Source organism: Salvelinus namaycush, chromosome 14, assembly GCF_016432855.1.
Source record: "Salvelinus namaycush isolate Seneca chromosome 14, SaNama_1.0, whole genome shotgun sequence".
NCBI lineage: Eukaryota > Metazoa > Chordata > Actinopteri > Salmoniformes > Salmonidae > Salvelinus > Salvelinus namaycush.
In genome coordinates this window covers 4,438,226-4,510,314 of record NC_052320.1, presented here as the reverse complement: position 1 = coordinate 4,510,314, position 72,089 = coordinate 4,438,226, and the positions used below count along the sequence as shown (strand labels likewise).

Here is a 72,089-nt window from a genome sequence, read left to right as displayed (position 1 = left end):
CTATTAGGCTGCTATTCGCCTGCTATTAGGCTGCTATTCGCCTGCTATTCGCCTGCTATTAGCCTGCTATTCGCCTGCTATTAGCCTGCTATTCGCCTGCTATTAGGCTGCTATTCGCCTGCTATTAGGCTGCTATTCGCCTGCTATTCGCCTGCTATTAGGCTGCTATTCGCCTGCTATTCACCTGCTATTAGGCTGCTATTAGGCTGCTATTCGCCTGCTATTAGGCTGCTATTCGCCTGCTATTAGGCTGCTATTCGCCTGCTATTCGCCTGCTATTAGGCTGCTTTCGCCTGCTATTCGCTGCTATTCGCCTGCTATTCGCCTGCTATTCAGCCTATTCGCCTTATTCCGCTATTGGCTATTCGCCTGCTATTAGGCTGCTATTCGCCTGCTATTAGGCTGCTATTCGCCTGCTATTAGGCTGCTATTCGCCTGCTATTCGCCTGCTATTAGCCTGCTATTCGCCTGCTATTCGCCTGCTATTAGGCTGCTATTCGCCTGCTATTCACCTGCTATTCGCCTGCTATTCGCCTGCTATTAGGCTGCTATTCGCCTGCTATTAGCTGCTATTCGCCTGCTATTAGGCTGCTATTCGCCTGCTATTCGCCTGCTATTAGCCTGCTATTCGCTGCTATTAGCCTGCTATTCGCCTGCTATTAGCCTGCTATTCGCCTGCTATTAGGCTGCTATTCGCCTGCTATTCGCCTGCTATTGCTGCTATTCGCCTGCTATTCACCTGCTATTAGGCTGCTATTAGCCTGCTATTCGCCTGCTATTAGGCTGCTATTCGCCTGCTATTAGAATGCTATTCGCCTGCTATTCGCCTGCTATTATGGCTGCTATTCGCCTGCTATTCGCCTGCTATTCCTGCTATTCACCTGCTATTCGCCTGCTATTCACCTGCTATTAGGCTGCTATTCGCCTGCTATTAGGCTGCTATTCGCCTGCTATTAGGCTGCTATTCGCCTGCTATTAGGCTGCTATTCGCCTGCTATTCGCCTGCTATTAGCCTGCTATTCGCCTGCTATTCGCCTGCTATTAGGCTGCTATTCGCCTGCTATTCACCTGCTATTAGGCTGCTATTAGGCTGCTATTCGCCTGCTATTAGGCTGCTATTCGCCTGCTATTAGGCTGCTATTAGCCTGCTATTAGGCTGCTATTCGCCTGCTATTCACCTGCTATTCGCCTGCTATTCACCTGCTATTAGGCTGCTATTCGCCTGCTATTCGGCTGCTATTCGCCTGCTATTCACCTGCTATTAGGCTGCTATTAGGCTGCTATTCGCCTGCTATTCACCTGCTATTAGGCTGCTATTAGGCTGCTATTAGCCTGCTATTCGCCTGCTATTAGGCTGCTATTAGGCTGCTATTCACCTGCTATTAGGCTGTTATTAGCCTGCTATTCACCTGCTATTAGGCTGCTATTCACCTGCTATTAGCCTGCTATTAGCCTGCTATTCGCCTGCTATTAGGCTGCTATTCACCTGCTATTAGCCTGCTATTAGCCTGCTATTCGCCTGCTATTAGGCTGCTATTCGCCTGCTATTAGGCTGCTATTAGGCTGCTATTCGCCTGCTATTCGCCTGCTATTAGGCTGCTATTCACCTGCTATTAGGCTGCTATTCGCCTGCTATTAGGCTGCTATTCGCCTGCTATTAGGCTGCTATTCGCCTGCTATTCGGCTGCTATTCGCCTGCTATTAGGCTGCTATTCGCCTGCTATTAGGCTGCTATTCGCCTGCTATTCGGCTGCTATTCGCCTGCTATTAGGCTGCTATTCGCCTGCTATTAGGCTGCTATTCGCCTGCTATTAGCTGCTATTCGCCTGCTATTCGCCTGCTATTAGGCTGCTATTCGGCTGCTATTCGCCTGCTATTAGGCTGCTATTCGGCTGCTATTCGCCTGCTATTCGCCTGCTATTCACCTGCTATTCGCCTGCTATTAGGCTGCTATTCACCTGCTATTCACCTGCTATTCGCCTGCTATTCGCCTGCTATTAGGCTGCTATTCACCTGCTATTCACCTGCTATTCGCCTGCTATTAGGCTGTTATTCGCCTGCTATTAGGCTGCTATTCGCCTGCTATTCGCCTGCTATTCGCCTGCTATTCGCCTGCTATTCGCCTGCTATTAGGCTGCTATTAGGCTGCTATTCACCTGCTATTAGGCTGCTATTAGCCTGCTATTAGGCTGCTATTCGCCTGTTATTAGGCTGCTATTCGCCTGCTATTAGGCTGCTATTCACCTGCTATTAGGCTGCTATTAGCCTGCTATTCACCTGCTATTCGCCTGCTATTCGGCTGCTATTCGCCTGCTATTCGGCTGCTATTCGCCTGCTATTAGGCTGCTATTCGCCTGCTATTAGGCTGCTATTCGCCTGCTATTGGCTGCTATTCGCCTGCTATTCGCCTGCTATTCGGCTGCTATTCGGCTGCTATTCGGCTGCTATTCGCCTGCTATTCGCCTGCTATTCGCCTGCTATTAGGCTGCTATTAGCTGCTATTCGCCTGCTATTCGCCTGCTATTAGGCTGCTATTCGCCTGCTATTCGCCTGCTATTAGGCTGTTATTAACCGCTATTAGCTGCTATTAGGCTGCTATTCGGCTGCTATTCGCCTGCTATTCGCCTGCTATTCGCCTGCTATCGCCTGCTATTAGGCGCTATAGGCTGCTATTCGCCTGCTATTAGGCTGCTATTCGCCTGCTATTCGCCTGCTATTAGGCTGCTATTCGCCTGCTATTAGGCTGCTATTCGCCTGCTATTCGGCTGCTATTAGGCTGCTATTCGCCTGCTATTAGGCTGCTATTCGCCTGCTATTAGGCTGCTATTCGCCTGCTATTCGCCTGCTATTCGCCTGCTATTCGCCTGCTATTAGGCTGCTATTCGCCTGCTATTAGGCTGCTATTCGCCTGCTATTCACCTGCTATTCGCCTGCTATTAGGCTGCTATTAGGCTGCTATTCGCCTGCTATTCGCCTGCTATTCGCCTGCTATTCGCCTGCTATTCGGCTGCTATTCGCCTGCTATTCGCCTGCTATTCGCCTGCTATTCGCCTGCTATTCGGCTGCTATTCGGCTGCTATTCGCCTGCTATTCGCCCGCTATTCGCCTGCTATTCGCCTGCTATTAGCCTGCTATTCGCCTGCTATTCGCCTGCTATTAGGCTGCTATTAGGCTGCTATTAGGCTGCTATTAGGCTGCTATTCACCTGCTATTAGGCTGCTATTCGCCTGCTATTCGCCCGCTATTCGCCTGCTATTCACCTGCTATTAGGCTGCTATTCGCCTGCTACTTAGGCTGCCTATTCGCCTGCTATTAGCTGCTATTCGCCTGCTATTAGGCTGCTATTCGCCTGCTATTCGGCTGCTATTCGCCTGCTATTCACCTGCTATTCCGCTCCGCTATTCGTCGCGCTATTCGCCTGCTATTAGGCTGCTATTAGGCTGCTATTCGCCTGCTATTAGGCTGCTATTCGCCTGCTATTCGCCTGCTATTCGCCTGCTATTAGCCTGCTATTAGGCTGCTATTCGCCTGCTATTAGGCTGCTATTCGCCTGCTATTAGGCTGCTATTAGGCTGCTATTAGGCTGCTATTAGGCTGCTATTCGCCTGCTATTCGCCTGCTATTAGCTGCTATTAGGCTGCATAGGCTGCTATTCGCCTGCTATTAGGCTGCTATTTCGCCTGCTATTTCGCCTGCTATTAGGCTGGCTGCTATTTCGCCTGCTATTAGGCTGCTATTCGCCTGCTTTAGGCTGCTATTCGCTTGCTATTGCCTACTACGTTATTCACTTAGCCTACTACGTTATTCACTTAGCCTACTACGTTATTCACTTAGCCTATCACAGATGAGCATTCTATGGAAACCCAAAGGAATCATACTTAACCGCCCAGTGGCTTTCCATTGCCCCCCCCAGTCATACTTAACCGCCCAGTGGCTTTCCATCGCCCCCCCCCCCCCAGTCATACTTAACCGCCCAGTGGCTTTCCATTTCCCCCCCAGTCATACTTAACCGCCCAGTGGCTTTCCATTGCCCCCCCCCCAGTCATACTTAACCGGCCGGTGGCTTTCCATCGCCCCCCAAGTCATACTTAACCGCCCAGTGGCTTTCTATCGCCCCCCCAGTCATACTTAACCGCCCAGTGGCTTTCCATCGCCCCCCCCAGTCATACTTAACCGCCCAGTGGCTTTCCATCGCCCCCCCAGTCATACTTAACCGCCCAGTGGCTTTCCATCGCCCCCCCCAGTCATACTTAACCGCCCAGTGGCTTTCCATCGCCCCCCCCAGTCATACTTAACCGCCCAGTGGCTTTCCATCGCCCCCCCCCAGTCATACTTAACCACCCAGTAGCTTTCCATCGCTCCCCCAGTCATACTTAACCGCCCAGTGGCTTTCCATCGCTCCCCCAGTCATACTTAACCGCCCAGTAGATTTCCATTGCCCCCCCCCCCCAGTCATACTTAACCACCCAGTAGCTTTCCATCGCCCCCCCCAGTCATACTTAACCGCCCAGTGGCTTTCCATCGCTCCCCCAGTCATACTTAACCGCCCAGTGGCTTTCCATCGCCCTCCCAGTCATACTTAACCGCCCAGTAGATTTCCATTGCCCCCCCCCCCCCAGTCATACTTAACCACCCAGTGGTTTTCCATCGCCCCCCCAGTCATACTTAACCACCCAGTAGCTTTCCATCGCCCCCCCCCAGTCATACTTAACCACCCAGTAGCTTTCCATCGCCCCCCCCAGTCATACTTAACCGCCCAGTGGCTTTCCATCGCTCCCCCAGTCATACTTAACCGCCCAGTGGCTTTCCATCGCCCTCCCAGTCATACTTAACCGCCCAGTAGATTTCCATTGCCCCCCCCCCCAGTCATACTTAACCACCCAGTGGTTTTCCATCGCCCCCCCCCAGTCATACTTAACCACCCAGTAGCTTTCCATCGCCCCCCCCGTCATACTTAACCGCCCAGTGGCTTTCCATCGCTCCCCCAGTCATACTTAACCGCCCAGTGGCTTTCCATCGCCCCCCCCCCCCCCCCCATTCATACTTAACCGCCCAGTGGCTTTCCATTGCCCCCCCCCAGTCATACTTAACCGCCCAGTGGCTTTCCATCGCCCCCCCAGTCATACTTAACCGCCCAGTGACTTTCCATTGTCCCCCCCCCCAGTCATACTTAACCGCCCAGTGGCTTTCCATTGTCCCCCCCCCCAGTCATACTTAGCCACCCAGTGGCTTTCCATCGCCCCCCCAGTCATACTTAACCGCCCAGTGGCTTTCCATAGCCCCCCCCAGTCATACTTAACCACCCAGTGGCTTTCCATTGCCCCCCCAGTCATACTTAACCGCCCAGTGGCTTTCCATTGCTCCCCCAGTCATACTTAACCACCCAGTGGCTTTCCATTGCCCCCCCAGTCATACTTAACCGCCCAGTAGATTTCCATCGCCCCCCCCCCAGTCATACTTAACCGCCCAGTAGATTTCCATCGCCCCCCCCCAGTCATACTTAACCGCCCAGTGGCTTTCCATCGCCCTCCCAGTCATACTTAACCGCCCAGTGGCTTTCCATTGCCCCCCCCCCAGTCATACTTAACCGCCTAGTGGCTTTCCATCGCCCCCCCCAGTCATACTTAACCGCCCAGTGGCTTTCCATCGCCCCCCCCCCCCCAGTCATACTTAACCGCCCAGTGGCTTTCCATTGCCCCCCCCAGTCATACTTAACCGCCTAGTGGCTTTCCATCGCCCCCCCCCAGTCATACTTAACCGCCCAGTGGCTTTCCATCGCCCCCCCAGTCATACTTAACCGCCCAGTAGATTTCCATTGCCCCCCCCCCCAGTCATACTTAACCACCCAGTGGCTTTCCATCGCCCTCCCAGTCATACTTAACAGCCCAGTAGATTTCCATTGCCCCCCCCCCAGTCATACTTAACCGCCCAGTGGCTTTCCATCGCCCCCCCCCCCCAGTCATACTTAACCGCCCAGTGGCTTTCCATTGCCCCCCCCAGTCATACTTAACCGCCTAGTGGCTTTCCATCGCCCCCCCCCAGTCATACTTAACCGCCCAGTGGCTTTCCATCGCCCCCCCAGTCATACTTAACCGCCCAGTAGATTTCCATTGCCCCCCCCCCCAGTCATACTTAACCACCCAGTGGCTTTCCATCGCCCTCCCAGTCATACTTAACAGCCCAGTAGATTTCCATTGCCCCCCCCCCCCAGTCATACTTAACCGCCCAGTGGCTTTCCATCGCCCCCCCCCCCAGTCATACTTAACCACCCAGTAGATTTCCATTGCCCCCCCCAGTCATACTTAACCACCCAGTGGCTTTCCATCGCCCTCCCAGTCATACTTAACCGCCCAGTGGCTTTCCATCGCCCCCCCAGTCATACTTAACAGCCCAGTAGATTTCCATTGCCCCCCCCCCCCAGTCATACTTAACCGCCCAGTGGCTTTCCATCGCTCCCCCAGTCATACTTAACCACCCAGTGGCTTTCCATCGCCCCCCCCCCCCAGTCATACTTAACCGCCCAGTGGCTTTCCATCGCCCCCCCCCCAGTCATACTTAACCACCCAGTAGCTTTCCATCGCTCCCCCAGTCATACTTAACCGCCCAGTAGATTTCCATTGCCCCCCCCCCCCCCAGTCATACTTAACCGCCCAGTGGCTTTCCATCGCCCCCCCCCCCCCCCCCCAGTCATACTTAACCGCCCAGTGGCTTTCCATCGCCCCCCCCCCCCCCCCAGTCATACTTAACCGCCCAGTGGCTTTCCATCGCCCCCCCCCCCCAGTCATACTTAACCGCCCAGTGGCTTTCCATCGCCCCCCCCCCCCCAGTCATACTTAACCGCCCAGTGGCTTTCCATCGCCCCCCCCCCCAGTCATACTTAACCGCCCAGTGGCTTTCCATCGCCCCCCCCCCCCAGTCATACTTAACCGCCCAGTGGCTTTCCATCGCCCCCCCCCCCCCCAGTCATACTTAACCGCCCAGTGGCTTTCCATCGCCCCCCCCCCAGTCATACTTAACCGCCCAGTGGCTTTCCATCGCCCCCCCCCCCCTACACACTCTGCGATACGCTCTGTCCATTGTGCTGACACAGCACAGAGGAGGAGATACAGATTTTGCTCCAACCTGTCACTCAAGCATTTGAACTTTGTGTTATTTTTATATACAGCGACATAAAACTAAAACTGAAGTGGCTAATCCCAATTCTTTGCCCCCTGGTGGAGCTTGACCTGCCTGGACCTCTCCACCTACAAGGACAGATCGACAGACAGACATCCCAGGTCTACATGAGAGTATTTTAATTGTATTTGTAAATGTTTTTAATGATTTGGGCAGGATCAGAAACCGCACCAACACTAGTTTACATGGTGTTCTGAAGGCAGCAACAGTAACCTAGTGGTTAGAGTGTAGGGGCGGCAGCGTAGCCTAGCGGTTAGAGTGTAGGGGCGGCAGCGTAGCCTAGTGGTTAGAGTGTAGGGGCGGCAGCGTAGCCTAGCGGTTAGAGTGTAGGGGCGGCAGCGTAGCCTAGCGGTTAGAGTGTAGGGGTGGTAGGTAGTCTAGTGGTTAGAGTGTAGGGGTGGTAGGTAGTCTAGTGGTTAGAGTGTAGGGGTGGTAGGTAGTCTAGTGGTTAGAGTGTAGGGGTGGTAGGTAGTCTAGTGGTTAGAGTGTAGGGGTGGTAGGTAGTCTAGTGGTTAGAGTGTAGGGGTGGCAGCGTAGCCTAGCGGTTAGAGTGTAGGGGTGGTAGGTAGCCTAGTGGTTAGAGTGTAGGGGTGGTAGGTAGCCTAGTGGTTAGAGTGTAGGGGCGGCAGCGTAGCCTAGCGGTTAGAGTGTAGGGGCGGCAGCGTAGCCTAGTGGTTAGAGTGTAGGGGCGGCAGCGTAGCCTAGTGGTTAGAGTGTAGGGGCGGCAGCGTAGCCTAGTGGTTAGAGTGTAGGGGTGGTAGGTAGTCTAGTGGTTAGAGTGTAGGGGCGGCAGCGTAGCCTAGCGGTTAGAGCGTTGGACTAGTAACCGGAAATGGTTGCTGGATCGAATCCCCCGAGCTGACAAGGTAAAAATCTGTCGTTCTGCCCCTGAACAAGGCAGTTAACCCACTGTTCCTAAGCTGTCATTGAAAGTATTTGTTCTTAACTGACTTGCCTAGTTAAATAAAATGAAAATTAAATAGCATCAATGACTGTTGTATGAGTGGCGCCACCTGTATGAGGACAATGGTACTGCATTACAGTGTTGCTCTGTGCTCTGTTAAATCTGAATAACAGTTCTTTCCCCCCCAAGACACCCAAATAATGTTCACTACATCTGTTAGGTTGGATTTGTTAGGTTAGATTACTCGTTGGTTATTACTGCATTGTCGGAACTAGACGCACAAGCATTTCGCTACACTCGGATTAACATCTGCTAACCACGTGTATGTGACAAATAAAATTTGATTTGATAAAGACTCATATCTCCCTCACTAGCTTTAAGCACCAGCTGTTAGAGCAGCTCACAGATCACTGCACCTGTACATAGCCCATCTGTAAACAGCCCATCTACCTATCTCATCCCCATACTGTATTTATTTATTTATTTTGCTCCTTTGCACCCCAGTATCTCTACTTGCACATTCATCTTCTGCACATCTACCATTCCAGTGTTTAATTGCTATATTGTAATTACTTCGCCACCATGGCCTATTTATTGCCTTAACTTTACCTCATTTGCACTCACTGTATATAGACTTTTTTGTTTTCTTTTGTTCTACTGTATTATTGACTGTATGTTTTGTTTATTCCATGTGTAACTCTGTGTTGTTGTATGTGTCGAATTGCTATGCTTTATCTTGGCCAGGTCCCAGTTGTAAATGAGAACTTGTTCTCAACTGGCCTACCTGGTTAAATAAAGGTAGGGTTAAATATATAATATATAAATACCTGGTTAAATAAAGGTGAAATTAAATAAATACAAATAAAAAAACAGAACAGTGTGCCATTTATCGGAGGTTTACATACACTTAGGTTGGAGTCATTAAAACTCGTTTTTCAACCACTCCACACATTTCTTGTTAACAAACTATAGTTTTGTCAAGTCGGTTAGGACATCTACTTTGTGCATGACGCAAGTAATTTTTCCAACAATTGTTTACAGACAGATTATTTTACCTTTATTTAACTAGGCAAGTCAGTTAAGAACAAATTCTTATTTTCAATGACGGTCTTGGAACAGTGGGTTACCTGCCTTGTTCAGGGGCAAAACGACAGATTTTTACCTTGTCAGCTCAGGGATTCGATCTTGCAACCTTTCGGTTAGAAGTCTAACGCTCTAACGCTCTAACCACTAGGTTACCTGCCGCCCCAATTTCAATTATAATTCATTGTATCACAATTCCAGTGGGTCAGAAGTTTACATACACTAAGTTGACTGTCCCTTTAAACAGCTTGGAAAATTCCAGAAAATGATGTCATGGCTTTAGAAGCTTCTGATAGGCTAATTGACATCATTTGAGTCAATTGGAGGTGTACCTGTGGATGTATTTCAAGGCCTACCTTCAAACTCAGTGCCTTTTTGCTTGACATCGTGGGAAAATCAAAAGAAATCAGCCAAGACCTCAGAAACAAATTGTAGACCTCCACAAGTCTGGTTCATCCTTGGGAGCAATTTCCAAACGCCTTAAGGTACCACGTTCATCTGTACAAGCAATAGTACGCAAGTATAAACACCATGGGACCACGCAGCCGTCATACCGATCAGGAAGGAGACGTATTCTGTCTCCTAGAGATGAACGTACTTTGGTGCGAAAAGTACAAATCAATCCCAGAACAACAGCAAAGGACCTGGTGAAGATGCTGGAGGAAACAGGTACAAAAGTATCTATATCCACAGTAAAACAAGTCCTATATCGACATAACCTGAAAGGCCGCTCAGCAAGGAAGAAGCCACTGCTCCAAAACCGCCATAAAAAAGCCAGACTACGGTTTGCAACTGCACATGGGGACAAAGATCGTACTTTTTGGAGAGATGTCCTCTGGTCTGATGAAACAAAAATAGAACTGTTTGGCCATAATGACCATCGTTATGTTTGGAGGAAAAAGGGGGAGGCTTGCAAGCCGAAGAACACCATCCCAACCGTGAAGCACGGGGTGGCAGCATCATGTTGTGGGGGTGCTTTGCTGCAGGAGGGACTGGTGCGATTCACAAAATAGATGGCTTCATGAGGGAGGAAAATGATGTGTATTGGAGTGGCCATCACAAAAGCCCTGACCTCAATCCTATAGAAAATTTGTGGGCAGAACTGAAAAGGCGTGTGCGAGCAAGGAGGCCTACAAACCTGACTCAGTTACACCAGCTCTGTCAGGAGGAATGGCCCAAAATTCACCCAACTTATTGTGGGAAGCTTGTGGAAGGCTAGCTGAAAAGTTTGACCCAAGTTAAACAATTTTAAAGGCAATGCTACCAAATACTAATTGAGTGTATGTAAACTTCTGACCCACTGGGAATGTGATGAAAGAAATAAAAGCTGAAATAAATAATTCTCTCTATTATTCTGACATTTCACATTCTTAAAATAAAGCGGTGATCCTAACTGACCTAAGACAGGGACATTTTACAAGGATTAAATGTCAGGAATTGTGAAAAAAGTGAGTTTAAATGTATTTGGCTAAGTTGTATGTAAACTTCTGACTTCAAGTGTACGTTGGGATTCATGATGTGGACAAAGCAACACCTTTATGTTTCCTATTTTCCCACAAACTGCCGAAGAGCGTTTAAGTGTCGTCTGAAATCAGGTTATTGTGTTTTGTGGTATTTTATTGCCTAAGTCAACATTACATATTTTTCTTCTTAATAACCAAGTATTGGAATGGAGTTTAGGAATTGTGACACATTAAAACCTGCCAATGAGACATTGGAATGGATGCCCTATTGATTTTACAGCATACATGGTTGGGTGTGATGGCCTACTTACCAGATGTTGGCTCATCCATATTTGTTTTAGAATATGCCTCTTTTTCAAGATCTAAAAATCAGTTTGTTCCTAGTCAGTTTTGCTGACTTTGCTGATAGCTACATCGAGGAAAAATGTACTGACTGTGACTGTGTTATGTGGTTGTCCCACCTAGCTATCTTACGATGAATGTACTGACTGTGACCGCGATATGTGGTTGTCTCACCCAGCTATCTTACGATGAATGCACAAACTGTAAGTCGCTCTGGATAACAGCGTCTGCTAAATGACTAAAATGTCAAATGAACAAATCAATTATCATACCAGATAATAATAACAATAAAATAAATGGTATAGGTCCGATTCCATTCATGAGCGGGACCCCTCCCCCAACATATATACTATTCAACAGAGAACGCATTTTATAACGTTCTCACCCACCGTCAAAGGGATTGCGTAGAAGGGAAAGGGTAGCAATGTTTGATCATGGGGTAGGCTAATTAGTCTTATCAGGGCATTAGTCTTATTTAGCCTAAAATGTTCGTGATCCTCTGCCATCATTCTTCACTAAGGTCACAACATTTATAATATTCAGAGACATTAAGTCCCGTGATGCACTAGTCATAGTGCACATAACTCGGTCACCCATTCAAAGTTGGACTCGATACAATTTGGCCGATACTTAAAAAAAAAAACGTTTTAATTATCTTGCCGATCGCCGTCCCTTCCCGCTCGTTCTGCACATGCCCAGTTCAACACGTTAGTCCCCTGAAGAAGAAAAAAAGGAACGAGAACAGGAAGACGATCGAACGTGATTTCGGCCGCGATGGAAGAAGCTTTGCTGTGTGAGTATTTTCAACGAATTTCTGTCAATTTAGCGGTTTGTTTACATTTGTTGCAACGTTGCAAATCAGTAACAAAGATTGGCGCTACATCGCTGACAAAAAACACGAATGGAGTTTTCAAAACAGAATCATTATAACACGAGAATAAAAAAAAATCTGAGTAGCGCATAACATTCTCCTGCAATGATCAGTTTTTCAGTAGTAGCGCCGAAGGGAAACATCGAGCCGTGGACGGAGAATGCAGGGAGGGAGAGGGGGAGTGAGCAGCAGAGGAGGGTCCTTGAAAACGAGGAGGGGTGTATTCATTACGTTGATTCTGCTGCAAAACGTCGTTACTTCAAACGCTTTTGAGTTCTGTTTTGTTAGAAGTTGTAGTTCAGTCGTGTCTCTTAAAAAATAAATAATAAACGCCTGGAAGAGGTTGAAGGAACCCCGCGCCGCGGTCTTCACTTCAGAGAGAGCGCTTTCGCAGACTATTCAGATTGGTTTCCACGCGTTGCCATTCCCATACAATTAACGTGAACTACAACTTCCGTTTAAGTACCCAACAGCTTTTACGTCATGTTGAAGAGCGTTTGGAGAAAATAAACGGATTCACAGACGTAAACGTTATGCAACAGAATCGGCGTAATGAATACATCCCCTGTTGTTGGAGTCACATGGATCAGACGAGCGACCAGGCGGAATCATGGCGGATGGGAACACGAAAGTGGTTTTGTTTTTGTGTGTGTGTTTTTTTGTTGCTACAGTGCTTCGATGCACGCCTACCCATGTTAATGACTAGCAACAACCAAGCCATGTTTCCAGTTGTTGTTTTAGAGTTTGGGTAGATAACAGCTGTGTGGGTCACTAGCTATGTATCAAACGTGTTGGTAATATTCATCAACAAAAACACTACAATCAGATGAAGTTGCCGTGATTTCATTGCTGCAGTTCGAAACAGCTGGACGTGCTAGTTACAGTGTGTTAGCTAGTTACAGTTAGCTAGCTACAGTTAGCTAGCTACAGTGTGTTTTGAGTTTGTCAAGGCAAGATACTGTAACTAACAAGAACTTGCAGATGGCCCATTCATAAACTACAGGTTGATAAGGAGATCTTGACACCAGTCAGTCTTAATTAGCCTACCAGATTATATTATTACAATAACCCAAACGAATTTTCATGATGATATTGAGGTTTTTCTCAGTTCTGTTTACATTTTGACATTTTAGCAGACACTTATCCAGAGGGACTTAGTGCATTCCTATGTAGCTAGGTAAGACAACCACATGCAACATTGGACCACACTCCTGTATACAAGGGGCTGTGCTTCATTGTGATTTGAGCACAGGGCTGCAGTCATTGATTCAGTGTTTCCCCTACCATTCTCCCCACAAAATAAAAGTTTGATTTTAATTTGACCGTTATAATGCCAGAAGGTTTGCCTCTTGCTTTTGGAGGCCTAGAGACAGTTTGACGTAGGCAAAGACTGAATTGATTATCAGTGTTGTGAACAGACACCGTACAAACTATTCTGCAAAGCATGTTGAGGAATGCCTTTTGACAAAATATACCAGCCAGTTTCCACCCTGCTAGTACTGTGTTTAAAGCTTGAGCAGGGTGATGTGGGGTTTCTTGTGAGTTTTGTAGTTTGACTAATTGATTAAGTTAAGCCGCTAGGTGATTGGTTGGATTTAAAACATGGGCAGGGTTTAAACTTCCAAGAGGAACCCCAAAGGCCTGTAATATTCTAACTCTGCAGGTGTAGGCTTAATAATGTAGCTATTACATTTCCCACCCACCCCCTCTCCCTGGTAATTGTTTCTAATAAGCTTGTTTATATATTATCCATTAGGCCTATTTGCCACTCCGGTTCTGTTATCTTGAAAAGTGGCGTCAGCATTGCATTTATTATTATGCTGCTGCATTTCTGCAGACAGTGGCGTTTTTTTTGTTTTTGTTCTGCCGGCCCGCCCTCGATCAGTGCGCTGTGATCACCATGACAACCACGTTTTTTTTTTTTCTTCTTCTCCGGTGCTAAACATATCGCCAAGGCACCAGCATGTAGCCTTGGAAACCCACATGGGTGACCGCCAAGCTCCAGATTGATGGTTTCAATTTAGCCAAAATCCATGGTTTCTTGTTGTTTCTATGTTACGTGTGCCTTGCATGTTAGTTCCCAGTAAATTACATATTTAGTGCTAGCAATCGTTGTCAATGGTTGAGATTTTGAATGAACATTTTTAATGTAGGTTATATATTGATAATTTCAGACCTGTAATTTGTTACCTCGTTCTTTCTATATTATAATAAATAAGGATACCGACTGCCATTTTTCCTTTATTTCAGAGTGTTCCAAACATCAGCTGACCCGACCCAGACACCTTACCACCACAAATGCCAAGATGGAGAGACGAGAGACTTTGTGTGTAGACCTTCATATGTCGTAAGGCTACAGGCGAAAACAGAGGAGGACCTGTGTTTGCTGTGAGTCAGTAACGTTACTGAACATGGATGATAAACAGTGAGTAGGCCTAACCTAGATTACATTCGACCCGACATGGACAGGAAGCACCCTAAACTGCTCATCCTAAGGAGAGACACAGTAGAGGGTAGGATGGTGGCACGACACATTGCTCTGGAGGAGGACACGCCCCTGAGCCACGCAGCCAATCAGGCTCCAGACCTCGGAGAGGGAGCCAATCAGGCAGACGGGGCTGAAGAAGAGGTGAGGAAGGGTGTTTTCAGTGATCTGAAAGACTTTTTGAACATTCCAGAAAGAGAACAGACAGAGCTCACTCCAGTCCTTATTTTAACAGACAATTGCAACTTTTAAAGAAAAGTATTATATGTTAGCACATGCCATTTAGCAGAGACTTTTACAGCAATTTACAGTAATTTACATAGAAATTATGTTGTATACATTTTACACTCTTGGCACCATCATTTCAGTTTATTCAGCTGTAGCAGCTCTTTTAATTTAATTTTAAATGTCATCAAATTATTCCCACGTACCTGCAACAAGCTGATTTTTAGCTATGTTAGCATTGTTTTCCTATTTTGAGACAATCATATTTGTTCTACACCACTTTTCTATCTGAATGTTCTGTGTCATTACGTCCTCCTGAACAGTGACTAGAGTCGACACCGTTCCCTTTTCTATCTGCCAAGACAATCCTTATCTGTTGTACATTTCTATCTTCATGTGCTGTAACACGACAGACCCGTGGTGAAGAGACCCGTGGTGAAGAGACGCTGATCCAGCTGGAGAGCGACATGCTCCCTCTAGGAGCAGAGGTCCAGATGCACGCGGTTTCCAGTGACCGACTCGGGAGTCTGGTTCTGGCCCAGGGGACAAGGGAGGGAGAGGGGTGTCTGGCCCAGGGGACAGGGGAGGGAGAGGGGTGTCTGGCCCAGGGGACAAGGGAGGGAGAGGGGTGTCTGGCCCAGGGGACAGGGGAGGGAGAGGGGTGTCTGGCCCAGGGGACAGGGGAAGGAGAGAGGTGTCTGGCCCAGGGGACAGGGGAAGGAGAGAGGTGTCTGGCCCAGGGGACAGGGGAAGGACAGGGGTGTCTGGCCCAGGGGACAGGGGAGGGAGAGGGGTGTCTGGCCCAGGGGACAGGGGAAGGAGAGGGGTGTCTGGCCCAGGCGACAGGGGAAGGAGAGAGGTGTCTGGCCCAGACGACAGGGGAAGGAAAGAGGTGTCTGGCCCAGGGGACAGGGGAAGGAGAGAGGTGTCTGGATCGGACGCCTGGAGCCTGGTCTGAGCCCCTGGGGGAAGATGACGATGAGGAAGAGATGGAGGAGCGAGATAATGAACGGAGGTATGGAATGTATTTCTTCACTCGCACTTGATCTTCCTGGTAACTGATTTAGCTGATACTTGTAATGACTGCGTTCTGGGCGTTCTCCCCACTAAATGCTCTGGATAAGAGCGTCTACTAAATGACTGAAATGTAAAATGATCATCGCTTTTTATTATGGTTACATTTGTTAGTGTCTGCATTCTGCAACTTTCTTTTGGGTTTTTAGGAAACAGTTGTCTCATTGACCGAGCGTACTATGTGCTCCACAACCTGACAGCTTGTTACTTTCTCTGGTCAAATAAAAAGGGATGAATGTCTCTTAGCAGAGCTTGGCCCTGTGATAGACTAGTGTCATGTCCAGGGGGTGTCCTGGTACATCAAGCTGTCTCACTACAGAAACAGGAGATATATTAGTGTCCTGTCCAGGGGGTGTCCTGTACATCAAGCTGCCTCACTACAGAAACAGGAGCCAGACTAGTGTCTTGTCCAGGCGGTGTCCTGTACATCAAGCTGTCTCACTACAGAAACAGGAGATATATTAGTGTCCTGTCCAGGGGGTGTCCTGTACATCAAGCTGTCTCACTACAGAAAAAGGATATAGACTAGTGTCCTGTCCAGGGGGTGTACTGGTACATCAAGCTGCCTCACTACAGAAACAGGAGATAGACTAGTGTCCTGTCCAGGGGGTGTCCTGTACATCAAGCTGTCTCACTACAGAAACAGGAGACAGACTAGTGTCCTGTCCAGGGGGTGTACTGGTACATCAAGCTGTCTCACTACAGAAACAGGAGATAGACTAGTGCCCTATCCAGGGGGTGTCCTGGTACATCAAGCTGTCTCACTACAGAAGCAGGAGATAGAATAGTGTCCTGTCCAGGGGGTGTCCTGGTACATCAAGCTGTCTCACTACAGGAACAGGAGATAGACTAGTGTCCTGTCCAGGGGGTGTACTGGTACATCAAGCTGCCTCACTACAGAAACAGGAGATAGACTAGTGTCCTGTCCAGGGGGTGTACTGGTACATCAAGCTGTCTCACTACAGAAACAGGAGATAGACTAGTGTCCTGTCCAGGGGGTGTACTGGTACATCAAGCTGCCTCACTACAGAAACAGGATATAGACTAGTGTCCTGTCCAGGGGGTGTACTGGTACATCAAGCTGCCTCACTACAGAAACAGGAGATAGACTAGTGTCCTGTCCAGGGGGTGTCCTGTACATCAAGCTGCCTCACTACAGAAACAGGAGATAGACTAGTGTCCTGTCCAGGGGGTGTCCTGTACATCAAGCTGCCTCACTACAGTAACAGGAGATAGACTAGTGTCCTGTCCAGGGGGTGTCCTGTACATCAAGCTGTCTCACTACAGAAACAGGAGATAGACTAGTGTCCTGTCCAGGGGGTGTACTGGTGCATCAAGCTGTCTCACTACAGATACAGGATATAGACTAGTGTCCTGTCCAGGGGGCGTACTGGTACATCAAGCTGCCTCACTACAGAAACAGGAGATAGACTAGTGTCCTGTCCAGGGGGTGTACTGGTACATCAAGCTGCCTCACTACAGAAACAGGAGATAGACTAGTGTCCTGTCCAGGGGGTGTACTGGTACATCAAGCTGTCTCACTACAGGAACAGGAGATAGACTAGTGTCCTGTCCAGGGGGTGTACTGGTACATCAAGCTGTCTCACTACAGAAACAGGAGATAGACTAGTGTCCTGTCCAGGGGGTGTACTGGTACATCAAGCTGCCTCACTACAGAAACAGGATATAGACTAGTGTCCTGTCCAGGGGGTGTACTGGTACATCAAGCTGCCTCACTACAGAAACAGGAGATAGACTAGTGTCCTGTCCAGGGGGTGTCCTGTACATCAAGCTGCCTCACTACAGAAACAGGAGATAGACTAGTGTCCTGTCCAGGGGGTGTCCTGTACATCAAGCTGCCTCACTACAGTAACAGGAGATAGACTAGTGTCCTGTCCAGGGGGTGTCCTGTACATCAAGCTGTCTCACTACAGAAACAGGAGATAGACTAGTGTCCTGTCCAGGGGGTGTACTGGTGCATCAAGCTGTCTCACTACAGATACAGGATATAGACTAGTGTCCTGTCCAGGGGGCGTACTGGTACATCAAGCTGCCTCACTACAGAAACAGGAGATAGACTAGTGTCCTGTCCAGGGGGTGTACTGGTACATCAAGCTGCCTCACTACAGAAACAGGAGATAGACTAGTGTCCTGTCCAGGGGGTGTACTGTACATCAAGCTGTCTCACTACAGAAACAGGAGATAGACTAGTGTCCTGTCCAGGGGGTGTCCTGTACATCAAGCTGCCTCACTACAGAAACAGGAGATAGACTCCTGTTGTATGGGTTGTTCTGGCTCAGACATACTTTATCCTTTGTCCAGACCGGCTCCTAAGCGAAGGTGGAGGTGGAAGGTTCCGGTACAGGCTGACGACGACTGGGAAGATTGTTCCGCTTTAGGACCGGGCTGGAAACGCAAAGTGGTGTTCCGTCGCTCGACCACCCTGCCCGCGAAGAGGAAGTGGGATACGTACTACTGCAGTCCTTGTGGGGACCGCATGAGGAGCAAGGTGAACACTTCTAAACACTTCTACAGCAAGAAGGGTAGCGGTTCCGTTATGAATTAATGTTTGAAGTGGATTTAACAGGTGACATCAATAAAGGATTCATAGCTTTCACCTGGATTCACCTGGTCAGTCTGTCATGGAAAGAGCAGGTGTTCATAATGTGGTTCGAGTCCTGAACGCTGATTGGCTGAAAGCCGTGGTATATCAGATCGTATACCACGGGTAGGACAAAAACATGTATTTTTTTACTGTTCTAATTACGTCGGTAACCAGTTGATAATGGCAATAAAGCACGAGGGTGTGGTGTATATGGCCGATATACCACGACTAAGTGATGTTCTTATTGGCACGACGCAACGCAGAGTGCACGGACGCTGTCATTAGCCATGGTATATTGGCCGTATACCACAAACCCCCAAGGGGCCTTATTGCTATTACAAACTGTCTACCAATTGTAATAAATGTTTTTGTCATACCCGTGGTACACAAGGCTGATATACCACGGCTGTCAGCCAATCAGCATTCAGGACTCGAACCACCTAGTGTATATTTATATTCCAACCTCATTACGAAATCTCTTTTTTTACAACTTGTGGATTCTGTGTGTATAGTTATTGTATTAATAGATATTGCTACACTGTTGGAGATAGAAACCATAAGCATTTTTCTACACCTGCGATAACTTCTACAAAACGGTGTACGCGACCAATAAACTGATTTTAAACTCTGGTCCTTTTAAAAACCTGCGTTGTGTAAAATATTGTGTGTTATAGCTTGTAAAATAAATACATGTGGTTTTGAAGTAAGGAGATACTGTTGTGGTGATGCTGGTGTGGTGATGCTGGTGTGGTGATGCTGGTGTGTATGATCTGTATGTGATGTTTTACATTGATGCTAAATAACGTTGTCTTGACTTGGATGGTCAATAAAGTTATATTCTATATTTTAAGGTTGAACTGGCCAAATACCTCCGTGGTGGCGTGGACCTCTCTCGTTTTGACTTCCAGTCAGGACTCTTCTTGGATGAGAAGAGCAGGTTGAAGGTAAAACACTTCCTTACTTCCTGGTGCCATTATTATTCCTGGTGCCATTATTATTCCTGGTGCCATTATTATTCCTGGTGCCATTATTATTCCTGGTGCCATTATTATTCCTGGTGCCTTACTTCCTGGTGCCATTATTATTCCTGGTGCCATTATTATTCCTGGTGCCATTATTATTCCTGGTGCCTTACTTCCTGGTGCCTTACTTCCTGGTGCCATTATTATTCCTGGTGCCTTACTTCCTGGTGCCTTACTTCCTGGTGCCATTATTATTCCTGGTGCCTTACTTCCTGGTGCCTTATTTCCTGGTGCCTTACTTCCTGGTGCCATTATTATTCCTGGTGCCTTACTTCCTGGTGCCATTATTATTCCTGGTGCCATTATTATTCCTGGTGCCTTACTTCCTGGTGCCATTATTATTCCTGGTGCCTTACTTCCTGGTGCCATTATTATTCCTGGTGCTTTACTTCCTGGTGCCATTATTATTCCTGGTGCCGTTATTATTCCTGGTGCCTTACTTCCTGGTGCCATTATTATTCCTGGTGCCATTATTATTCCTGGTGCCATTATTATTCCTGGTGCCATTATTATTCCTGGTGCCTTACTTCCTGGTGCCATTATTATTCCTGGTGCCATTATTATTCCTGGTGCCATTATTATTCCTGGTGCCATTATTATTCCTGGTGCCTTACTTCCTGGTGCCTTACTTCCTGGTGCCATTATTATTCCTGGTGCCATTATTATTCCTGGTGCCATTATTATTCCTGGTGCCATTATTATTCCTGGTGCCTTACTTCCTGGTGCCATTATTATTCCTGGTGCCTTACTTCCTGGTGCCATTATTATTCCTGGTGCCATTATTATTCCTGGTGCCTTACTTCCTGGTGCCATTATTATTCCTGGTGCCGTTATTATTCCTGGTGCCTTACTTCCTGGTGCCATTATTATTCCTGGTGCCTTACTTCCTGGTGCCATTATTATTCCTGGTGCCATTATTATTCCTGGTGCCTTACTTCCTGGTGCCATTATTATTCCTGGTGCCATTATTATTCCTGGTGCCATTATTATTCCTGGTGCCTTACTTCCTGGTGCCATGGGTCTTATTCATTAGTGAAGAAGGAAGAACCGTCCCCGTTTTCAGCCCGCTTGCTTCTGATTGGTTCCTAGTGATTCGACCCTGGTTTCCACCTCTGATATTGCTGTGTATGTACTCAGTAGTTATGTTAAAAAAAATATATATATTTAGATTTATTTCCTCACCACAGCATTTGAACCACTTGGAGGAAGTTCACTCCTCTAGTACGAGCACCTCCAGGGCTGGAACCCCTATGACCGACACCCCCAGGACAGGCACTCCAGACCTGGACCGGAACCACACCCCTGATGGCCTCCCTGGAACTCCCCAGCGCACCCCACAGAGTCAGGCCAGCTTCCCGCACATCACACAGTCCCCCACGGTTGTTATCCACAACAGCCTCCCCACCACCCCTAAGCCATCCGTGGCCAGTTTCTCCCCCTCCCTCCGTCTGGAGAAGATCTCCCCACAGAGACTCAGTTCTGTGGCCTCTTCAAGCCGAGACGTGGTCATCCCTCGTCTGTCTCAGTCTCTCCTGCCTCTCAGCCCGACCAAAAACCAGCTCCTTCAGTCAGGACTACAACCGCTCAGCCCAAACAAGAATCAGCTCTCTCAATTAGGACTACAACCGCTCAGCCCGACCAAAAACCAGCTCCTTCAGTCAGGACTACAACCGCTCAGCCCAAACAAGAATCAGCTCTCTCAATTAGGACTACTTCCGCTCAGCCCGACCAATAACCAGCTCCTTCAGTCAGGACTACAACCGCTCAGCCCAAACAAGAATCAGCTCTCTCAATTAGGACTACAAACCCCAGAGAGGCACAGGAAGGTAGTAGTGATCCGTAAACCGGATGTGGATCTGGACCCAATCACCTCCCCTCCCCCTCAGCACCTTTCCCTGGTGACCCAGTGGACCCAGCAGTGGAGTGGATCTAATATTGTGCTGAATGGACACAGAGAAATAGACGCAGAGAAACCAACTTGTACAGGTAGACATGGACAGGTAGAGTCAGTGGAAGTAACGTCCCTTAGGCCAAGCTCCTACGGTGAGAGGATGCAACAGATGAAAACAGCCAATGACAAAGATGGTGAGTCCTTTTTTTTTCTCTCAATTCTTTTGTATTTAACAAGCCAGGATAGTCCTCTCAGTAACACTGGCTTATCTTTCTCAGAGGGGTATACTACAAAGCAGGATCAAGGACTTAGCCAGCTAACTTCCCTGAATATTCTGAACAGAGTGGCTGCAGATCAGACAAAAAAATCAAAAGATTCCTAAGCTTCTGCGCACGTGTTGCTTCTACTTTAGGCAGTAGAGGTCAGGCTACTCTGGTGAATGGTGCTCGTTTTTTAATAAAGTTATATAAAAGCTGAGATCACATATTGATAGTCTTCTACGTACAGTATAACTGTCAGACAACAAAAACAAAACACGCACATTTATCTCTCGTGTGGCCAGAAGTCGACAACAACACGTCCCACTAGGCATAATACACAGGTAGGCTATGCTACGGTCTGTTAGCAACGTAGCTCTAAAATCCATTCAGGTAGGCTATGCTACGGTCTGTTAGCAACGTAGCTCTAAAATCCATTCAGGTAGGCTATGCTACGGTCTGTTAGCAACGTAGCTCTAAAACTCATACAGGTAGGCTATGCTACGGTCTGTTAGCAACGTAGCTCTAAAATCCATTCAGGTAGGCTATGCTACGGTTTGTTAGCAACGTAGCTCTAAAATCCATTCAGGTAGGCTATGCTACGGTTTGTTAGCAACGTAGCTCTAAAATCCATTCAGGTAGGCTATGCTACGGTCTGTTAGCAACGTAGCTCTAAAATCCATTCAGGTAGGCTATGCTACGGTCTGTTAGCAACGTAGCTCTAAAATCCATTCAGGTAGGCTATGCTACGGTCTGTTAGCAATGTAGCTCTAAAATCCGTTCAGGTATGGTATGCTACGGTCTGTTAGCAACGTAGCTCTAAAATCCATTCAGGTAGGCTATGCTACGGTCTGTTAGCAACGTAGCTCTAAAATCCATTCAGGTAGGCTATGCTACGGTTTGTTAGCAACATAGCTCTAAAATCCATTCAGGTAGGCTAAACTTGATAAAACTTGAGGAATTCTCATTCATGAATGACAGTGAGAAATGTGAAGAAGACTACATACACACACACACATTGTTGTGATGTAGGCTTGGGCGGTCTACAGTGGTTGATCAACTAAAAGTTTTGAGATTACGCTGCGGGACTTAGAGGTAATTTGTAGTCCACCCATAACTTTTGGACTTTATAACATTCCCAGAAGGATTATTATAATCTAATGGTAATCTAATTTACTGCCGGTCTAAAACCTATGGGTTTAACCTTTTAAATGAATGATTATATTGAAGATAGAAGCCGCCTCTTAATGAGTTCTGAGAACCAGTCCGTTACCCAACAAAATAACATACATTTATTTAGCCTAATTGTTTTTATGACTACAGACAGTAGGTTATTATTTATCTTTTTCCCGCGTTTAATTTAATTTGTCTGCATGTCTATTCAACATTTTGGCTAAAAATAAACCATGCCATGCAATGTAGCACATTTGACAAGTCAAATCGCATTTTTAAAGCGCCTTCTAATATTAGACAACAAATAAGTCGCTGCAACCACACATCCGTCTGTAGGTGACTCTTTATCCTTTAGAACCAGGTTAGAGGAAATTAACAAGATTCATAAGTATTCTTTCACAATAGCTGGACTCGTGTTCTTTCACAATAGCTGGCCTCGTGTTCTTTCACAATAGCTGGCCTCGTGTTCTTTCACAATAGCTGGCCTCGTGTTCTTTCACAATAGCTGGCCTCGTGTTCTTTCACAGTAGCTGGCCTCGTGTTCTTTCACAGTAGCTGGCCTCGTGTTCTTTCACAGTAGCTGGCCTCGTGTTCTTTCACAGTAGCTGGCCTCGTGTTCTTTCACAATAGCTGGCCTCGTGTTCTTTCACAATAGCTGGCCTCGTGTTCTTTCACAATAGCTGGCCTCGTGTTCTTTCACAATAGCTGGCCTCGTGTTCTTTCACAATAGCTGGCCTCGTGTTCTTTCACAATAGCTGGCCTCGTGTTCTTTCACAATAGCTGGCCTCGTGTTCTTTCACAATAGCTGGCCTCGTGTTCTTTCACAATAGCTGGCCTCGTGTTCTTTCACAATAGCTGGCCTCGTGTTCTTTCACAATAGCTGGCCTCGTATTCTTTCACAATAGCTGGCCTCGTATTCTTTCACAGTAGCTGGCCTCGTGTTCTTTCACAGTAGCTGGCCTCGTGTTCTTTCACAGTAGCTGGCCTCGTGTTCTTTCACAATAGCTGGCCTCGTGTTCTTTCACAATAGCTGGCCTCGTGTTCTTTCACAATAGCTGGCCTCGTGTTATCTGTAGTTTTGAGCTGCACTGTCCCACTCTGTGGTGGATAACATCCACTCTTCTTTATGTAATGAGCTGTAAGGCACGACTATCCTATTTTTTTTTTTTAAATCATCAGTCCACATGTCAAGTGTCATTGCGCCATTTTGTATTTACCTAAGTTCTCTCTCAACTCTGGGACTACCCACCAGCTGATGTTTTTTGCCTGATGCAGGACTCTAGTGCGATAGGAGACCGACTGAAACATTCACACCTCCAGTAATTTTACAAAAGGATAGTCTAATAGCTCGGCTAGGTGTGGAAAATCCCCCAATTTTGTGCCACAGTTCAGACTACTGATAGATGCTGCGGTCAGTCAGGGTTGAGGTTAAAGTGTAGCCTAAAGGTTAACAATACGCCAAACTTCAAATCAAGCTTTATTTGTCACGTGCCGAATACAACAGGTGTAGACCTTAACATGAAATGCTGACTCACAAGCCCTTAACCAACAATGCAGTTCAAGAATATATTTACCAAATATACTACATTTAAAAGTAACACAAAACAATAATGAGGCTATATACAGGGGGTACCAGTACCGAGTCAATGTGCGAGGGTACAGATTTGTCGAGGTAATTTGTACATGTAGGTAGGGGTAAAGTGACTGCAAAGATAATAAACAGCGAGTAGCAGCAGTGTACAAATAAAATGGGGGGGGGGGGGGGGTCAATTTTAAATAGTCCGGCTGGCCATTTGATTAATTGTTCAGCAATGTGATTTTCTGGATTTTTGTTTTAGATTCCGTCTCTCACAGTTGAAGTGTACCTATGATAAAAATTACAGACCTACATGCTTAGGAAAAAGTAGGAAAACCTGCAAAATCGGCAGTGTATCCAATACTTGTTCTCCCCACTGTGTGTATATATATATATATATATATAGCCATCAAAAATAAGTGTATATATTTAAAAAATACTGTTTATCTTATTTTCCCGTAATTAGCTATTCATATTTGTGGTAATTTAGGCAATTTATGCAAATGATTTTACCTCTCTCCATTACCAAAATTACATTATTGCAAGCAATTATTATATTAGCAAACAATTATTGTGAATCCTCCTATATTGTCCCTAACATCTTTTACTCCCTCGCAACAGTTGTGGGACACCCACACACACACTCATACACACTCAACCCTTTCCCCCCACAACAACCATAAACTCAGATTCTCAACAGCTGCACCATCCCAGAGCCCAACTCAAGAAAGGTCTTGATTTACGAATGCATATACAGTTGCAGCTGTAAGAGAAGGCCTGCAAATCTGAGCAAAAAAATGGGTAGAAAATGGGGAGATTTTATTAATCGTTGTCACGTCCTAGATGATGGAGGTCAGATATACCCCCTTACCCTGAAACACCCACAGCACGGTCTCCCTTATTGACCATATCCCCAAGCATCTCCATGCAGTCAGACCTTTGATTTTGTGCCACCAGGGCCACAATAATATACCCCCTCTCTGAATGTCTGAGTGTGACCCCCTCCCCATGGGTTACTGCAGCTAGTGTTGCCAGCCCTGCCACTGCCTGGGTGGGGGCACCCCACCCCCCTCCCAAAGGGTTACTGCAGCTAGCGTTGCCAGCACTGCCACTGCCTGGGTGGGGGCACCCCACCCCCCTCCCCATGGGTTACTGCAGCTAGCGTTGCCAGCACTGCCACTGCCTGGGTGGGGGCACCCCACCCCCCTCCCCATGGGTTACTGCAGCTAGCGTTGCCAGCCCTGCCACTGCCTGGGTGGGGGCACCCCACCCCCCTCCCCAAGGGTTACTGCAGCTAGCGTTGCCAGCACTGCCACTGCCTGGGTGGGGGCACCCCACCCCCCTCCCCAAGGGTTACTGCAGCTAGCGTTGCCAGCACTGCCACTGCCTGGGTGGGGGCACCCCACCGGAATCCCCATCGTCTAGGTACAAGGTTGTCAAGGTTCTCATTAGCAGCTTTGAGAATTTCCTTGTTTATTATGCTCTCCCTTTAGGGGGCTTTGGCTTTGCAGGACCAACCCTGCCAAGCAGGCTCAGCATCTTGAGGGGGCAGTGCTACTCTAGGACTCTGACTGCATTTTGGCTGCATACAGACCGCTTACAGCAGGCCCAGACAACAGTTAGGGACTTCTCCTTAGTGTCTGGGTCATTCAGGTGGGTGTATAGGGTAAAGGGTTGTGAACCGTTCCATCAATATATGATGTATAATTCTTTTTCTTTTTTTTAAATGTTCCCCATGAAATATTCCATTCCAAACCATTCCGTATTTTATCAAACGGGCAGCAACCCTAAGTCTAAATATTGCTATTACATTGCACAAACTTCAATGTTATGTCATAATTATGTAAAATTCTTGCAAATTAATTACGGTCTTTGTTAAGAAGAAATGGTCTTCACACAGTTCGCAACGAGCCAGGCGGCCCAAAATGCTGCATATACCTTGACTCTGAGAAGTTAAGTCCCTAGTTAAAATATATTCATGTTAGCAGGCAATATTAACTAAATATGCAGGTTTATTTTTTTAAACTTGTGTATTGATTTTAAGAAAGGCATTGATGTTTATGGTTAGGTACGTATTGGTGCAACGACAGTAATTTCTTCACGAATGCGCATGTTAAATCACCCGTTTGGCGAAGTAGGCTGTGATTCAATGATAAATTAACAGGCACCGAATTGATTATATGCAATGCAGGACAAGCTAGATAAACTAGTAATCATCAACCATGTGTAGTTAACCAGGGATTATGTTAAGATTGATCGTTTTTTTTTATAAGATAAGTTTAATGCTAGCTAGCAACTTACCTTGGCTCCTTGCTGCACTCGCGTAACAGGTGGTCAGCCTGCCACGCAGTCTCCTCGTGGAGTGCAATGTAATCGGCCATAATCGGCGTCCAAAAATGACAATTACCGATTTATGAAAACTTGAAATCGGAACCTAATTAATCGGCCATGCCGATCCAGGCTAGCAGTGAGTTAGTGGAGCTAACGTGATGCAGTCCAGACTCCCAGGCTAGCAGTGAGTTAGTGGAGCTAACATGATGCAGCCCAGACTCCCAGTACAGGCTAGCAGTGAGTTAGTGGAGCTAACATGATGCAGCCCAGACTCCCAGTACAGGCTAGCAGTGAGTTAGTGGAGCTAACATGATGCAGCCCAGACTCCCAGGCTAGCAGTGAGTTAGTGGAGCTAACATGATGCAGCCCAGACTCCCAGGCTAGCAGTGAGTTAGTGGGGCTAACATGATGCAGCCCAGACTCCCAGGCTAGCAGTGAGTTAGTGGAGCTAACATGATGCTGTCCAGACTCCCAGGCTAGTAGTGAGTTAGTGGAGCTAACATGATGCAGTCCAGACTTCCAGGCTAGCAGTGAGTTAGTGGAGCTAACATGATGCAGTCCAGACTCCCAGGCTAGCAATGAGTTAGTGGGGCTAACATGATGCAGTCCAGACTCCCAGGCTAGCAGTGAGTTAGTGGGGCTAACATGATGCAGTCCAGGCTAGCAGTGAGTTAGTGGAGCTAGCATGATGCAGTCCAGGCTAGCAGTGAGTTAGTGGAGCTAACATGATGCAGTCCAGGCTAGCAGTGAGTTAGTGGAGCTAACATGATGCAGTCCAGGCTAGCAGTGAGTTAGTGGAGCTAACATGATGCAGTCCAGGCTAGCAGTGAGTTAGTGGATCTAACATGATGCAGTCCAGGCTAGCAGTGAGTTAGTGGAGCTAGCATGATGCAGTCCAGGCTAGCAGTGAGTTAGTGGAGCTAGCATGATGCAGTCCAGGCTAGCAGTGAGTTAGTGGAGCAGACCGGGGGATCTATAGTAAAGGGTCTGCTGCACTGATACCCAGGCTTGATCCGTGAGACACATTTTGACAGAAGTTTCCCGAAAGTAACAAATTCTAGTACCGACCCGTTTTTCATGTTCTAGTATCAAAAAAGTACTGACGTTTCGGTATACCGCGCAACACTAGTGCTGCTCTGGAGACCGTGCTGTTCTTCCTTCAGACAAGCATGCGTTAAAACGTTGTTCATTTGCACAATGTCTCTCGTTCACATTGACTTGTAAATAAACAAACCTCACAAAAAAATTATATTCTACCTATAGATGTATAACTTTATGAGCTGGATTGCCTGTCGTTGCCTTTGCGCTCGTTTAGCATATTTAGCTAGCAGCCGCTATGGAATTTCGCTAGCACTTGTGTAATTTATTTTTATTATTCTGGTAAAGATTTTAAAAAACAAATGCAGAAGCTTCGGGACCTTTAGTCCGGGAAACAAAGGTCTTAAAGTCGGATCCACTATTCTGAATTAACCTTTTAGAACCAATAAATGGGATTGACAACCAGAAACACATGTAGAAGTTAAGAATTCTTAATGAACCAGAAAATCACAAGTCATTTCTGGTAGTTTATCAAAGTTAGCTGGTACAATCTGTAGTGTACCCCCAGGGATGCTGGGATTCCTGACCACGGTGTGTGTGTGGAGTACTTGAAGGTGTGGCAGTTTTAATCTAGAAGACAATAGTCAACTGTAAGTCTTTGTCGCTTGTTGGTTCAAATTAGTCTCGAAGGACCATGTAAAAAAAAGTCACTTTGAGTGGCTGTAGTTGGAGTGTGTCTCCATGCGCGCATCTTTGTGTCTGTTTGGTTGTTGAAGTATTTGTGTTTTTTGTGTTCTCCAGCTGAGAAGAAACAGTCCCCAAGTATTGTGTTCAGAAAGGTAAGACCGACCTAACATGATCCATCTCTGCCTGCCTGCCGAACTGTCTTTCCCTCTGCATGTGTTGGCTACTCCTGTTCTGCTAGTCTGATTTGGATAAGCATCCTTTTAATTCTGTGGCTGTTAACTATCTTCTGTAGTATCCTCCCTGTCCTATGTTAGTGTAAGGTGAAGTTGCCCCTAAGACATTGATCCTGAGTCAGTTTAGCATTTTCTCTCCACTAATGGTTAGGTTTGGTGGAGAGGAAGCTGATCCTGGATCACCCCACAATGTCCTGTGTTGGTCCTGATGCACATTTCTTTTAGTTGCAGCAGAGTCAGGGTCTGTCAGTTCGTCCAGTCATTATACGGCCACCGGTCTGGCAGGGTCTTGTCAGTTGGTCCAGTCATTATACGGCCACCGGTCTGGCAGGGTCTTGTCAGTTGGTCCAGTCATTATACGGCCACCGGTCTGGCAGGGTCTTGTCAGTTGGTCCAGTCATTATACGGCCACCGGTCTGGCAGGGTCTGTCAGTTGGTCCAGTCGTTATACGGCCACCGGTCTGGCAGGGTCTTGTCAGTTGGTCCAGTCGTTATACGGCCACCGGTCTGGCAGGGTCTTGTCAGTTGGTCCAGTCGTTATACGGCCACCGGTCTGGCAGGGTCTTGTCAGTTGGTCCAGTCGTTATACGGCCACCGGTCTGGCAGGGTCTGTCAGTTGGTCCAGTCGTTATACGGCCACCGGTTTGTCAGTTGGTCCAGTCATTATACGGCCACCGGTCTGGCAGGGTCTGTCAGTTGGTCCAGTCATTATACGGCCACCGGTCTGGCAGGGTCTTGTCAGTTGGTCCAGTCATTATACGGCCACCGGTCTGGCAGGGTCTGTCAGTTGGTCCAGTCGTTATACGGCCACCGGTCTGGCAGGGTCTTGTCAGTTGGTCCAGTCGTTATACGGCCACCGGTTTGTCAGTTGGTCCAGTCGTTATACGGCCACCGGTCTGGCAGGGTCTTGTCAGTTGGTCCAGTCATTATACGGCCACCGGTCTGGCAGGGTCTGTCAGTTGGTCCAGTCATTATACGGCCACCGGTCTGCCAGGGTCTGTCAGTTGGTCCAGTCATTATACGGCCACCGGTCTGGCAGGGTCTGTCAGTTGGTCCAGTAATTATACGGCCACCGGTCTGGCAGGGTCTGTCAGTTGGTCCAGTCGTTATAAATCAATAAAAAAGTAACAGAATAAGAATAACATAACGAGGCTATATACAGGGGGTACCGGTACAGAGTCAATGTGGAGGCTATATACAGGGGGTACCGGTACTGAGTTAGTGTGGAGGCTATATACAGGTGGTACCGGTACAGAGTCAATGTGGAGGGTATATACACGGGGTACCGGTACAGAGTCAATGTGGAGGCTATATACAGGGGGTACCGGTAGCGAGTCATTGTGGAGGCTATATACAGGGGGCACCGGTAGCGAGTCAATGTGGAGGCTATATACAGGTGGTACCGGTACAGAGTCAATGTGGAGGGTATATACACGGGGTACCGGTACAGAGTCAATGTGGAGGCTATATAAAGGTGGCACCGTTACCGAGTCAGTTGAGGTAATCTGTACATGTAGGTGGGGGCGAAGTGACTATGCATAGGTAACAAACAAACAGTGAGTAGCAGTAGCGTCCACTGTCCACGATAAGAGATGGGAAAAAGGCCATAGTTCCATTGACAGACTCTACTGAGGTACAGTAATAATTCATTCCAAGAAACAACTTCCAACAGAGTTGAAGGTATGACATATAAGTTATGAGGTGGGTAGTTGTAGGTAGTAGATCTTGGTGAATATTGCTGGTTTTGTAGTTAGGTATCCCACTGTAGTATTGTGTTGTCGTGTTAGTTTGAGCTATAATGTTTAAATTATCGGAACGTTCACTAAAGGGGCAGGGGATTTAAGGTTCGCTATTGAGGGAGGACTGTGAGGGGTGTGTTTCAGCTGTTGACAGCTGGAAAAACTCTACCCCGTCACTTCCACAACCTTTCTCTACCCTATTCATCCGCTGACACAATATTTATATAGTCCTGGAAGACAAAGAGAAATTTAAGTGAAAGACAAAAGTACAATGGTAAAAGAAACACGGCTATATAAGGAGTAGGGACTCTGGTTGCCTAGGGCACGGGTAGCAACCGTGGTCCTGGACTTCCTGGTACCCTCATGGTTTTAGATTGGTTCAATCTTAGAAGACCGGATGTGTTGAAATTAGTCAATCGCTGAAGTGATCTATTAGCTTTGTAGCTCAGTGTAGTGCCTAGTTGGGACAACATCCTGCTCTACGTGCAGCACTCTAGGAAGCGTACCCCTGAGCCATTTCCGTGATTACGACACATGAGGGTCTATCACCGTTTCGGAGCGAACTAGAGCGGTTGTCACACAGGGTGTTGAAGACGGGCTGAGTTCACCACAATAATGCATTTGAATGTTTCCATGTTTTTAGAAGGTGTCGATTTTGTTTCTAAGGCAAGTGCAGCACAGGCGTTGGGCTATTTGCGCTGCAGGAATCGTTGTCAGCTCACTAATGAGAGGGTCTAGAACTGAGCCTTGCGGGATGCCACAATAGTTGTAGAGTAGAATAGAATAGTTCTTAGCGTAGCGTTTGTTTCCTTATTTACTGTTTTTCACTGACCGCCAGATTCCAGACTAATCCATGCATGGGTTAAAGCAGTTCATTTCTTTCTACTAACTAGCCTCTTATTAACCTTTACAAACATGAGTGCAAACCGCATGGTCTTTACCTTAAAAAAAAAATATATATAAATCAAAGGGATTAATTTAGGCCGATGGTAACGGGATGGTTATCTGGTAACGGGATGGTTAACGGGATGGTTATCTGGTAACGGGATGGTTATCTGGTAACGGGATGGTTATCTGGTAACGGGATGGTTATCTGGTAACGGGATGGTTATCTGGTAACGGGATGGTTATCTGGTAACGGGATGGTTATCAGGTAACGGGATGGTTATCTGGTAACGGGATGGTTATCTGGTAACGGGATGGTTATCTGGTAACGGGATGGTTATCTGGTAACGGGATGGTTATCTGGTAACGGGATGGTTATCTGGTAACGGGATGGTTATCTGGTAACGGGATGGTTATCCGGTAACGGGATGGTTATCTGGCTGTAATGGATAGGGTTGCAACATGCTGCTCACTTACCCAGGTTTCCTGGAAATCCCAGTTGAAGGGGGGATTACTTTATTTCCTCCTGATTTTACTGGAACGTTGGGAAAGGTAATCACGTTCTGCAACCCTACTAGAAGTGCAATAGTAGATGGCACCCTATTCCCTATATAGTGCACTACACTGTGGGCCTGGTCAAAAGTAGTGCACACTATACGGATTCGGGTGCCGTTTGGAACTCAAACGTAGTGTGACTGTCTTGTGCTGGTTGCTCTGTCCCTCCCATCTTCCCTTCCCGTAGTGTGCTGTAATGTGACTGTCTTGTGCTGGTTGCTCTGTCCCTCCCATCTTCCCTTCCCGTAGTGTGCTGTAATGTGACTGTCTTGTGCTGGTTGCTCTGTCCCTCCCATCTTCCCTTCCCGTAGTGTGCTGTAGTGTGACTGTTGTGCTGGTCGGTCTGTCCCTCCCATCTTCCCTTTCCGTAGTGTGCTGTAGTGTGACTGTTTTGCTGGTCGGTCTGTCCCTCCCATCTTCCCTTCCCGTAGTGTGCTGTAGTGTGACTGTCTTGTGCTGGTCGGTCTGTCCCTCCCATCTTCCCTTTCCGTAGTGTGCTGTAGTGTGACTGTCTTGTGCTGGTCGGTCTGTCCTCAGGTGGGAGGGGATAAATGGGTTCTAGGGGGGAAACGACTGGAGTTCAAAGAAGAGGAATTCGGCAACAGCGGCGCGACTCCACTTTACGCTAAGGTACGCTTTATAACCTGACTCCACTTTACGCTAAGGTACGCTTTATAACCTGACTCCACTTTACGCTAAGGTACGCTTTATAACCTGACTCCACTTTACGCTAAGGTACGCTTTATAACCTGACTCCACTTTACGCTAAGGTACGCTTTATAACCCGACTCCACTTTACGCTAAGGTACGCTTTATAACCTGACTCCACTTTACGATAAGGTACGCTTTATAACCTGACTCCACTTTACGCTAAGGTACGCTTTATAACCTGACTCCACTTTACGCTAAGGTACGCTTTATAACCTGACTACACTTTACGCTAAGGTACGCTTTATAACCTGACTCCACTTTACGCTAAGGTACGCTTTATAACCTGACTCCACTTTACGCTAAGGTACATTTTATAACCTGACTCCACTTTATAACCTGACTCCACTTTACGCTAAGGTACGCTAAGGTGGTTTTTAATGTATACCATATTTTAAATGTGCATCCCAAATGGCCTATTTAGTGCACTACTTCTGATCAGGGCCCATAGGGTTCTGGTAGAAAGTAGTGCACTATATAGGGAAAAATGTTGCCATTTGGGAGGCATACTAAAAGAATGAAATTGACAGCACTCCAAAAATATACTTTAAAAAAAGATATATATATATTAATTCCATGTGGAAATAGCATTCATCCTCCTCCTATGATGTGTTTTTTGATGAAGTTCTCCTCCTCATCTGTTCTTGGTTCGTGCGTTTGTTTTTCAGAAGAAGCGTAAGCGGTTTGGACACAAATCAACCAAGGTCACCAGGAGACCTAGTATATCGGTAAGTCACCAGGAGACCTAGTATATCGGTAAGTCACCAGGAGACCTAGTATATCGGTAAGTCACCAGGAGACCTAGTATATCGGTAAGTCACCAGGAGACCTAGTATATCGGTAAGTCACCAGGAGACCTAGTATATCGGTAAGTCACCAGGAGACCTAGTATATCGGTAAGTGGGATGTAGGGTTGGACCATTTAATTTAAATCCAGTCAATTTAGGAAGTACACTAAAATTACAATTTACTCACAAAGCTTTTCAAAGAGGAACAATTGGAATTTGGTTTTCTTTCTTGAAGGGTAGGTAGCATAAACAACCACCTGGACATTATGGATTTGCATTAGTATAGACATCAAAAGTTCCAGTGCAAAGTTCGATCAGATTTTTTTTTTTTGTGTGGTTTGATGTCACAAAGAGAACCCGGACAGCCAGTCTATTTCTTACAATGTAAACTTCATACTAAACCAAATCCTGTGTACTCATGACTACTGGTACCCTTTCAGCCAATTTACAAGTAAATCCAATTCGGCTTGCAAGGTTGCTATCCAACTAGCCTGCTAATGTTAGCCCTATAGCCCTACCAGCCTGTAGCACTGTGAGCCAGTTTCTTTCAACACCTAGCTAGCTAATTATCATATTTAATAGCGAATTGAGCCAGAATGAGCCTTCTAACCAGTTATCAAAGAATGTTAGGCTATATACAGTGTGTTCAGAAAGTATTCAGACCCCTTGACTTTTTCCACATTTTGTTACATTACAGCCTTGTTCTAAAATTGATAAAATAGTTTTTCCCCTCATCAATCTACACACAATCCCCCATAATGACAAAGCAAAAAAAAAAAATTCACATTTTTTTCTAATTTAAAATATAAATAAATGAAATATCACATTTACATAAGTATTCAGACCTTTTACTCAGTACTTTGTTGAAGCACCTTTGGCAGCAATGACAGCATCGAGTCTTCTTGGGTATGGCGCTACAAGCTTGGCACACCTGTATTTGGGGAGTTTCTCCCATTCTTCTCTGCAGATCCTCTCAAGCTCTGTCAGGTTGGATGGGTAGCATCGCCGCACAGCTTTTTTCAGGTCTCTCCAGAGATGCTCGATCGGGTTCAAGTCCGGGCTCTGGCTGGGCCACTCAACGACATTCAGAGACTTGTCCCAAAGCCACTCACGCATTGTCTTGGCTGTGTGCTTAGGGTCATTGTCCTGTTGGCAGGTGATTTTTTTTCTCGCAATTTTGCGACCTTATATATAGGCTACAGATAAGGTCAAGATTGTTTTGTTGTCCCCACAGAGAAAAGCCAAGATGAAAGAATCTGTGAAAGAACTGGAAGAAGAGGAGGAAGAAGAGGAGGAAGAAGAGGAGGAAGAAGAAGAAGAAAAGCCACAGAAGAAGATGAGGACTCCTCAACAGGTATTTGTTGATTGATTTTGAATTGGATGATGATTGATTGGTTTTGGTTTGTCACTGTCCTTGCGTACAAAAAGCATTTGGATGATATGATGTCAATTGAATTTCTCATAATTATTCATCCAGAAGGTAAAAGAGGACGAAAAACAAGAGTTGAAATCACAGAGAAAGGTTTGTATTTATGAATTTATTTTAATATTGGGTGTTTGTCACTTTTTAAACGTGTACATGACACTGCAACAATATGTCTCCATGGGGACAATAAAGTCAGGAAGGATACGGGTGGGTCTAATCCTTAGATTTATCAATTTAGCATAAGCGTAAACGCTACATACTCACCAAATTAAAAACAAAATTTGTAGGCTAGCAAACCCATGTCTTTTTACAGAAGGTACAGATGAAAGAGAAGGAGGAGGAAGTTGAGTGGAAGCCAGAGAAAATTGTGAGTTTTTTTAAATTTATTTTTATTACATTTTTATTTATTTAACCAGGAAGTCCCATTTTGAGTTTAGAAAGACCTCTTTCTAATGGGAGGCGAAGACGTTGTCTGTCTTCACTATATAATGGATATGCCACTCCGATAGGTCGATTTATATGAGAGAGATCCCAGAGTAGAGCCTTGAGGGACGCCACCCACATGGATACAGTGGCAGGAGTGAAGAGTCCTCAACATGTGATTATTATTAGGTGTGTGACAAGGGCCCTAACTGGCACCATAGTCCCTATATAGTGCACTATATACAGTGCCTTCAGAAAGTATTCATACCCCTTGACTTATTCCACATGTTTTGGTGTTAGTCTGATTTCAAAATGGATTCAAAAAAGAAAATCCACCCATCTACACACAATATCCCATAATGACAAAGTAATAATTTTGGGGGCGGAATGTTTGCGAATGTATTTTTTAAAATGAAATGCAGAAATATCTAATTTACATAAGTATTCACACCCTTGAGTCAATACATGTTAGAATCAGATTTGGCAGCGATTACAGCTTTGGGTCTTTCTTGGTAATTTACTAAGAGCTATGAGACTCGAAATTGAGTTCAGGTGCATCCTGTTTCCATTGATCATCCTTGAGATGTTTCTACAACTTGATTAGAGTCCACCTGTGGTAAATTCAATTGATTGGACATGATTCAGAAAGGCACACACCTGTCTATATAAGGTTCCACAGTTGACAGTGTATGTCAGAGCAAAAACTACGCTTTGAGTTCGAAGGAATTGCCCGTAGAGCTCAGAGACAAGATTGTGTCGAGGCACAGATCTGGGGAATGGTACCCCAAAAAAATTCTGCAGAATTGAAGGTACCCAAGAACACAGTGGCCTCCGTCATTCTTAAATGGAAGAAATTTGGAATCACCAAAGACTCTTCCTAGAGCTGGACGCCCGGGCCAAACTGAGCAATCGGTGAAGTGCCTTGGTACTGGTCGTAGAAAAAATTACTTCACTGGATTTTGGAATACTATAATAGATTCTAGAACAGCCTAACCCTTCTTTGAGAGGCATTGGAAATCCTCCCTGGTCTTTGTTGAATCTGTATTTGAAATTCACTGCTTGACTAAGGGACCTTACAGATGTGTTGGGGTACAGAGATGAGGTAGTTATTAAAACACCATGTTAAACACTTTTATTGCACACGGAGGGAGTCATGCATCTTATTATGTGACTTGTTAAGCACATTTTTACTCCTGAACTTATTTAGGCTTGTCAAAACAAAGCGATTGAATATTTGACAAGACATTTCTGCGTTTTCATTTTTAATTAATTTGTAAATATATATATATTTTTTTTAAAAACACAATTCCACTTTGACTTTATGGGGTTGTGTGTGTGTGTGTGTGTGTGTGTGTGTAGGCCAGTGACCACAAAAGCTTAATGTAATCCATTTTTTAATTCAGGCTGCAATAACAAAATGTGTAAAAAGTCACTGTAGGGAATCGTGTGCTACTTGGGATGCTTCCAAGCTAACTCCCTAGATGTTTTTTGAGTGACATTTCTCTTCCTGTTGTCATCCTACAGGTGTATAACCACAGCGAAGGAAGTGACTCTGAAGAGGCACATGAACCGACTAATATCTCACGTATAACGGTGAGTCAGTGGAAGACTTGAGTCCTAAATGGCATTCTTTACCCCTCTTTTTCCCGCTCACTCGCCCAGGTGTGTGACTAATTCTTCATTTGTTTCTTTCCTTTCTCTCTCAGGGTAAATTGAAGAAGCGTACTCAGGGCTGTGGTCACTGTGCTCCCTGCCAGCGTACAGATTGTGGTAAATGTGTCTACTGCCTGGACAAGCCCAAGAACGGCGGAGCCAACAAAAAGAAACAGAAGTGCAAGTACCGCCGCTGTCTTAATATGGTACATATGGTTCTTTATGGTACATATGGTTCTTTATGGTTCATATGGTTCTTTATGGTTCATATGGTTCTTTATGGTTCATATGGTTCTTTATGGTACATATGGTTCTTTATGGTTCATATGGTTCTTTATGGTTCATATGGTTCTTTATGGTTCATATGGTTCTTTATGGTACATATGGTTCTGGTGTATGGTTCTTTATGGTACATATGGTTCTGGTGTATGGTTCTTTATGGTACATATGGTTCTTTATGGTACATATGGTTATTTATGGTACATATGGTTCTGGTGTATGGTTCTTTATGGTACATATGGTTCTTTATGGTTCATATGGTTCTTTATGGTACATATGGTTCTGGTGTATGGTTCTTTATGGTACGTATGGTTCTTTATGGTACATATGGTTCTTTATGGTACATATGGTTCTTTATGGTACATATGGTTCTTTATGGTACATATGGTTCTTTATGGTACATATGGTTCTTTATGGTACATATGGTTCTTTATGGTACATATGGTTCTTTATGGTACATATGGTTCTTTATGGTACATATGGTTCTGGTGTATGGTTCTTTATGGTTCTGGTGTATGGTTCTTTATGGTACATTTGGTTCTTTATGGTACATTTGGTTCTTTATGGTACATTTGGTTCTTTATGGTACATTTGGTTCTTTATGGTACATATGGTTATTTATGGTACATATGGTTCTGGTGTATGGTTCTTTATGGTAAATAGGGTTCTTTATGGTTCTGGTGTATGGTTCTTTATGGTTCTGGTGTATGGTTCTTTATGGTACATATGGTTCTAGTGTATGATTCTTTATGGTTCTTTATGGTACATATGGTTTGGGTGTATGGTTCTTTATGGTACATATGGTTCTGGTGTATGGTTCTTTATGGTTCTGGTGTATGGTTCTTTATGGTACATATGGTTCTGGTGTATGGTTCTTTATGGTACATATGGTTCTTTATGGTTCTGGTGTATGGTTCTTTATGGTACATATGGTTCATTATGGTACATATGGTTCTTTATGGTACATATGGTTCTGGTGTATGTTTCTTTATGGTACATATGGTTCTGGTGTATGGTTCTTTATGGTTCGGGTGTATGGTTCTTTATGGTACGTATGGTTCTGGTGTATGGTTCTGGTGTATGGTTCTGATTTATGGTACATATGGTTCTGGGGTATGGTACATATGGTTCTGGTGTATGGTTCTTTATGGTACATATGGTTCTGGTGTATGGTTCTTTATGGTACATATGGTTCTAGTGTATGGTTCTTTATGGTTCTGGTGTATGGTTCTTTATGGTACATATGGTTCTGGTGTATGGTTCTGTATGGTACATATGGTTCTGGTGTATGGTTCTTTATGGTACATATGGTTCTGGTGTATGGTTCTTTATGGTTCGGGTGTATGGTTCTGGTGTATGGTTCTTTATGGTACATATGGCCCTGGTGTATGGTTCTGGTGTATGGTTCTGATGTATGGTTCTTTATGGTTCTTTATGGTACATATGGTTCTGATGTATGGTTCTTTATGGTACATATGGTTCTAGTGTATGGTTCTTTATGGTACATATGGTTCTTTATGGTACATATGGCCCTGGTGTATGGTTCTTCATGGTACATATGGTTCTGGTGTATGTTTCTTTATGGTACATATGGTTCTGGTGTATGGTTCTTTATGGTATATGGTTCTGGTGTATGGTTCTTTATGGTACATATGGTTCTGGTGTATGGTTCTTTATGGTTCATATGGTTCTGGTGTATGGTACATATGGTTCTGGTGTATGGTACATATGGTTCTGGTGTATGGTTCTTTATGGTATATGGTTCAATATGGTACAGTTGAAGTCGGAAGTTTACATACACCTTAGCCAAATACATTTAAACTCAGTTTCTGTTTAATCCTAGTAAGAATTCCCAGTCTTAGGTCAGTTAGGATCACCACTTTATTTAAGAATGTGAAATGTCAGAATAATAGTAGAGAGAATGAAATAATTTCAGCTTTTATTTCTTTCATCACATTCCCAGTGGGTCAGAAGTTTACATACACTCAATTAGTATTTGGTAGCATTGCCTTTAAATTGTTTAAGGGTCAAATGTTTCGGGTAGACTTCCACAAGCTTCCCACAATAAGTGAATTTTGGTCCATTCCTCCTGACAAAGCTGGTGTAACTGAGTCAGGTTTGTAGGCCTCCTTGCTCGCACACGCTTTTTCAGTTCTGCCCACAAATGTTTAATAAGATCGAGGTCAGGGCTTTGTGATGGCCACTCCAATACCTTGACTTTGTTGTCCTTAAGCCATTTTGCCACAACTTTGGAAGTATGCTTGGGGTCATTGTCCATTTGGAAGACCCATTTGCGACCAAGCTTTAACTTCCTGACTGATGTCTTGAGATGTTGCTTCAATATATCCACATAATTTTCCTGCCTCATGATGCCATCTTTTTGTGAAGTGCACCAGTCCCTCCTGCAGCAAAGCACCCCAAAACATGATGCTGCCACCCCCGTGCTTCACGGTTGGGATGGTGTTCTTCGGCTTGCAAGCCTCCCCCTTTTTCCTCCAAACATAAAGATGATCATTATGGCCAAACAGTTCTATTTTTGTTTCATCAGACCAGAGGACATTTCTCCAAAAAGTACGATCTTTGTCCCCATGTGCAGTTGCAAACCGTAGGCTGGCTTTTTTATGGAGGTTTTGGAGCAGTGGCTTCTTCCTTGCTGAGCGGCCTTTCAGGTTATGTCGATATAGGACTTGTTTTACTGTGGATATAGATACTTTTGTACCTGTTTCCTCCAGCATCTTCACAAGGTCCCTTGCTGTTGTTCTGGGATTGATTTGCACTTTTCACACCAAAGTACGTTCATCTCTAGGAGACAGAACGCGTCTCCTTCCTGAGTGGTATGACGGCTGCGTGGTCCCATGGTGTTTATACTTGCATAATATTGTTTGTACAGATGAACGTGGTACCTTCAGGCGTTTGGAAATTGCTCCCAAGGATGAACCAGACTTGTGGAGGTCGACAATTATTTTTCTGAGGTCTTGGCTGATTTCTTTTGATTTTCCCATGATGTCAAGCAAAAAGGCACTGAGTTTGAAGGTAGGCCTTGAAATACATCCATAGGTACACCTCCAATTGACTCAAATGATGTCAATTAGCCTCTCAGAAGCTTCTAAAGCTGTGACATCATTTTCTGGAATTTTCCAAGCTATTTAAAGGCACAGTCAACTTAGTGTATGTAAACTTCTGACTCACTGGAATTGTGATACAGTGAATTATAAGTGAAATAATCTGTCTGTAAACAATTGTTGGAAACATTACTTGTGTCATGCACAAAGTAGATGTCCTAACCGACTTGCCAAAACTATAGTTTGTTAACAAGACATTTGTGGAGTGGTTGAAAAACAAGTTTTAATGACTCCAACCTAAGTGAATATGGTTATTTTTGGTATTTGGTTCTATATGGTTCTTTATGGTATTTGGTTCTATATGGTTCTTTTTGGTATTTGGTTCTATATGGTTCTTTATGGTATTTGGTTCTATATGGTTCTTTATGGTATTTGGTTCTATATGGTTCTTTATGGTATTTGGTTCTTTTTGGTATTTGGTTCTATATGGTTCTTTATGGTATTTGGTTCTATATGGTTCTTTATGGTATTTGGTTCTATATGGTTCTTTATGGTATTTGGTTCTTTATGGTATTTGGTTCTTTATGGTATTTGGTTCTATATGGTTCTTTATGGTATTTGGTTCTATATGGTTCTTTATGGTATTTGGTTCTTTATGGTATTTGGTTCTATATGGTTCTTTTTGGTTTTTGGTTCTATATGGTTCTTTTTGGTTTTTGGTTTTATATGGTTCTTTTTGGTTTTTGGTTCTTTATGGTATTTGGTTCTATATGGTTCTTTTTGGTATTTGGTTCTATATGGTATTTGGTTCTATATGGTTCTTTATGGTATTTGGTTCTATATGGTTCTTTATGGTTTTTGGTTCTATATGGTTCTTTTTGGTTTTTGGTTCTATATGGTTCTTTTTGGTATTTGGTTCTTTATGGTATTTGGTTCTATATGGTTCTTTTTGGTATTTGGTTCTATATGGTTCTTTTTGGTATTTGGTTCTATTTGGTTCTATATGGTTCTTTATGGTATTTGGTTCTATATGGTTCTTTATGATATTTGGTTCTATATGGTTCTTTATGGTATTTGGTTCTATATGGTTCTTTATGGTATTTGGTTCTATATGGTTCTTTATGGTTTTTGTTTCTATATGGTTCTTTTTGGTATTTGGTTCTTTATGGTATTTGGTTCTATATGGTTCTTTATGGTATTTGGTTCTATGTGGTTCTTTATGATATTTGGTTCTTTTTATGGTATTTGGTTCTATATAGTTCTTTTTGGTATTTGGTTCTTTTTGATATTTGGTTCTTTATGGTATTTGGTTCTATATGGTTCTTTATGGTATTTGGTTCTATATGGTTCTTTATGGTTTTTGGTTCTATATGGTTCTTTTTGGTATTTGGTTCTTTTTGGTATTTGGTTCTATATGGTTATTTTTGGTTCATGGTTCTTTATGGTATATGGTTCTTTTTGGTTATGGTATGTGGTGGTTAAGAGAATGTGTTTTCAATTTGTGTTAGATTATTTCGCAATTTGTGTTAGATTATTTCGCAAAGTCTCGTGACATTGTTTTTCAAAGATTATTTAAATTGTATTTCACAAACACACACAAACTCTTAATCCTCTTATAGGCGTTATGCTGTAAGTAGTATGTATGTATGTATGTATGTATGTATGTATGTATGTATGTATGTATGTATGTATGTATGTATGTATGTATGTATGTATGTATGTATGTATGTGTAATTAAAAGCCTTCTCCCTCCAGCCCACCAAAAGGGACTTAATGGGAAGCTACTTTAAGAAACACCTGACAGAAGACCCAGGTGGCCAGAGTGTTCGCATTGGACGAGGAAGTGCTCTTCCAGGAAGTGTTCCTATTTCACCAGGAAGTGTAGTAGGACGTGGACCAGGATATGTACTATTAGGAAGGACACTTTCAAAATGGCGTATGATAAAACCAGGAAGTGGATCAACAGTTGGCACAGGGAGGGGACGTGGTCGGCCCCCTAAACACTTCACCAAACGGAGGAGACGAGTATGGAGCCAGGGCCCCCCGAGTGATACGACAGAGACGGACGAGAGTGACGAGGAAGAGGAACCAGGTTACACCGTTTCCACCCAGTCGTTGGAGCACAGCCCTGGGGGAGAGGATGGAGAGAGATGGGCGGAACTACAGGAGTACGACGACGATGTGCCTGAACAAATATATCAGGTAAGCTCTCTCTGACGGTCTCTGTGGTCGAGTCCCAATAACCTCTCCTTTCTCCTGAAGTGTGCACTTTCCTTCATGGATTTGAAAGGAAATGGTTGGTATATGGACCCCCCCTAGCCCATGCCTATATAGCTATTCAATAATTTTACATTTTGGGTAGAAGTGAACTAGTGCACACTTCAGGAGGAAGGAGAGCTTATTGGGACACACAACCATATCTTTGTTCTGTCCTAAACGGGGCACGTTAAATCGGCTTACAAGCCTCATCTGGCCCGTGGGCCGCCAGTTTGAGACCTCTGTTCTAGATCAGGGGGGTTTTCAAACCTCTCGTCGGGGATCCCCAGCCATTCCATGTATCTGAACTATTCAAGAACTTTCACACCTGATTTGAACTAATTATTAGGTAAAGATAGTAGGTCAATTGTGAAACGTCTGGGAGTCCCTGAGAACCACTGTTCTACATGGTTCTCTATATCAAATCAAATGTATTTATATAGCCCTTCGTACATCAGCTGATATCTGATGTATATCAAAGTCATATGTACTGAGTCAATGGTAACATGGCTATATACACAGAGTACCAGTACTGAGTCAATGATAACATGGCTATATACACAGAGTACCAGTACTGAGTTAATGATAACATGACTGTATACACAGAGTACCAGTACTGAGTCAATGATAACATGGCTGTATACACAGAGTACCAGTACTGAGTCAATGATAACATGGCTGTATACACAGAGTACCAGTACTGAGTTAATGATAACACGGTACTATACACAGAGTACCAGTACTGAGTCAATGATAACATGGCTATATACACAGAGTACCAGTACTGAGTTAATGATAACATGGCTGTATACACAGAGTACCAGTACTGAGTCAATGATAACATGGCTGTATACACAGAGTACCAGTACTGAGTCAATGATAACATGGCTGTATACACAGAGTACCAGTACTGAGTCAATGATAACATGGCTGTATACACAGAGTACCAGTACTGAGTCAATGATAACATGGTACTATACACAGAGTACCAGTACTGAGTCAATGATAACATGGTACTATACACAGAGTACCAGTACTGAGTCAATGATAACATGGTACTATACACAGAGTACCAGTACTGAGTCAATGATAACATGGCTATATACACAGAGTACCAGTACTGAGTCAATGATAACATGGCTGTATACACAGAGTACCAGTACTGAGTCAATGATAACATGGCTGTATACACAGAGTACCAGTATTGAGTCAATGATAACATGGTACTATACACAGAGTACCAGTACTGAGTCAATGATAACATGGTACTATACACAGAGTACCAGTACTGAGTCAATGATAACATGGTACTATACACAGAGTACCAGTACTGAGTCAATGATAACATGGTACTATACACAGAGTACCAGTACTGAGTCAATGATAACATGGTACTATACACAGAGTACCAGTACTGAGTCAATGATAACATGGCTGTATACACAGAGTACCAGTACTGAGTCAATGATAACATGGCTGTATACACAGAGTACCAGTACTGAGTCAATGGTAACATGGCTATATACACAGAGTACCAGTACTGAGTCAATGATAACATGGCTATATACACAGAGTACCAGTACTGAGTTAATGATAACATGACTGTATACACAGAGTACCAGTACTGAGTCAATGATAACATGGCTGTATACACAGAGTACCAGTACTGAGTCAATGATAACATGGCTGTATACACAGAGTACCAGTACTGAGTTAATGATAACACGGTACTATACACAGAGTACCAGTACTGAGTCAATGATAACATGGCTATATACACAGAGTACCAGTACTGAGTTAATGATAACATGGCTGTATACACAGAGTACCAGTACTGAGTCAATGATAACATGGCTGTATACACAGAGTACCAGTACTGAGTCAATGATAACATGGCTGTATACACAGAGTACCAGTACTGAGTCAATGATAACATGGCTGTATACACAGAGTACCAGTACTGAGTCAATGATAACATGGTACTATACACAGAGTACCAGTACTGAGTCAATGATAACATGGTACTATACACAGAGTACCAGTACTGAGTCAATGATAACATGGTACTATACACAGAGTACCAGTACTGAGTCAATGATAACATGGCTATATACACAGAGTACCAGTACTGAGTCAATGATAACATGGCTGTATACACAGAGTACCAGTACTGAGTCAATGATAACATGGCTGTATACACAGAGTACCAGTATTGAGTCAATGATAACATGGTACTATACACAGAGTACCAGTACTGAGTCAATGATAACATGGTACTATACACAGAGTACCAGTACTGAGTCAATGATAACATGGTACTATACACAGAGTACCAGTACTGAGTCAATGATAACATGGTACTATACACAGAGTACCAGTACTGAGTCAATGATAACATGGTACTATACACAGAGTACCAGTACTGAGTCAATGATAACATGACTATATACAGAGTACCAGTACTGAGTCAATGATAACATGGTACTATACACAGAGTACCAGTACTGAGTTAATGATAACATGGCTGTATACACAGAGTACCAGTACTGAGTCAATGATAACATGGCTATATACACATAGTACCAGTACTGAGTCAATGATAACATGGCTCTATACACATAGTACCAGTACTGAGTCAATGATAACATGGCTATATACACAGAGTACCAGTACTGAGTCAATGATAACATGGCTATATACACAGAGTACCAGTACTGAGTCAATGATAACATGGCTATATACACAGAGTACCAGTACTGAGTCAATGATAACATGATAACATGCTGTACAGAAACCCAGCCTAAAACCCCAAACGGCAAGCAATGCAGGTGTAGAAGCACGGTGGCTAGGAAAAACTCCCTAGGAAGAAACCTCGAGAGGAACCAGGCTATGAGGGGTGGCCAGTCCTCTTCTGGCTGTGCCGGGTGGAGATTATAACAGAACATGGCCAAGATGTTCAAATGTTCATAAATGACCAGCAGGGTCAAATAATAATAATCACAGTGGATGTCGAGGGTGCAGCAAGTCAGCACCTCAGGAGTAAATGTCAGTTGGCTTTTCATGGCCGATCATTAAGATTATCTCTACCGCTCCTGCTGTCTCTAGAGAGTTGAAAACAGCAGGTCTGGGACAGGTAGCACGTCCGATGAACAGGTCAGGGTTCCATAGCCACAGGCAGAACAGTTGAAACTGGTTCCCAACCGGTGGGCCTTGAGGAGCTCTCGGGTGGGCCCCGGAGGAGAGCTCTCTCGGGTGGGCCCTGGAGGAACTTTTTTCTTAATCTTGATAATTTTTGGGAACACTCACTTGTAAATGTGACCGGTGGAATGCACATATAATTAAGACTTGGGAGCATCAGATCAGATAATACATTGAATGGCATGTGGTTCCATCTGTATCGCCGAGTCAGTGTCCAGTGTGCTCAGGCTGCTGTAACATTTGGATCATTTGAGGAACAAAGGTGACAACCATTTAGACAAGTCTGATTTTAGGCTTAGCTGTACCACAGCCTCTGCCGTAGAGACAAACGGAGCGTTGCTTTGTGGACCACGGTTACGCCTTGTCTCAAACTGTTCAAAACTAAACATCCAATTTTTTATTTTCTTACATTGTTTTTGGAATTTTACCCCCTTTTTCTCCCCAATTTCGTGGTATCCAATTGTTAGTAGTTACTATCTTGTCTCATCGCTACAACTCCCGTACGGGCTCGGGAGAGACGAAAGTCGAAAGCCATGCGTCCTCCGAAACACAACCCAACCAAGCCGCACTGCTTCTTAACACAGCGCGCCTCCAACCCGGAAGCCAGGTGGAAACACCGTGCACCTAGTTACCTTGGTTAGCGTGCACTGCGCCCGGCCCGCCACAGGAGTCGCGATGACACAAGGATATCCCTACCGGCCAAACCCTCCCCTAACCCGGACGACGCTAGGCTTTCGAGACAAGATAGACAAGATAGTAACTACTAACAATTGGATAGGTGCGTCGCCCCATGGACCTCCCGGTCGCGGCCGGCTGCGACAGAGCCTGGGCGCGAACCCAGAGTCTCTGGTGGCACAGCTAGCGCTGCGATGCAGTGTCCTAGACCACTGCGCCACCCGGGAGGCCACTAAACTTCTATTTTACTGGAGCTTTTACGGAACGCGGAATGCTCTTCAAGGTGTACACACATAATTATCACGAGTAAGGAACCAACTAACTAACTATCCAACTATTAAAATAGTTAAAATAACTCCTATTTAATATATTTATATATATATATATTTATTTTTTAAATGTCACACAAAGTGGATGATATGGAGGTCATTACCTCTAAATAAATAAATGAAAAAGGACGTTTTAGTTGTGCCGCAGAATTTGGTTATCCACGGTACAATATGATGTTTCTTAATCCTCCTCTGGTTCTAGATGTCTCCATCCTCCATCGTGCCTGTAAACCCCGGTAGTGGTTTATCCGAGTCAGAGGAACCCTACCCCAGCAGCTGTGTGCAGGTAAGGACCAACAACGCATACAAATGTACAGTTGAAGTCGGGGAGTTTACATACACTTAGGTTGGAGTCATTAAAACTCGTTTTTCAACCACTCCACACATTTCTTGTTAACAAACTATAGTTTTGGCAAGTCGGTTAGGACATCTACTTTGTGCATAACACAAGTCATTCGTCTAACAATTGTTTACAGACAGATTATTTCACTTATAATTCACTGTATCACAATTCCAGTGGGTCAGAAGTTTACATACACTAAGTTGACTGTGCCTTTAAACAGCTTGGAAAATTCCAGAAAATGATGTCATGGCTTTAGAAGCTTCTGATAGGCTAATTGACATAATTTGAGTCAATTGGAGGTGTACCTATGGATGTATTTCAAGGCCTACCTTCAAACTCAGTGCCTCTTTGCTTGACATCATGGGAAAATAAAAATAAATCAGCCAAGACCTCAGAAAAAACATTGTTGACCTCCACAAGTCTGGTTCATCCTTGGGAGCAATTTCCAAACGTCTGAAGGTACCACGTTCATCTGTACAAACAATAGTATGCAAGTATAAACACCATGGGACCACGCAGCCGTCATACCGCTCAGGAAGGAGACGCGTTCTGTCTCCTAGAGATGAACGTACTTTGGTACAAAAAGTGCAAATCAATCCCAGAACAACAGGCTACCCGAAACGTTTGACCCAAGTTAAACAATTTAAAGGCAATGCTACCAAATACTAATTGAGTGTATGTAAACTTCTGACCCACTGGGAATGTGATGAAATAAATAAAAGCTGAAATAAATCATTCTCTCTACTATTCTGACATTTCACATTCTTAAAATAAAGTGGTGATCCTAACTGACCTAAGACAGGGAATTTTTAATAGGAATAAATGTCAGGAATTGTGAGAAACTGAGTTTAAATGTATTTGGCGAAGGTGTATGTAAATTCCGACTTCAGGTGTACATATACATACATACCGTGCGCATTCGGAAAGGATTTTGACCCCTTGACCTTTCACACATGTTGCTAGGTAACAGCTTTATTCTAAAATGTATTACATCGTTTTTCCCCCCTCATCAATCTACACACAATACCCCATAATGACATCACAATACCCCATAATGACAAGGCATAAACAGGTTTAAAAAAATAAAAAAATAAACGGAATTATCACATTTACATAAGTATTCAGACCCTTTTACTCAGTACTTTGTTGAAGCACCTTTGGCAGCGATTACAGCCTTGAGTCTTCTTGGGTATGACGCTACAAGGCTGGCGTACCTACAGTACCGGTCAAAAGTTTGGACACACCTACTCATTCCAGGTTTTTTTTTTTTTTTTTTTACTATTTTCTACATTGTAGAATAATAGTGAAGACATCAAAACGATGAAATAACACATATGGAGTTATGTAGTAACCAAAAAAGGTGTTAAACAAATCAAAATATATTTTATATTGGAGATTCTTCAAGGTAGCCACCGTTTTTGCCTTGACAGCTTTGCACGTATCCCTAATTGCTCATGTAATTTGCTCTTGAGAAGAGCATCTGCTTAAATGTAACAGCTGCTTGTAGAATTGTATTTATTTGTTTCACCTGTGATCCTGAACCTCTCCATTACTCCGTCCGTTTAGTTTTGGATGTCATGGTAGGCTATCGTTGGTACTCCATGTAATTCCAGGCAGGGCAGGTCGCAGTGCTGATGGAAACGCCAGCAGCGGGGATTTTAGACAGCCACAAGCCCGGAACATTCCGCAGGCCCACAAGGGCTAAACGTGTTGCGGGCTGTGTTAAAGCCGTCAAGGAAACCTTGCTAGCTTGATATCTAGTTAGCAGCTAGGCTAGCTGCTATAACAAGCAGCTCTTCAAACTATTTAGTTGACAGGATCCCTGGACAGATATAGCGGTCCCAGCCACTGAGGCTAACCGGGTCGCTAGTAACCAAACTTTTTCAATCGAACACTTTTTTCCCCCGAGACTTTCAAAGCAACAAACTCCCTTGTTCAGCATGCATTACACCAATTTCAATTGACCATAATGCTGAATGTATGCATCGATAGTATAATTGTGTTAATGTCCCCAGCCCTACCCCTATCCCCAGCCCTACCCCTATCCCCAGCCCTACCCCTATCCCCAGCCCTACCCCCAGAGCTGTTACCAGGGCGACCATGGCAACCTCCAGTTCATCAGGATGAACGGCAACCAAATTACCATCACCCCTGGCCCCAGCCTCGCTTCTCAGGTAGTGAGTCACACACATCATCACCGTATTCACAAATTAGCTAGCTCTTGCTGAATGGGACTTTTCACTGGAAATCTATTGCATTGTCCCAGCTTGGTGCGTATAACCAGCTAGTCCGTAGATTTAGTAAAACCAAGCTAGTCCGTAGATCTAGTAAAACCAAGCTAGTCCGTAGATCTAGTAAAACCAAGCTAGTCCGTAGATCTAGTAAAACCAAGCTAGTCCGTAGATCTAGTAAAACCAAGCTAGTCCGTAGATCTAGTAAAACCAAGCTAGTCCGTAGATCTAGTAAAACCAAGCTAGTCCGTAGATCTAGTAAAACCAAGCTAGTCCGTAGATCTAGTAAAACCAAGCTAGTCCGTAGATCTAGTAAAACCAAGCTAGTCCGTAGATTTAATAAAACCAAGCTGGTCCGTAGGTTTAGTAAAACCAAGCTAGTCTGTAGATTTAGTAAAACCAGCTAGTCTGTAGATTTAGTAAAACCAGCTAGTCTGTAGATTTAGTAAAACCAGCTAGTCTGTAGATTTAGTAAAACCAGCTAGTCTGTAGATTTAGTAAAACCAAGCTGGTCCCTAGGTTTAGTAAAAACCAAGCTGGTCCGTAGGTTTAGTAAAACCAAGCTAGTCCGTAGATCTAGTAAAACCAAGCTGGTCCGTAGGTTTAGTAAAAACCAAGCTGGTCCGTAGGTTTAGTAAAAACCAAGCTGGTCCGTAGGTTTAGTAAAAACCAAGCTGGTCCGTAGGTTTAGTAAAAACCAAGCTGGTCCGTAGGTTTAGTAAAAACCAAGCTGGTCCGTAGGTTTAGTAAAAACCAAGCTGGTCCGTAGGTTTAGTAAAAACCAAGCTGGTCCGTAGGTTTAGTAAAAACCAAGCTGGTCCGTAGGTTTAGTAAAAACCAAGCTGGTACGTAGGTTTAGTAAAAACCAAGCTGGTTCGTAGGTTTAGTAAAAACCAAGCTGGTTCGTAGGTTTTAGTACAAACCAAGCTAGTCCGTAGGTTTAGTAAAAACCAAGCTAGTCCGTAGGTTTAGTAAAAACCAAGCTAGTCCGTAGATTTAGTAAAAACCAAGCTAGTCCGTAGATTTAGTAAAACCAGCTGATCAATGTTTTTATTGTATTTCTAATGCTCTCCTACTCGATTTCTCCCAAGGCCTCGGCAGTCCTGGAACCTGCGGTTGAACCCCCGTCCGTTAACTACATGACATCTGAACCAACGGCTATGCAGCAACGAGGTCCGCCTCTACACCAGCCCCTGACTGAGCCCTCCTCACCGTACAGTATGAGCAGGACAGAGACGGCCACGCTAGACTACACCGAGGAGGAGCAACTAGTAGAGCTGTACGCCGAGATACCTCGAACCGTCATCCACCTCGGACCACCTGACCCGCCAGAGGTCACAGGGTCAAAGGGCATGCCTAGGTTGACCGCCGAGGTCATCCACGATGTCACTCCCGATGATGTCACTCCAGATGTGAGCTGTCCATCAGTCCCACTCTTTTAATCTCTCTCCCATTGTACTTTACCCTGTCTAGCATGGACATTACTGGATTGGTTATCTCTCTTTATCTAGCATGGACATGGAGAGAGATGTCCAATCATGTCCATGATAGGTGATTGGACATCTCTCTCCATCGATCATGGACATGATTGGATTGGTTATCTCTCTCTCCATCGATCATGAACATGATTGGATTGGTTATCTCTCTCCATCGATCATGAACATGATTGGATTGGTTATCTCTCTCCATCGATCATGAACATGATTGGATTGGTTATCTCTCTCTCCATCGATCATGAACATGATTGGATTGGTTATCTCTCTCTCCATCGATCATGAACATGATTGGATTGGTTATCTCTCTCTCCATCGATCATGAACATGATTGGATTGGTTATCTCTCTCTCCATCGATCATGGACATGATTGGATTGGTTATCTCTCTCTCCATCGATCATGGACATGATTGGATTGGTTATCTCTCTCTCCATCGATCATGAACATGATTGGATTGGTTATCTCTCTCTCCATCGATCATGAACATGATTGGATTGGTTATCTCTCTCTCCATCGATCATGAACATGATTGGATTGGTTATCTCTCTCTCCATCGATCATGGACATGATTGGATTGGTTATCTCTCTCTCCATCGATCATGGACATGATTGGATTGGTTATCTCTCTCTCCATCGATCATGGACATGATTGGATTGGTTATCTCTCTCTCCATCGATCATGGACATGATTGGATTGGTTATCTGTACAGGGCAAACTAAATTAACCTCGGATCAAGTGTTTGGGACTATTTTGACACATGTATTTAACCCAGTTTTGATCTCTCCACATATTCATTTCTGTCATTACTCTCTCTCTCTCTCTCGCTCCTCCCTCTACCCCCACCCTCCCTCTAGATCACAGAGATCTTCAGTCTGGCCGACGGCAGCGAGTCCTGTCGTGACGGGAGCGAGGCAGCTCTGTTTGGGTTCCTGAGGGCCCTGCGCCGCACGGTGCTACCAGCCCACTGGGTTGGGGTCATGGCCAGGGGACCTCTATTACAACTCCTCCAGTGCTCTAAACTCTCTACCATGGCTGACACGGTTCTCCAGATCCAACCGGGCTTCTGCTTCCAGGTAGGGAACGAAAAAATGACTTCCAGCACAAGTTCAATTCAACTTAGGGTCCAGATGGCACCCTATTCCCTAAATTAACGCACTACTTTTGACTACTCCTTTTGGTCTCGTTACGGATGAAGGTTTTAGGGCAGAAACGCCATCCGTAACTTTGACACCTCCTTTTTGTATCAGTCCGATTTTCCTTTTGGGCCTACAGCACCCAAAGCCTCACCTCCAAAGTATTTTACAACTTAATGTTAGAGTGTTCCTCGTAAGTTTTTAAGTGTCTGTTTACAGAAAACCGAAGTATGGATTACAGTTTTGTCCAGGCCCATTGAGTACTTTTCAGGGTGAGGAACCATCTAACATTGTTGTAAAATACTGAACTTCCCCTTTAAGCTTCTGAACTACTGAAGGATGAGTTGAGCTTGTTATTGTGTATCGTCTTCAACCAGGTGACGGTACAGGGCCAGCCCCTGCTGCTGACCCACCCCCTGTACGAGGTCCACCCTCCCCGCCTCGGAACCATCACCCAGCTGGTCACTCTGCTGCTGGACCTGGAGACCCTGATGGTCTGCCCCGGCTTCCCTGTCAGGCAGCCCGCCCTGGAGGACAGGGGCATGGAGGTGAGACCCAGAAAGACTCCTGCCCTATGGGTTCGATCTCCTGTTTCTGTAATGAGGCAGCTTGATGTACCAGTACACCCCCTGGACAGGACACTAGTCTATCTCTGGCCCTTACCCCCAATCCAGCTCCTTAATGCTGAGTGGAACAGGTCTCAGTTTGATAACCGTTTCCCAATACATTCAAAATGTTATTTAAGAGCTACAAATACACTCCAAACTATATCTTCAAGTGTTTCTAAAAGCAGACTAAAGTCTCTAGAATGCATCTTTTAACATGTCATTGTGCAATACCTTTTTTATTTATTTATTTATTTTCATTTACAATGTCCCGTTTTACCGGTAGGTGATGGAGCCGGTCCTTTGTGTGAGGGCGGCCATCTGTGAACTGCTGGTCCCCCTGGAGGAGGAGAGGTGTGAGAGGTGTAGAGACAACATCGTGGAGGAGGAGGACCTGGAACTTGTGGAGGAGGAGGACCTGGAACTTGTGGAGGAGGAGGACCTGGAACTTGTGGAGGAGGGGGGACTGGAATTTGAGCTGGAGTTGGGGGAGGATGGGTGGGTGTAACAGGGTTGGAGGGTGTGACTAGAGAGTGGGTTTTGAACCCCCGGGACAATACTGTGTTAGCCTGCTGAGCTAAATCCTAAACTTGTGTTAGTCCACCAAGCCAAAACTCTAGGCAGGTTTACTTGTTATGCTAGTGTGGTCCACGGAACCACCTAAATACAGAAACCCGAGTCCAGGTTGCTCATCAAGCCGGCATGGTTCATCGTACAGGACTTTGTTTTTGGAGAACCAGGACGTGGATGGGTACACCTCCAAACCAACGCAGAAGTGCCTGCGTATGATTGACATTCAATTTGGTGCTTTTAGAAATAGAATGACTAGAAAATCATTCTATTCATTGTATTTCTATGACTAGAATTTTGACTTTAGTTATGGACATGACTGAAAATGTCTTCCAACACATCACGGGTCGTTTACCGTTAGATCAGGCAGACCAGTGTTGTTTTTTACTTCTGTATTTGACACTTAATGTTGTTGGCATTTAAAACAAATGAAAGTTCTCAACACGAGGCAACTGGGATATCAACATGACTACTTGTCTTTGGTTTCTGGACCAGCCATTTTCTTCTTTTTTTTTAAAACATTGTTTTTTTGAGTTTTGTTCATCAGTCATCACTGTATTTCATAGACTACATAACACACACACAGACTAGTAGCAATGTATGGAAGATTGGCTGCTTAACATTCGTTTAAGATCTAGTAACGTTATACGTACAGTACCAGTCAACAGTTTGGACACACCTACTCATTCAAGGGTTTTTCTTTATGTGTAAAATTTTCTACATTGTAGAATAATAGTGAAGACATCAAAACTATGAAATAACACATATGGAATCATGTTGTATCAGCTTTGCACACTCTTGGCGTTTTCTCAACCAGCTTCACCTGGAATGTTTTTCCAACATTCTTGAAATAGTTCCCACATATGCTGAGCACTTGTTGGCTGTTTTTCCTTCACTCTGCCATCCAACTCATCCCAAACCATCTCAATTGGGTTGAGGTCGGGTGATTGTGGAGGCCAGGTCATCTGATTCAACACTCCATCACTCTCCTTCTTGGTCATACAGCCCTTACAGAGCCTGGAGGTGTGTTGGGTCATTGTCCTGTTGAAAAAACAAAAGTGTCCCACTAAGCGCAAACCAGATGGGATGGCGTATCCCTGCAGAATGCTGTCGTGTAGCCATGCTGGTTAAGTGTGCCTTGAATTCTAAATAAATCACTGACAGTGTCACCAGCAAAGCACCCCCACACCATCACACCTCCTCCTCCATGCTTCACGGTGGGAAATACACATGTGGAGATCATCTGTTCACCTACTCTCAAATTTGGACTCCAGACCAAAGGACAGATTTCCACCTGTCTAATGTCCATTGCTCGTGTTTCTTGGCCCAAGCAAGTCTCTTCTTATTATTGGTTTCCTTTAGTAGTGGTTTCTTTGCAGCAATTCAACCATGAAGGCCTGATTCACACAGTCTCCTCTGAACAGTTGATGTTGAGATGTGTCTGTTACTTGAACTCTGTGAACCATTTATTTGGGCTGCAATCTGAGGCTGGTAACTGTACTGAACTTATCCTCTGCAGCAGAGGTAACTCTGGGTCTTCCTTTCCTGTGGCGGTCCTCATGAGAGCCAGTTTCATCATAGCGCTTGATGGTTTTTGCGACTGCACTTGAAGAAACTTTCAAAGTTATTAATTTTCCGTATTGACTGACCTTCATGTCTTAAAGTAATAATGGACTGTCGTTTCTCTTTGCTTATTTGAGCTGTTCTTGTCATAATATGGACTTGATCTTTTACCAAATAGGGCTATCTCCTGTATACCACCCCTACCTTGTCACAACACAACTGATTGGCTGAAACGCATTAAGAAGGAAATTAATTCCACAAATTAACTTTTAACAAGGCACACCTGTTAATTGAAATGCATTCCAGGTGACTACCTCATCAAGCTGGTTGAGAGAATGCCAAGAGTGTGCAAAGCTGTCATCAAGGCCAATGGTGGCTACTTTGAAGAATCTCAAAATATATAAAATATATTTTTATTTGTTTAACACGTTTTTTGGTTACTATATGATTCCATGTGTTATTTCATAGTTTTGATGTCTTCACTATTATTCTACAATGTAGGAACATTTTACAAATAAAGAAAAACCCTTTGAAGGGGGTAATTGTGTCCAAACTTTTGACTGGTACCATATCAATGTGTGTGTATGGAAGAATGGCTTCTCGACGGTAGGACTCTGTTTATTTAAAAAGATCAGCTATAATGGATCTTCTTAGATATCTTCCTGTTGCGGGAATATTTTTTTGCACGTTTTTTAAGAATGGCGCTAGCTAGTTTGTTCGTCTTTTCAGGAACTGTGAACTGCCACAAGTGACGTTACAAAGTAGAGAATACTGCTGCTTTAGCCGTTTCCAGATTACGGCATTCTACTTGCTTTTCTGGTTCGAAGTTCAGTTATTTTAATATTTCAGAGTTCTATTATTTCTGGTTCAGTTTTCAGAGTTCTATTATTTCTGGTTCAGTTTTCAGAGTTCTATTATTTCTGGTTCAGTTTTCAGAGTTCTATTATTTCTGGTTCAGTTTTCAGAGTTCTATTATTTCTGGTTCAGTTTTCAGAGTTCTATTATTTCTGGTTCTATGTGAATTCAAATGCATTTTTTTTTTTTTACCATTTTACAGAACTAGACCACCACTATCTACTCTCCCCCAGCTGACTGAACAAAGTGCTCACAGGCTGGCATACCATTGCTCCCAATATTTTCCCTAGACAGTTGTAGTGTTGGAATGAAGCTCTGTGTAGGTAAACGTATTGATTATATCAATACACTGGACTGGATAGTCAGTGAGGAATGAGACATTGAGCACAATCACAATCTGTTACAAATGTAACAGGGACCCAATCACCTTTTATGTTCATATGTATTGTTCTCTTGACTTAGTTTTTTTTATATTTTATGATTTTATATGTTGTTCACAGGAACAACATGGTCCATATAAGGATATGTTGTTCACAGGAACAACATGGTCCATATAAGGATATGTTGTTCACAGGAACAACATGGTCCATATAAGGATATGTTGTTCACAGGAACAACATGGTCCATATAAGGATATGTTGTTCACAGGAACAACATGGTCCATATAAGGATATGTTGTTCACAGGAACAACATGGTCCATATAAGGATATGTTGTTCACAGGAACAACATGGTCCATATAAGGATATGTTGTTCACAGGAACAACATGGTCCATATAAGGATATGTTGTTCACAGGAACAACATGGTCCATATAAGGATATGTTGTTCACAGGAACAACATGGTCCATATAAGGATATGTTTTTCACAGGAACAACATGGTCCATATAAGGATATGTTGTTCGCAGGAACGTGGTCCATATAAGGATATGTTGTTCACAGGAACGTGGTCCATATAAGGATATGTTGTTCGCAGGAACGTGGTCCATATAAGGATATGTTGTTCACAGGAACAACATGGTCCATATAAGGATATGTTGTTCACAGGAACAACATGGTCCATATAAGGATATGTTGTTCACAGGAACAACATGGTCCATATAAGGATATGTTGTTCACAGGAACAACATGGTCCATATAAGGATATGTTGTTCACAGGAACAACATGGTCCATATAAGGATATGTTGTTCACAGGAACAACATGGTCCATATAAGGATATGTTGTTCACAGGAACAACATGGTCCATATAAGGATATGTTGTTCACAGGAACAACATGGTCCATATAAGGATATGTTGTTCACAGGAACAACATGGTCCATATAAGGATATGTTGTCCATATAAGGACCACTCTGTTTTGAATAGGAGACACATTTTTTGCAATGACAACATCTTGTCTCTTTTTAAATTGAATTGAAGGTAATGGTCTGTGGAGATATTCAAGATGAAAGTGTTTTCTATTTTTTGCTCCAGAAACCTACTGTATTCTACTGGGAATGTCAGTTTGTTATGGTAAAGAAGTACTGGTTTACTTTTTATGGTGTGAATATTTGTATCAAAACTTGTAAAGGTATTAAACTTAAGTTTTATGGTTGTTGATCTCTCTGCTTTCACCGACCATGATCTCTCTGCTTTCACCAAAGACTAGAAGTCACTTAGGCTGTGTTTACACAAACAGACCAATTCTAATCTTTTGTTCAATTATTTGGTCTTTTGACCAATCAGATCTTTTGCCAATCATTGGGCAAAAAGATCAGCATTTGGGCTGCCTGTGTAAACACATCTTTAGATTCTGTGAAAGAGTGCTTGGTAGACTTTGTACACACCATAGACTGGCATGCTGCTGCTGCCGTGTGTTTAGGCTGTTGCTCAGCTCTTGTAGTGCTCGTCTCTGCCACCAGGAGGAGCCGTCCTCTCTTCTTAGCCAATGGACCGGTGTACCGTTGACTGAGCACATTGAAAAGCGGTCTCACAGGTTGGTGGTGTTCTATGCGACAAGGTTCTCACGCCATAAGTTGCTTCTTATGTTCTTTGTTAACAAAAAATGTAAGTCAATTTCATCTCAATGTGGTGATTTTGACCAAAAAAACGTTATTTCCCTATCTGTTAAAAATATGTAATGTAGTCCTGTTGACGCCTAGGCTGACCCCCAAAAATTATGCGTATTCAAAAACACATTACGGCAAATTATTATGCTATAATATATGCTATTTAGCCATCACTTTCATCCAAAGTACTTTACAATTATGCTTACATACATCTTACGTATGGGTGGTCCCGGGAAGTGAACCCACTACCCTGGCTTAACAAGCACCAGGCTCGACCAACAGAGCTACAACGGACCACATTCCACACCTTGCTATCATTCCACTTCTTTTCACTGCCCAAACACTATGACATATCTTTGATTGTACCTTTTATTTACCTACGCAAGCCAATTTTAAGAACAAATTCTTATTTACAATGACGGCCAACCAAGAGGCAAAAGGCTTCCTGCGGGGACGGGGGCTGGGATTAAGAATGTAAACTCTCTCTCTCTCACACACACACACACACACACACACACACACTCAATGACCCCTAAGAGAGGGGGGCTGGGATTAAGAGAGGGGTCATTGTGTGTGTGAGTAAATGCCTGCAGTAGAAAGGGCTCCTGTGTTTCTGTGAGAGGAAGAGGAACTGCTTTATAAAGGGAGTCTTGATTAAAGCCTTTTAAATCAAAGATACTGCTTCATTTAGACCTGCCATTACTGATTCACTCTCTCTCTCCTCCCTCTGTGTCTCTCTCCTCCCTCTGTGTCTCTCCCTCTCTCTCTCTCCCCCCTCTCTCTCTCTCCTCCCTCTGTGTCTCTCTCTCTCGCTCTGTGTCTCTCTCTCCCTCTCTCTCTCTCCCCCCCCTCTCTCTCTCTCCTCCCTCTGTCTCTCTCTCTCTCCCCCCCTCTCTTTCCTTCTCCCTCTGTGTCTCTCTCTCTCTCTCTCCCCCCTCTCTCTCTCTCCTCCCTCTGTGTCTCTCGCTCTCTCTCTCTCTATCTCTCTCTCTCCCCCCTCTCTCTCTCCTCCCTCTGTGTCTCTCTCTCGCTCTCTCTCCCTCTCTCTCCCCCCTCTCTCTCTCCTCCCTCTGTGTCTCTCTCTCTCGCTCTCTCTCTCCCCCCCCTCTCTCTCTCTCCTCCCTCTGTGTCTCTCTCTCTCGCTCTCTCTCTCTCTCTCTCCCCCCCTCTGTCTCTCTCTCCTCCCTCTGTGTCTCTCGCTCTCTCTCTCTCTCCCCCCCCCCCCCTCTCTCTCTCTCCTCCCTCTGTGTCTCTCGCTCTCTCTCTCTCTATCTCTCTCTCTCCCCCCTCTCTCTCTCCTCCCTCTGTGTCTCTCTCTCGCTCTCTCTCCCTCTCTCTCCCCCCTCTCTCTCTCCTCCCTCTGTCTCTCTCTCGCTCTCTCTCTCTCTCCCCCCCCCCTGTCTTTCCTTCTCCCTCTGTGTCTCTCTCTCTCTCTATATATATATATATATATATTTGAGATTCTTCAAAGTCGCCACACTTTGCCTTGATTAGAGAATGCCAAGAGTGTGCAAAGCTGTCATCAAGGCAAAGGGTGGCTACTTTGAAGAATCTCAAATATATTTTGATTTGTTTAACACTTTTTTGGGGGTTACTGCATAATTCCATATGTGTTATTTCATAGTTTTGATGTCTTCACTATTATTCTACAATGTAGAAAATAGTAAAAAATAAATAAAAACCCTTGAATGAGTAGCTGTATCCAAACTTTTGACTGGTACTGTATTTTCCCCACAGACAATTCAGGTTCTGATATAAATCCACTTCTATGGGTACGATTTGGCCTGTGTATTCCTAGGCCTTGGGAAACACTCCTTTCTTTCAGTTTATTTACAGTAAACCTATGAATAGATTAGATAATCCAATGAAAGAAAAACTCCATATCTATTCTGTTTCTCCTTCTATAAAGCAAAGCAATGACTGTTGATGTTGTGCCAACAGCCTCCTGATCCCTGTTGAGTCCCAAATACACTACATTATGTCCCAAATGGCACCCTATTCCCTTCATAGTGCACTACACTGCACCACCAAATGGCACCCTATTCCCTTCATAGTGCCCTACACTGCACCACCAAATGGCACCCTATTCCCTTCATAGTGCACTACATTGCACCACCAAATGGCACCCTATTCCCTTCATAGTGCACTACACTGCACCACCAAATGGCACCCTATTCCCTTCATAGTGCACTACACTGCACCACCAAATGGCACCCTATTCCCTTCATAGTGCACTACACTGCACCACCAAATGGCACCCTATTCCCTTCATAGTGCACTACACTGCACCACCAAATGGCACCCTATTCCCTTCATAGTGCCCTACACTGCACCACCAAATGGCACCCTATTCCCTTCATAGTGCACTACACTGCACCACCAAATGGCACCCTATTCCCTTCATAGTGCACTACACTGCACCACCAAATGGCACCCTATTCCCTTCATAGTGCACTACATTGCACCGCCAAATGGCACCCTATTCCCTTCATAGTGCACTACACTGCACCACCAAATGGCACCCTATTCCCTTCATAGAGCACTACACTGCACCGCCAAATGGCACCCTATTCCCTTCATAGTGCCCTACACTGCACCGCCAAATGGCACCCTATTCCCTTCATAGTGCCCTACACTGCACCACCAAATGGCACCCTATTCCCTTCATAGTGCACTACACTGCACCACTAAATGGCACCCTATTCCCTTCATAGAGCACTACACTGCACCACCAAATGGCACCCTATTCCCTTCATAGTGCACTACACTGCACCACCAAATGGCCCCCTATTCCCTTCATAGTGCACTACACTGCACCCTATTCCCTTCATAGTGCACTACACTGCACCACCAAATGGCACCCTATTCCCTTCATAGTGCACTACACTGCACCGCCAAATGGCACCCTATTCCCTTCATAGTGCCCTACACTGCACCACCAAATGGCACCCTATTCCCTTCATAGTGCACTACACTGCACCACCAAATGGCACCCTATTCCCTTCATAGTGCCCTACACTGCACCACCAAATGGCACCCTATTCCCTTCATAGTGCACTACACTGCACCACCAAATGGCACCCTATTCCCTTCATAGAGCACTACACTGCACCGCCAAATGGCACCCTATTCCCTTCATAGTGCCCTACACTGCACCACCAAATGGCACCCTATTCCCTTCATAGTGCCCTACACTGCACCACCAAATGGCACCCTATTCCCTTCATAGAGCACTACACTGCACCGCCAAATGGCACCCTATTCCCTTCATAGTGCACTACACTGCACCACCAAATGGCACCCTATTCCCTTCATAGTGCCCTACACTGCACCACCAAATGGCACCCTATTCCCTTCATAGAGCACTACACTGCACCGCCAAATGGCACCCTATTCCCTTCATAGTGTCCTACACTACACCACCAATGGCACCCTATTCCCTTCATAGTGCCCTACACTGCACCACCAAATGGCACCCTATTCCCTTCATAGTGCACTACACTGCACCACCAAATGGCACCCTATTCCCTTCATAGTGCACTACACTGCACCACCAAATGGCACCCTATTCCCTTCATAGTGCACTACACTGCACCACCAAATGGCACCCTATTCCCTTCATAGTGCCCTACACTGCACCACCAAATGGCAGCCTATTCCCTTCATAGTGCACTACACTGCACCACCAAATGGCACCCTATTCCCTTCATAGTGCACTACACTGCACCACCAAATGGCACCCTATTCCCTTCATAGTGCACTACACTGCACCACCAAATGGCACCCTATTCCCTTCATAGTGCACTACACTGCACCGCCAAATGGCACCCTATTCCCTTCATAGTGCACTACACTGCACCGCCAAATGGCACCCTATTCCCTTCATAGTGCACTACACTGCACCGCCAAATGGCACCCTATTCCCTTCATAGTGCACTACACTGCACCGCCAAATGGCACCCTATTTCCTTCATAGTGCACTACACTGCACCGCCAAATGGCACCCTATTCCCTTCATAGTGCACTACACTGCACCACCAAATGGCACCCTATTCCCTTCATAGTGCACTACACTGCACCACCAAATGACACCCTATTCCCTTCATAGTGCACTACACTGCACTGCCAAATGGCACCCTATTCCCTTCATAGTGCACTACACTGCACCGCCAATGGCACCCTATTCCCTTCATAGTGCACTACACTGCACCACCAAATGGCACCCTATTCCCTTCATAGTGCACTACACTGCACCACCAAATGGCACCCTATTCCCTTCATAGTGCACTACACTGCACCACCAAATGGCACCCTATTCCCTTCATAGTGCACTACACTGCACCACCAAATGGCACCCTATTCCCTTCATAGTGCACTACACTGCACCACCAAATGGCACCCTATTCCCTTCATAGTGCACTACACTGCACCACCAAATGGCACCCTATTCCCTTCATAGTGCACTACACTGCACCACCAAATGGCACCCTATTCCCTTCATAGTGCACTACACTGCACCGCCAAATGGCACCCTATTCCCTTCATAGTGCACTACACTGCACCGCCAATGGCACCCTATTCCCTTCATAGTGCACTACACTGCACCACCAAATGGCACCCTATTCCCTTCATAGTGCACTACACTGCACCACCAAATGGCACCCTATTCCCTTCATAGTGCACTACACTGCACCGCCAAATGGCACCCTATTCCCTTCATAGTGCACTACACTGCACCACCAAATGGCACCCTATTCCCTTCATAGTGCACTACACTGCACCACCAAATGGCACCCTATTCCCTTCATAGTGCCCTACACTGCACCACCAAATGGCACCCTATTCCCTTCATAGAGCACTACACTGCACCGCCAAATGGCACCCTATTCCCTTCATAGTGCCCTACACTACACCACCAATGGCACCCTATTCCCTTCATAGTGCCCTACACTGCACCACCAAATGGCACCCTATTCCCTTCATAGTGCCCTACACTGCACCACCAAATGGCACCCTATTCCCTTCATAGTGCCCTACACTGCACCACCAATGGCACCCTATTCCCTTCATAGTGCACTACACTGCACCACCAAATGGCACCCTATTCCCTTCATAGTGCCCAGGGTCAAGTGTAATCTGCACTATGCATGGAATAGGGTGCCATTTAACAAACGTAATGCTATTCGGGAGGCAGCCCTGGTTTATAATCTCTAACAAGGCTTTGGTGGATTATAATACCGGCGTTTTAACCCCTAATCTACCGCAAACAGAAAACTGTCAGGATTCAGGAATACCTTTTCAACCATCTCTCTGCAAAGGAATTGCTTTGCTTTCTGCCTTTTTTTTGGTCAATTTTGGAAATATGGTCAAATAATTGTATGTAGTCAATAGATCAACGCAGTGACTTGATGGATCAATGTTTTCCGAATTAGAACGTAAACAGCCTCCATATCAAAAAAATAAAATAAATTGAATTTATATGGAATTATTTGAATACCTATTCAGCGGCCATGAAAGAGTTAACCAGGCTGCGCGCTACTTTACGATATACCGATCAGCGGTGAATAGAAGGGACCGGATTGGTCCTTTCTCTGACTGTGGTAGTGGCTCAGTCTTTTCTCCTAGTTACTACATGGATACGGAAGATGTAGGCAGAGACAGCCTATTGATGGAGACCAAGAGCATGTGCGTTGCGTGCTCTCTCTCTATCCCTGGTGAATAGGCGTTTATGTTATATAGCCTCTCTCTCTCTCTCTCTCTCTCTCCCCATGCTGGAGGATGAAGAAACTTGCAAGCGAAGCATCTTTCTTTATCTTCTGCTAACCAGGATAAAGAAAACATCACCACATATGTTATTTGTAGGCTATATCTCCCTCCCAGTCCCGGGTTTGGATGCTGCACAGAAGGCGAGCACATGGAATATTCTGATGCTGATGTCGGAGGAACAAACCGGAGTGTGAGAAAGACGCAGAGGAACAAACCGGAGTGTGTGACAGACGCAGAGGAACGAACCGGAGTGTGAGAAAGACGCAGAGGAACAAACCGGAGTGTGTGACAGACGCAGAGGAACGAACCGGAGTGTTTGACAGACGCAGAGGAACGCACCGGAGTGTTTGACAGACGCAGAGGAACGCACCGGAGTGTGAGAAAGACGCAGAGGAACAAACCGGAGTTTGAGAAAGACGCAGAGGAACAAACCGGAGTGTGTGACAGACGCAGAGGAACGAACCGGAGTGTGTGACAGACGCAGAGGAACGAACCGGAGTGTGTGACAGACGCAGAGGTGTGTGACAGACGCAGAGGAACGAACCGGAGTGTGTGACAGACGCAGAGGAACGAACCGGAGTGTGTGAAAGACAGAACATCTCCATTGGTTTCCCATTATACCGGTCTACCCCAGGGCAGTGTAGAGATTGTACTGAAAAAAAAAAAAAAAACAGTTCATTCTGAATTGACGGTACCGGACCGCCAGGAACTACGAATAGATCTAAGGAAAGGAAGGTGTGTTTTGTTTTCCCTCACTCCTTCCACGAAGTCCGGTCCTAATGCCCGGTCGGTGCAGTGCACTTGGTCTTGTGTTGGTGTACTGAATGAGCTCTCTCGGAAGAGGCGAGCTAGCCACGTTGCCGCCTCACGGTGTTGTGTTATTGTGATATATATGTTCACTCGCCCGAACAGGCAACAGGCTATGAATGGGACGTGTTATTCTGTTGCTCGCTGCTTGTTAGTTTTGCGTCTCATCATGATCAACGTGTCGGTATGATACAGACACTCTCACCGGATAGGTGCAGTCGTAGAGGACTCCGGGACTGGACCAGTCACTCTTTACACGTTTATTCCATGAAGATTCGGGGAAGAATTTCAGAGATGTTTTTTGCTGCCACATTCGGGAGTCGATTCTTGGCATTCATAAAGGCGTTCTAAATCTCTTCAAACAGGTAGGCTACTTTTTGACATTTATTTTTAACCTTTTATTTAACTAGGCAAGTCAGTTAATAACACATTCTTATTTTACAATGATGGCCAACCCCCCCCCCCGGCCAAACCCTCCCCCTAACCCGTACAATGCTGGGGCCAATTGTGCTCCGCCCTATGGGACTCACGATCACAGCCAGTTGTGATACAGCCCGGGATCAAACCAGGGTATGTAGTGACCGCCTCTAGCACTGAGATGCAGTGCCTTAGACCGCTATGCCACTCGGGAGACCCTAAGCATATATCTCTGCCCCCACCCTATCCCCACACGCCCTCCATTGTTTATTGGTTATTCCGTATCAGAGGAAACACTAAAGTGTTCTGGTTGATTATGATGCATTGCTGTTTACATGTTTTTGATAAGCCTACTCAATGCTTGTGTGTGTCAAGGGCGGGGCGGGAGGGGCGGAGCGGGGCAGGAGGGGCGGGGCGGAGCGGGGCAGGAGGGGCGGGGCAGGAGGGGCGGGGCGGGAGGGGCGGAGCGGGAGGGGCAGGAGGGGCGGGGCAGGAGGGGCGGGGGTGTAGCCAGTCCGGTCAGTGTCTGGATGTAATGCCTTCCGGAAGCCTGTGGTTGAGCGGTAGGTCTCTGCTCCTTACCCTCTCCACGTTGGAACAGAGCAGAGCACCATGTGTTGTTTTGTTGCGACTGCTATGATACTGACGTCAACTGCAGTTCTGCTTTATTTACATCTGTAGCTGGATAGCAACGTAAAGATGGGCTTTAATAACAACTAATAATATAGGTGACTTTGTATTTCTCATTTGGGACGCATGCCCTGTTTTAACGGGTCATCTTTTCATGAGGTGAAGAGGCTTCAGTGAACCCAATGACCACACCCTGTACCTCCTCATCCCCGTGCCTTTAGCTCAGCAGGCTAACCCTGTACCTCCTCATCCCCGTGCCTTTAGCTCAGCAGGCTAACCCTGTACCTCCTCATCCCCGTGCCTTTAGCTCAGCAGGCTAACCCTGTACCTCCTCATCCCCGTGCCTTTAGCTCAGCAGGCTAGCCCTGTAACCTCCTCATCCCCGTGCCTTTAGCTCAGCAGGCTAACCCTGTACCTCCTCATCCCCGTGCCTTTAGCTCAGCAGGCTAACCCTGTACCTCCTCATCCCCGTGCCTTTAGCTCAGCAGGCTAACCCTGTACCTCCTCATCCCCGTGCCTTTAGCTCAGCAGGCTAACCCTGTACCTCCTCATCCCCGTGCCTTTAGCTCAGTAGGCTAACCCTGTACCTCCTCATCCCCGTGCCTTTAGCTCAGCAGGCTAACCCTGTAACCTCCTCATCCCCGTGCCTTTAGCTCAGCAGGCTAACCCTGTACCTCCTCATCCCCGTGCCTTTAGCTCAGCAGGCTAACCCTGTACCTCCTCATCCCCGTGCCTTTAGCTCAGCAGGCTAACCCTGTACCTCCTCATCCCCGTGCCTTTAGCTCAGCAGGCTAGCCCTGTAACCTCCTCATCCCCGTGCCTTTAGCTCAGCAGGCTAACCCTGTACCTCCTCATCCCCGTGCCTTTAGCTCAGCAGGCTAACCCTGTACCTCCTCATCCCCGTGCCTTTAGCTCAGCAGGCTAACCCTGTACCTCCTCATCCCCGTGCCTTTAGCTCAGCAGGCTAACCCTGTACCTCCTCATCCCTGTGCCTTTAGCTCAGTAGGCTAACCCTGTACCTCCTCATCCCCGTGCCTTTAGCTCAGCAGGCTAACCCTGTAACCTCCTCATCCCCGTGCCTTTAGCTCAGCAGGCTAACCCTGTACCTCCTCATCCCCGTGCCTTTAGCTCAGCAGGCTAACCCTGTACCTCCTCATCCCCGTGCCTTTAGCTCAGCAGGCTAACCCTGTACCTCCTCATCCCCGTGCCTTTAGCTCAGCAGGCTAACCCTGTACCTCCTCATCCCCGTGCCTTTAGCTCAGCAGGCTAACCCTGTACCTCCTCATCCCCGTGCCTTTAGCTCAGCAGGCTAACCCTGTAACCTCCTCATCCCCGTGCCTTTAGCTCAGCAGGCTAACCCTGTAACCTCCTCATCCTCGTGCCTTTAGCTCAGCAGGCTAACCCTGTACCTCCTCATCCCCGTGCCTTTAGCTCAGCAGGCTAACCCTGTACCTCCTCATCCCCGTGCCTTTAGCTCAGCAGGCTAACCCTGTACCCTCCTCATCCCCATGCCTTTAGCTCAGCAGGCTAACCCTGTACCTCCTCATCCCCGTGCCTTTAGCTCAGCAGGCTAACCCTGTACCTCCTCATCCCCGTGCCTTTAGCTCAGCAGGCTAACCCTGTACCTCCTCATCCCCGTGCCTTTAGCTCAGCAGGCTAACCCTGTACCTCCTCATCCCCGTGCCTTTAGCTCAGCAGGCTAACCCTGTACCTCCTCATCCCCGTACCTTTAGCTCAGCAGGCTAACCCTGTACCTCCTCATCCCCGTGCCTTTAGCTCAGCAGGCTAACCCTGTACCTCCTCATCCCCGTGCCTTTAGCTCAGCAGGCTAACCCTGTACCTCCTCATCCCCGTGCCTTTAGCTCAGCAGGCTAACCCTGTACCTCCTCATCCCCGTGCCTTTAGCTCAGCAGGCTAACCCTGTACCACCTCATCCCCTTGCCTTTAGCTCAGCAGGCTAACCCTGTACCTCCTCATCCCCGTGCCTTTAGCTCAGCAGGCTAACCCTGTACCTCCTCATCCCCTTGCCTTTAGCTCAGCAGGCTAACCCTGTACCTCCTCATCCCCGTGCCTTTAGCTCAGCAGGCTAACCCTGTACCTCCTCATCCCCGTGCCTTTAGCTCAGCAGGCTAACCCTGTAACCTCCTCATCCCCGTGCCTTTAGCTCAGCAGGCTAACCCTGTACCTCCTCATCCCCGTGCCTTTAGCTCAGCAGGCTAACCCTGTAACCTCCTCATCCCCGTGCCTTTAGCTCAGCAGGCTAACCCTGTACCTCCTCATCCCCGTGCCTTTAGCTCAGCAGGCTAACCCTGTACCTCCTCATCCCCGTGCCTTTAGCTCAGCAGGCTAACCCTGTAACCTCCTCATCCCCGTGCCTTTAGCTCAGCAGGCTAACCCTGTACCTCCTCATCCCCGTGCCTTTAGCTCAGCAGGCTAACCCTGTAACCTCCTCATCCCCGTGCCTTTAGCTCAGCAGGCTAACCCTGTACCTCCTCATCCCCGTGCCTTTAGCTCAGCAGGCTAACCCTGTAACCTCCTCATCCCCGTGCCTTTAGCTCAGCAGGCTAACCCTGTACCTCCTCATCCCCGTGCCTTTAGCTCAGCAGGCTAACCCTGTAACCTTCTCATCCTGAACAAAAATATAAACACAACATGTAAAGTGTTGGTCCAATGTTTCATGAGCTGAAATAAAAGATCCCAGAAATGTTCCTTACGCACAAAAATATTATTTCTCTCAAATTTTGTTGACACATTTGTTTACATCCCTGTTAGTGAGGATTTCTCCTTTGCCAACATAATCCATCCACCTGACAGGTGTGACATATCATGATCATTACACAGGTGCACCTTGTGCTGGGGACAATAAAAGGCAACTCTAAAATGTGCAGTTTTGTCACACAACACAATGCCACAGATGTCTCAGGTTTTGAGGGTGTGCAATTGGCATGCTGATTGCAAGAATGTCCACTAGAACTGTTGCCAGAGAATTGAATGGTCATTTCTCTACCATAAGCCGCCTCAAATTTTGTTTTAGAGAATTTGGCAGCACGTCCAACCAGCCTCACAACCGGGCGAGCAGTTTGCTGATGTCAACGTTGTGAACAGAGTGCCCCATGGTGGAGTTATGGTATGGGCAGGCATAAACTACAGACAATGAACACAATTGTATTTTATCGTTGGCAATGTGAATGCAAAGAAATACCGTAACAATATCCTGAGGTCATTCGCCATCACCACATGTTTCATGATAATGCACAGCTCCGTGTCACAAGGATCTGGACACAATTCCTGGAAGCTGAAAATGTCCCAGTTCTTCCATGGCCTGCATACTCACCAGACATGTCACCCATTGAGCATGTTTGGGATGCCCTGGATCGACATGTACGACAGTGTGTTCCAGTTCCCGCCAATATCCAGCAACTTCCCACAGCCATTGAAGAGCAGTGGGATAATATTCCACAGGCCACAATCAACAGCCTGATCAACTCTATGTGAAGGAGATGTGTCGCGCTGCATGAGGCAAATGGTGGTCACACCAGATACTGACTGGTTCTGATCCACGCCCCCTACCTTGTTTTAAGGTATCTGTGACCAACAGATGCATATCTGTATTCCCAGTCATGTGAAATCCATAGATTTAGGGGCCTAATGAATTTATTTAAATTGACTGATTTCCTAATGAACTGTTAACTCAGTAAAATCTTTGAACTTGTTGCATGTTTCGTTTTATATTTTTGTTCAGTTTATATAGAAGAGAGCATGAGAGGTCCCACCACCGACCCTGTAACCATACCCCTCCCTCCTTCCTGTCTCTCCTCTCACACTGACCCCTAACAGGTATCCTCCTGTTGTCTCTCCTCTCACACTGACCCCTAACAGGTATCCTCCTGTTGTCTCTCCTCTCACACTGACCCCTAACAGGTAACCTCCTGTTGTCTCTCCTCTCACACTGACCCCTAACAGGTAGCCTCCTGTTGTCTCTCCTCTCACACTGACCCCTAACAGGTAGCCTCCTGTTGTCTCTCCTCTCACACTGACCCCTAACAGGTAGCCTCCTGTTGTCTCTCCTCTCACACTGACCCCTAACAGGTAGCCTCCTGTTGTCTCTCCTCTCACACTGACCCCTAACAGGTAGCCTCCTGTTGTCTCTCCTCTCACACTGACCCCTAACAGGTAGCCTCCTGTTGTCTCTCCTCTCACACTGACCCCTAACAGGTAGCCTCCTGTTGTCTCTCCTCTCACACTGACCCCTAACAGGTAGCCTCCTGTTGTCTCTCCTCTCACACTGACCCCTAACAGGTAGCCTCCTGTTGTCTCTCCTCTCACACTGACCCCTAACAGGTAGCCTCCTGTTGTCTCTCCTCTCACACTGACCCCTAACAGGTAGCCTCCTGTTGTCTCTCCTCTCACACTGACCCCTAACAGGTAGCCTCCTGTTGTCTCTCCTCTCACACTGACCCCTAACAGGTAGCCTCCTGTTGTCTCTCCTCTCACACTGACCCCTAACAGGTAGCCTCCTGTTGTCTCTCCTCTCACACTGACCCCTAACAGGTAGCCTCCTGTTGTCTCTCCTCTCACACTGACCCCTAACAGGTAGCCTCCTGTTGTCTCTCCTCTCACACTGACCCCTAACAGGTAGCCTCCTGTTGTCTCTCCTCTCACACTGACCCCTAACAGGTAGCCTCCTGTTGTCTCTCCTCTCACACTGACCCCTAACAGGTATCCTCCTGTTGTCTCTCCTCTCACACTGACCCCTAACAGGTATCCTCCTGTTGTCTCTCCTCTCACACTGACCCCTAACAGGTCACTGTTGTCTCTCCTCTCACACTGACCCCTAACAGGTATCCTCCTGTTGTCTCTCCTCTCACACTGACCCCTAACAGGTATCCTCCTGTTGTCTCTCCTCTCACACTGACCCCTAACAGGTCACTGTTGTCTCTCCTCTCACACTGACCCCTAACAGGTCACTGTTGTCTCTCCTCTCACACTGACCCCTAACAGGTATCCTCCTGTTGTCTCTCCTCTCACACTGACCCCTAACAGGTATCCTCCTGTTGTCTCTCCTCTCACACTGACCCCTAACAGGTCACTGTTGTCTCTCCTCTCACACTGACCCCTAACAGGTAACCTCCTGTTGTCTCTCCTCTCACACTGACCCCTAACAGGTATCCTCCTGTTGTCTCTCCTCTCACACTGACCCCTAACAGGTAGCCTCCTGTTGTCTCTCCTCTCACACTGACCCCTAACAGGTAGCCTCCTGTTGTCTCTCCTCTCACACTGACCCCTAACAGGTAGCCTCCTGTTGTCTCTCCTCTCACACTGACCCCTAACAGGTAGCCTCCTGTTGTCTCTCCTCTCACACTGACCCCTAACAGGTAGCCTCCTGTTGTCTCTCCTCTCACACTGACCCCTAACAGGTAGCCTCCGGTTGTCTCTCCTCTCACACTGACCCCTAACAGGTAGCCTCCTGTTGTCTCTCCTCTCACACTGACCCCTAACAGGTAGCCTCCTGTTGTCTCTCCTCTCACACTGACCCCTAACAGGTAGCCTCCTGTTGTCTCTCCTCTCACACTGACCCCTAACAGGTAGCCTCCTGTTGTCTCTCCTCTCACACTGACCCCTAACAGGTAGCCTCCTGTTGTCTCTCCTCTCACACTGACCCCTAACAGGTAGCCTCCTGTTGTCTCTCCTCTCACACTGACCCCTAACAGGTAGCCTCCTGTTGTCTCTCCTCTCACACTGACCCCTAACAGGTATCCTCCTGTTGTCTCTCCTCTCACACTGACCCCTAACAGGTAGCCTCCTGTTGTCTCTCCTCTCACACTGACCCCTAACAGGTAGCCTCCTGTTGTCTCTCCTCTCACACTGACCCCTAACAGGTAGCCTCCTGTTGTCTCTCCTCTCACACTGACCCCTAACAGGTCACTGTTGTCTCTCCTCTCACACTGACCCCTAACAGGTAGCCTCCTGTTGTCTCTCCTCTCACACTGACCCCTAACAGGTAGCCTCCTGTTGTCTCTCCTCTCACACTGACCCCTAACAGGTCACTGTTGTCTCTCCTCTCACACTGACCCCTAACAGGTAGCCTCCTGTTGTCTCTCCTCTCACACTGACCCCTAACAGGTAGCCTCCTGTTGTCTCTCCTCTCACACTGACCCCTAACAGGTAGCCTCCTGTTGTCTCTCCTCTCACACTGACCCCTAACAGGTATCCTCCTGTTGTCTCTCCTCTCACACTGACCCCTAACAGGTAGCCTCCTGTTGTCTCTCCTCTCACACTGACCCCTAACAGGTAGCCTCCTGTTGTCTCTCCTCTCACACTGACCCCTAACAGGTAGCCTCCTGTTGTCTCTCCTCTCACACTGACCCCTAACAGGTAGCCTCCTGTTGTCTCTCCTCTCACACTGACCCCTAACAGGTAGCCTCCTGTTGTCTCTCCTCTCACACTGACCCCTAACAGGTAGCCTCCTGTTGTTACTGGTAGTCGGCTCTGGTGTGTTGTCATGTGGCGAGGGAAACAATTGAGATGACAAGCACCATCTATTTTCCACTTATTGCTCCAAGGACTATTTTAGTCGATGTCCTTGTTTACGATTATCATAGAACCTTATTTTGGTAAGTTATTTTGGTTAATTTAAACATGGTATTATATATGACACAGTGCAGCAGTGACTGTTTACTACAGACATTAGTTGGCTTTCTATTAGTGGAGACAAAAGGTCTTTCATTGTGACCAATGTCATTATCTGGATTACACATAAAAGGTGGCAGCGTCAGAGGAGAGAGCAACGGGGGGATGAGGAGAGAGCAACGGGAGGATGAGGAGAGGAGAGAGCAACAGGGAGATGAGGAGAGAGCAACGGGGGGATGAGGAGAGAGCAACGGGAGGATGAGGAGAGGAGAGAGCAACAGGGAGATGAGGAGAGGGAGATGAGGAGAGAGCAACGGGGGGATGAGGAGAGGGAGATGAGGAAGAGGAGAGAGCAACGGGAGGATGAGGAGAGAGCAACGGGGGGGATGAGGAGAGAGCAACGGGAGGATGAGGAGAGAGCAACAGGGGGGATGAGGAGAGCGCGAGAGAGGGGGGATGAGGAGAGAGCGAGGGGGGATGAGGAGAGAGCGAGGGGGGATGAGGAGAGAGCAACGGGAGGATGAGGAGAGAGCAACGGGAGGATGAGGAGAGAGCAACGGGAGGATGAGGAGAGAGCAACGGG

At 45.7% G+C, this 72,089-nt stretch overlaps 1 protein-coding gene across 1 annotated transcript; it reads left to right on the top strand.

Moving 5' to 3' along the window:
* Window positions 1–11,710: 11,710 nt before the first annotated feature.
* LOC120059561 lies at window positions 11,711–53,503 on the top strand. The gene is made up of 22 exons (XM_039008694.1): window positions 11,711–11,761; window positions 14,090–14,468; window positions 14,963–15,085; window positions 15,323–15,564; window positions 17,946–18,132; window positions 19,080–19,172; window positions 20,438–21,335; window positions 28,318–28,355; window positions 32,153–32,245; window positions 32,992–33,051; window positions 34,346–34,465; window positions 34,589–34,633; window positions 34,851–34,904; window positions 36,485–36,553; window positions 36,667–36,819; window positions 41,710–42,156; window positions 46,615–46,698; window positions 48,789–48,929; window positions 50,078–50,398; window positions 51,337–51,555; window positions 51,993–52,163; window positions 52,507–53,503. Exons 2-22 carry the CDS (start codon window positions 14,301–14,303, stop codon window positions 52,726–52,728), a joined length of 3,948 nt encoding a protein of 1,315 aa, XP_038864622.1. The 5' UTR covers window positions 11,711–11,761; window positions 14,090–14,300; the 3' UTR covers window positions 52,729–53,503.
* The last annotated feature ends 18,586 nt before the right edge of the window (window positions 53,504–72,089 follow it).

Coding starts and splice junctions, on each gene's coding strand:
- LOC120059561 (XM_039008694.1), top strand. CDS start 14,301: ATGGACAGGAAGCACCCTAAACTGCTCATCCTAAGGAGAGACACAGTA. Junction 15,086..15,322: donor GACTCGGGAGTCTGGTTCTG/GCCCAGGGGACA, acceptor TGTCTGGCCCAG/GGGACAGGGGAGGGAGAGGG. Junction 34,466..34,588: donor AGATGAGGACTCCTCAACAG/GTATTTGTTGAT, acceptor TTATTCATCCAG/AAGGTAAAAGAGGACGAAAA.